This window comes from Sorex araneus, chromosome 10 (assembly GCF_027595985.1).
Source record: "Sorex araneus isolate mSorAra2 chromosome 10, mSorAra2.pri, whole genome shotgun sequence".
Classification (NCBI taxonomy): domain Eukaryota; kingdom Metazoa; phylum Chordata; class Mammalia; order Eulipotyphla; family Soricidae; genus Sorex; species Sorex araneus.
The window spans coordinates 66,939,959-67,009,174 of NC_073311.1; the positions used below are offsets into that span (position 1 = coordinate 66,939,959).

General features: G+C 60.7%; 1 protein-coding gene and 1 long non-coding RNA gene across 3 annotated transcripts; one reads left to right on the forward strand and one right to left on the reverse strand.

The window, feature by feature from the left end:
* Positions 1 to 5,283: 5,283 nt before the first annotated feature.
* On the reverse strand, positions 5,284 to 29,576 carry SYT10 (synaptotagmin 10). Of its 2 annotated transcripts, XM_055118204.1 has the most exons (8): positions 29,310 to 29,576; positions 22,708 to 23,059; positions 17,575 to 18,181; positions 12,501 to 12,621; positions 12,205 to 12,376; positions 10,759 to 10,888; positions 9,819 to 9,866; positions 5,284 to 9,337 (listed from the first exon to the last, which is right to left on the reverse strand). In XM_055118204.1, the coding sequence occupies exons 1-8, from the start codon at positions 29,452 to 29,454 to the stop codon at positions 9,266 to 9,268; spliced, it is 1,647 nt and encodes a 548-aa protein (XP_054974179.1). In that variant the 5' UTR covers positions 29,455 to 29,576; the 3' UTR covers positions 5,284 to 9,265. The 2 variants fall into 2 exon arrangements, with proteins under 2 accessions (XP_054974179.1, XP_054974180.1); XM_055118205.1 differs by lacking the exon at positions 9,819 to 9,866.
* A 461-nt stretch (positions 29,577 to 30,037) lies between these two features.
* LOC129399122 (uncharacterized) lies at positions 30,038 to 35,238 on the forward strand. The gene is made up of 3 exons (XR_008626945.1): positions 30,038 to 30,184; positions 34,839 to 34,899; positions 34,990 to 35,238. It is a non-coding gene; the product is annotated as an uncharacterized LOC129399122 (long non-coding RNA).
* The last annotated feature ends 33,978 nt before the right edge of the window (positions 35,239 to 69,216 follow it).

The following is a 69,216-nucleotide window of genomic DNA, read 5'->3' on the forward strand; positions in this document are numbered from 1 at the left end:
TGGGAGCAGCCCTCTGCTTGGTGGACAGCACGGGGGACAAGGAGGGCCACTGCAGGGCTGTATTCAAGGACAGGCCGGGCCGTTGGCAGCTGTGTGGACACTCCCTAGTACAGGAGGGGGGTCAGCACCATGATGTGGATACTCCCTGGGACAGGAGGGGGTCAGCACCATGATGTGGACACTCCCTGGGACAGGAGGGGGTCAGCACCATGATGTGGATACTCCCTGGGACAGGAGGGGGTCAGCACCATGATGTGGACACTCCCTGGGACAGGAGGGGGTCAGCACCATGATGTGGACACTCCCTGGGACAGGAGGGGGTCAGCACCATGATGTGGACACTCCCTGGGACAGGAGGGGGTCAGCACCATGATGTGGACACTCCCTGGGACAGGAGCAGGTGGTCAGTGCAATGTGTGGGCAGTTTCATGGCATAAGCAGGGGTCAGTACCTCAGAACCAGGCCATGGACAGCTCCTAGGTCAGCACCAGGCCATGGACAGCTCCCAGGTCAGCACCAGGCCATGGACAGCTCCCAGGTCAGCACCAGGCCATGGACAGCTCCAGAGTCAGAACCAGGCTGTGGACAGTGCCAGGGTCAGCACCAGGCAGTGGACAGCTGCAGGGCCAGGCCCTGGGACCCGTTCCCCGCTGCCCGCCCTGCGCTGTGTCCAGGTGTCCGGCTGGCTGCTGTCCGCCCCCCAGAATCAAGCAGCAGCCATGCCCCGCGGGCTCGTTCACGGGTGCTGCAGCTGGCAGTGGGGCCTGGGGTCCCGCCCATTCTGGGGTGCGGGCTCTGCCCCCTGCGCTGCAGCACCCCCGGGGCAGCCCGGAGAGCGACTCTGTGAGCCTGTGGCCCCTGGCTGGCCCTTGGGGGTGGTCCCTGTCCCCCCCAGGAACACTCGGGCTCCTGCTCGCAGACTGCAGGGCTTCATGCTGAGGGAGAAAGCGTCAGGGGACTTGACTGGTGTGAGGCCTGGCGGGCTGCCTGGGGACGGGCACCTCGGGCAGGCGTGCGGGAGGCGGCCGGCAGTTCCCGGGTCCCTCTGCTCCTCCGAGGTCATCTCCCCTCACCGTCGGCGAGTCCGTGTCCCTGGGAGTGAACAGCTGGCCGGTGACGGCCACGCGTGGCGTCTCTCACGGACTCACTGAGAGTCCAGCTCTGAGCGGCCCCGGGCCCCGGGCGATGGCCGCCTCCTGGGGGTGACCAGTCCTCTCTGCACGCACAGCCAGGAGACCTTTTCAGGCGCTTTCAGCAAAAACCAGGAATCCAGAATTAACTTAAAACGCGTTGCTGGGCGTCGTCGGTGCAGGCAGAGGCACGGGGGGTGTGGGCACCTTGGGGCTGCCCGCTCCTCACCCAGGTCACAACACCGACCAAAGCACAGGCGACCCGTCCCGGGGCCGCGCCCCCAGTGTGGCAGGGAGGCCGCCAGGGGCGTGGCGCCGAGCGTTACCCCAGCGAGAGACTTTCCCCGGCGACATGGTCGGTTCCTGGGAGCACGGCTGGGGCCCAGGACGCGGCCTGTGACATGCAGAGCGCCCCACAGGACAGTGACCGCCAGACACAGGCCCACAGGTATGCCCACTGTGCAAGGACTGTTCCCTGTGCCCGATGCCCGCTGGTGGGCCTGGGTGCAAGTGGCGGGCAGCATTTGCGCTCTGTGGAATGTTCTAGAAGAAACTGAATCCCACCCGACTTCTCTCCACGGAGGCCCCTTAAGCCCCTCCTTTCCCCCTTGAAAAGACTGTCCAGGACCAACATGACAGTGGCAGTTGAAACGGCGTCTGGGCGGGACCTGAAAGCCCCTTTGACATGCCCTCTGACCCTCTCTGACCAGAGACGGCCGAGTGGACTCGAGGGTCACGTCTGTACCCCAGACGGACCCGGAACCGTGAGCGGTGTCAGCCTCAGGAGCAGGCCCACCCGTCTGCACAAGAAAGAAATCAGGCTGCGTGCGAGGCGGGCTGGGACAGACGGGGCAGCCCGGAGCTCAGGAAACTTCGGACACTGCAGGCCCCTATAAGGGACTGGCTGGCGTTCTGTGTCCACCAGAGACCCTGACACAGTTAGTCCCTTTCTCTCAGCCAGACTCAGCTGAGGCTGATCCCGACCTCAAACCACGGCCAGGTGCTAAGGCCCCAGCCCCCAGGCAGGACTCCCCGGCCGGGTCAGAGTGCGGGGGGCGCCCACTGCAGGGAGCCTGGGGAGGAGCTGGCCGCAGCTCCCACACTGCCCGCTCCCCGGCACGGGCGCCCCCAGCCCTGCACACGTGGACTGTGAGCCACAGACTGGGCGGGGAGGCCAGGACACAGGTGGCCAGCACGGACTGGTTCTAACTGGTCCTGTGGACAGGTCCGTGGCCCGCCCGCCCCTGAGTGGAGCAGCACGAGGGCTATTTTATTCTTAATGTTTTCATAGGAAAAATGTGACGTTAGGAACCGTGACTTACTCTGTTCTTCACAGCTGAGCTCAGGCAGCCAGTCCCAGCCCTGACCCCCAGTGTCCCAGCCCTGACCCCCAGTGTCCCAGCCCTGACCCCTGAGTGTCCCTCCCTGACCCCCAGTGTCCCGCCCTGACCCCCAGTGTCACGCCCTGACCCCCAGTGTCCCACCCTGACCCCCAGCGTCCCGCCCTGACCCCCAGTGTCCCGCCCTGAACCCCAGTGTCCCGCCCTGACCCCCAGTGTCCCAGCCCTGACCCCCAGTGTCCCAGTCCTGACCCCCAGTGTCCCGCCCTGACCCCCAGTGTCCTGCTCTGACCCCCAGTGTCCCAGCCCTGACCCCCAGTGTCCCAACACTGACCCCCAGTGTCCCAGCCCTGACCCCCAGTATCCCTCCCTGACCCCCAGTGTCCCAGCCCTGACCCCCAGGGTCCCAGCCTGACCCCCAAATGTCCCAGCCCTGACCCCCAGTGTCCCAGCCCTGACCCCCAGTGTCCCAGCCCTCTACCATGTCCCCAGACCCCCTCCTCCTTAGCAGGCACATTCCTAGGTTGGGTTATCGTGGCTGGGGTCTCCTGCCCTGGGTGTCACTGGGTCGCAGGTCACAGCTCACACCCTCTGCCCCATTGCCTCTGCTCCTCCCCCTCCCCGCCCTCCTCGCCCTCTCCTCTGCACTCCAGGCTGGTCCAGCCCCGCCCGTAGACCTTCGTTCCCCGCCAGTTACTCCGTACGGTCACCGCATCCTGAGCTTGTCCCTCCGAGTCACTCAACGTTGCGTCCCTGTGGCACTCAGCGATTCGCGTCCTTTTGTCCATCCATCCGGCCGTGTGGCATTCCGCTGTGTATGCGCACAGCTCGTGACCCCGGGCCTGACGGGCATCTGGGCTGGTGTATCCTTAGCTCTCGTGAGTGCCGCCATGGGGAGGGGCGTGGACGCGGCCTTCCGAGTGTCTTTCTGCTCTGGGGGGTGTTGGCTCACAGGGCAGCTGGGTTCCGAGCCTGCTAGAACCTTCCGTGCTGCCTTCCCCTGGGGTGGAAGCGGACAGCGCCCCGCAGTGGTGGGAGGGAGCTCCTTTCTCACCCACACAGACGGCCCCAGAGTTCTTGACCCCTGGTGTGAGACAGTTCCTCACCGTCCTGCCTGGCGTCCTCACGGGGCCACAACTCTTGGCCCTGTGCTGGGAACACGCCCGCTCACTCCCCCCCTGCGGGGTCATGTGCCCGCGCAGGCTGGAGTCTGGGGCAGGACGGCTCGGGCCTGGCTGTGGCGCCTGGCCTGGGAGCAGGGACAGCCTGACCCCGTCATGTCCTGACCGCCTCCTCCTGAGCCCCACTTCAGCTGTTCTTAGATGTGAACGAGCTCGTGCAGACGACGGTGGGGAGGGAGCCCCGCTGACGTCTGCACCTGTGTCGGACAGCCCCGCCCGGAGTCACTCAGCTCGTCTCAGTACTCGAGGGGGTGTCGAGGCGCTTGGCCCAGAGCGGGGGGCAGGACGCCCCGAGCCACACAATGAAACCCCCCGGCCACGCTGCTCGGGTGGTCAGTGCGGGCACCCAGCTCACTTGTCAAGTCGGAGAATAGAGCCGTGTGATTAGGAGGCCCGTGTCCGGGTGGCTGTGAAGGGTTAGTCCTGCAGGGAACGTGAGCGATTCAGACACCCACCGTGTGGTTTGGGGAAAACTGCTTCGAATCCCACTCAGAATTGATCAAAACCCAGCTGCGGGCAGGTCAGAGTTGCTGTGGAGTCAGCGGCGGCCCAAGGGGGCAGCGGAACCGAGCGAGGGGGCCCGGGGCCTGTGGCCTGGTGTCCTCCGGGGGCTGGGCCTCCCCCAAGGCCTGTCCAATTGTCACACATGGGCCCTGGCGTGGACTTTCTCCGTGGCTCTAAGTGTCTCCAGAGCCAGGCCCCTCGCTGGGGGGCTCACAGGTGAGGCCCCGCCCTTGGGGGTCGCTGCTCTGCTCGGGGGTCTGGGGCCCCTTGGCTGAGGGGTGACTGCGGCTGGGGGAGGGGTCACGGCAGCTCCTGTTCTCTGGACACACTTCCGGCTCTCAGTGTCCCCAGAAACTTCCCAGGCCCCTTCCCCTGCCGCGGCTCTAGACCCTCCAGGGGCGTGGGGGAGGCAGCGGGCATCTCTGCACGGACGTTCCCCTCGGGGCCGCTGCCCCGCCCTCGCCGCCGTCCTGCTTCCCTGCGGCTCTCCTGCCGTCCCACCGGCCTCTCTTCTGTGCATTTTCTCGAACCATCTTTATTTTATTTTGGATTTGGGGTCCTACCTGGCAGTGCTCAGGGCTCACTCCTGGCTCTGTGCTCAGGGCTCATCCCAGCAGTGCGGGGCGGGGACGGGGGGTGTTGAGGACCGGAGTGCGTCAGCCGAGTGGAGGGCAAGAGCCCTACCCACTTCTCTGACCCTCTGGACTCATATTGTGAAGGAATGTGCTGGGAGCAGGCGGCCCAGTGGGTCGCAGCCACGCCTCCTGCTGAGCCTGCTCGGGGGCACCGCTCGTGCTCACAACTGTCCCTGGGAAGTTCTGCACTCGGGCCGGGCCAACTGCACAAGACGAGTGGCTCCCGGCTCCCTGCCGTGGTGCTCAGGCTGCATGGGGTGGTGCCAATAGTGGCTGGGCTGTCTCCCTCAGCACCGGGGCGACTGTTCCCTGGATCCTGCATGGGAGGGCCCAGCATGGCGCTGGGTGTGTGTGTGTGGGTTGGGTGTGTTGAGATGGGCGGGGTCTATGGTGGGAGTGATGGATCACTCCGCCTTGTCACGGGTGCCAGTGCCGGCGTCGAGGAAGACGCGGCAACAGCGTCTCCAAATGAGATGCGGCAACAGTGTCTTCTTCAGACGTAAGTTATAATCACTTTATTGTTCAAAATACATACGAAACAGTAAAATTAGATTTCAAGTGCTTTTCCATTTTCTCTTACAAAAGTAGTCGGAAACTGCACACTTCGTAACGACTGAGGTTTTGTTGTCACATGATTCCTCTGAACCTGACGCGGACGCTCACGCATTCTAAAGGGGACGCAAAAATACTGGGATATAAGACCTCCGTGAAAGGCGACTGCAGAACATGTGTTCTAAGGAATACAAGTATGTGCTGCGGAAGTCACGAGTGGCTGGCCTCCGTGTTCAGAAGCCGGAAACACAAACCTCAAAGTAACCTGAAATTCCTGTTCTACAATACGAAGTCAGAGATACTGATTTGAACCATGGCGAGGTAAGAATACAACACAAAGTTCAGCTTAAAGGTCACCTGTGGACAATGACTGAAAGACACAAAGAAGCCAGGTACTGAGGACTGAGTCACCCAATGTCACGCAGGACGCGAAGACGGCACCCGCCTGCGAGTTTTCCCACGAGGCCGCGTGCTTTGGGCGACCAGGAGCACAGGACGGCCTTTCTCTGGGGCCTGTGCCATCGTGCCCGCGATTCTCCCGTGTCTGGTGGGAGAATCTAATCACTTCTCTCGGCTGGGGGGGGGCTGATATAACGTTAATGCGAATGCTGACTCGGGTTGGCCGTTTTGTTTGAAAACTACGAATGCGAGTATTTTACATGTTGAGCCTGTCTACCTGCGTCTTTGTACAGCGTCTACAGAGTTATCTACACTGGCGTCTGCCGCGTGCCGGGTCACCGGGGGCTTCTGCGAGACGGAGTAGAATAAAGCCACACTGAGAGTTAGGTGGAGGTCGAACATGCAGCTTGTACAGAGGGTGATTCTGTGGCCGAATTTTACACAATCTTAGGAATTTTTTCCGCTGGTCTGTTGTTCTCTAGCAAAATCACAGCCCATTTCCTGTATTCTATAGTACTAATTGAGAGAAGGGAAAAGGAACCCAGCGTACGGGACTTCCAACGAAGACTATGCCCCACCGATGCTCCATGTGCCACGTGCTCTTGTGTGGCGCTGAACTGCCCAGCTCTCCTCATGTGTGGTGGCGGGGTGGCGGCCACCATCCCAGAAGGGCCTTGCTGCTGGGTCCTGCCGCTGGGCTGCTCCCTGCCGTGGCTCTCACCACTCGAGGCCGAGCAGGGCGGCAGCTCGTTCGGGAGGAAAAATTTGCAGATAAACACCACCAGCATTTCTGGCACAAACAGTGGCACCCTGAGTCTCATGGGAGCCTGGGGGCCACCCCCTGGTGGGCTGAGGGGACAGAGAGTGTCACTCCCACAGGACGTCCGTGCGTCCTGCTAAACACGAACGTTGCTTGCTCTGTGCTTGGGGAGACCCCAGTCCCTGCTCGGGTCCTGTTTCTCACTTTCGGGTCTGGGTCTGTCACATGACTTGCTGTGGGGTCGCTTGTGCCCGGAGGGACGGGACGGGAGAGAGAAAGGCCTTTCTGCTCGCCTGAGGAGACTCCTGGACCCGGATGAGTGGCCGGTGTCCGCATTCGCGTCCTCTCGGCCAAGTCACCGCAGACTGACCACGGCCGGGCACCTCTGTGCGCTCACGTCACTGTTCCATGCTATGAGGATGAGACGGGACAAACCAAGGAGAAATCTCACGGAACACGACACTCTCGCCTGCAGCAGCCGTGCCGGCCACGACGCTGGGAACAGCCTTGCGCTGGACCGGCCGTTCCCACGTCAACCTCGGTGGGTCTTGCCAGGTTCAGGTGAATCGGCCCTGAGCCACATCACTGAGTGATTGCTATGTGCGGGGGTGGGGGGTGGGGGGGATAGACTCCCGCCGGGGCGGAGGGGAGCTGGCCGCTGGCACGGGGTCGCAGAGTTGGCTGTGGCATCCCCGCCACTTCCTGCCTGTCTCCACAGGCAGCGGGGCCTTGGCTGAGCTGTGAAACACGGACCGGCCCGCCCTCCCCGACAGCCCGAGCTGCCTTGGAACGAGCCACGCAGACTGGCTCCTCCCCAGCTCGAAGCCCAGAGGGTGCGGCTGGCTCTCGAGTGGGCCTCGGTGGTCTGACACGTGGGCTGGGGCGGGGGCTCCCGGGCAGCCGGGAGAGCGGGTGCCCAGGAAGCTGCTGGCCTTGGGGGGACTCGCGCTGAGCCGGCTCGAGCATGGGGGCGGGCAGTGACTGCTCTCCCGGGTCTCACTAGCCGAGGCACTGAAGGACGCCCAAGGGGAGGTCCCGCACTGCCCCTGGCTGGGCCCGGCTCCCGCATGCCTGGGACCCGCGTCAGCTCGGCTCGGGGGTCTCGGGTCCCTGCACAGGCCTGTGGCTGCCCCTGAAGGCCGATGCCCGGCGTGCCAAACACCTCGGTGGTGCCGTGAAACACCGGCCCCGCGTCACGGCCGCCTGACCAGGAAAACCCTCCCGGAATCAGGGAAGGACTGTTTGGGTGGGCGTCAGAGTCCCCGCCCCGGGCCACACGGGGGAGTCAGGGCAAAGACCAAGTGAGTGGAGCAGCCCCCTCCCAGTTGTCCACGCACCGGCCAGGGACCCCTGGGGACCACGGCCACAGCAGCCGCCAGCAGCCCCAGGACAGCGGGCAGGTGTGGGGGGCAAGGGCAGGAGTGGGGGGACGGGCAGGTGGGACAAGCAGGTGTGGGGGGGCGCGGGCAGGTGTGGGGGGTCGTGGGCAGGTGTGGGGAAGGCACGGGCAGGTGTGTGGGGGCGTGGGCAGGTGAGGGGGCGTGGGCGGCTGCACATCGGAGCCACTTCCTGTAACACCAGCCCAGCTGGCGAGTCCACAGCCCACTACAGACACTGGCTCTGCCAGGACCACGCGCGGGTCTAGGGGGAGCCCAACGTCCTCAGTGAGGGAGCACGCCCACGCCAGCACTCAGCCATGGGGAGGGGCGCCCACGCCAGCGCAGGGTCAGGGGAGGGGCGGGGACAGCCGGCCCCTTGCTCTAGTCCGGGACGGGAGCCGAGTCGCTGCCGAGGAAACCCTGTTCCCGACGGTCCTGCACTCCGGGCCGGGGAACCTCCTGCCTTCCACTGCTTGGATCGGAGTCTCCTCTCCGGGCTTCCGACTGGCGCTGACCCGGCTGGTCTCAGGCCCGTCCCGGAGGCCGCCGGGGGTGAGCACTGTCTGTCCTGAAGGGAGCTGCGCTTCCAGGACGTCCGTCTCCCGACAGTCCCTGCCCCCTCCGGGCGCGCGGGTGCCGGCTGGGCCGCTGCTTCCGGAGTCGGCTCCTGCTGACGGCTGAGGACAGACTCTCCACGGCCTGTTTCTGCGGCGGGGCGGGAAGCTGGTCGTCCTCTCTGGGAAACGAGGGGGCGGGCCCAGCAGCCGGGGGGCCGGGGGCCTCCCGGAACAGCCGGGTACGGGGGAACACGGGTGGGCTGCGTTTGGGGTCCCCGTCACGGCCTGCGCGTCACTGAGTCAGCCCCGGCCGGCCCGGGAGGAGGGAGGCCCCACCCTGGCGCCCGAGGGAACCTTCTGGGGACACGCAGGGCCTGCAGGGGACAGCGGGGAGAGCCGAGGGGTGGGGAGGGAGAAACCGCCTGGGGCCGCCCCCGCTCCGAAGGGGTCCCCACCGCTGCTCTGCTGTCTGGCTGCTGCTGAGTGACCAGGTGGGGGCGGGGCTGGGGCGGGGGCCACGGTGCCCAGGGCAGGTCTGGGTCCTGCCGGGCCGCACGGGTCGGGCCGTGTGAGGGTGACCGTGACCTGTGCCACCGCTGCCCCCGTCTGGGCGGGCTTCTCGCTGGAGGGGTGTGGCCTGCGCACGCAGACAGTCCTAGGAGGGGACGGGTCCGGCGAAAGGGGCGCCTCTGGGGGGTGCGGGCCAGGTGCTCTGGTTCCGGCACGGCGTGGGGAGCGGCGGGAGCAGGTGGTGGACGAGGCGGGGGCTTCGGTCTGGGACGTTTCCACGACCAGATGGACCCTCACGTCTCCAGCCGCAGGCGGGCGTCAGGGCGTGGACAGGGGCCTGGGCGAAGGGCAGGAGCCCTGGCTGTCAAAGCTGGAGGCGCGGCCTGGGAGCTGGGGACGAGACGGTCACCCTGAGTGCCCGGGGCACCGTACCACCCTGCCTCACAAGGACGGGGGCAGGCGTCTCCGGGGCCCCCTCAGGGACCCAGGCACAGCGACGCGGGGAGAGGCCGTGAGGCCTGTGTGTGGACTGTCCACACCCAGAGGGCCCTGGCGCCCTGCTCACTGGATCCCTCCACAGGGGCCGCAGATGGACCAGGGCGGGGCTGCGCCGGGCAGAGGGGCGCTCGGGCGGGGACGCCTCCTCCCTGGGCCCCGACATTCTCCGACTGGTGTCGTAACAGCCAGTCCCAGCAGAGAAGCTCCGAGGGGTCTTCCCCCGGGGTCGGCCCTGTGGAATGACCTGGGGCCGGGCCACGGTTGGCGGGCAGGGGGCAGGTGGGCGAGAGCAAGGCAGGGGTGTCTGCTCTGGTCTGCAAAGCAGCGAGACTCAGGCACGGGCAGCCTCTGTCGCAGCTTTGCAGCGACTCACCCGGCTCCCAAGGGACCGAAAGTCTCGCTGGTTGTCTGGCCGCTGCCCCTAGGGTCGCAGTGAGAAGGTCGGGTGTGGGAGGCGCTTCCGCCAAGCACAGCCCTGTGGGCCGGGGCCCGCCAGAGGTGGCTCAGGTCTCACCCTGGGGCTACCTTCCTCCTCCTGCCTCTCCTGCCGCATGAAGAGCCCACGTTTCCCCACACACCGGCTGTACCCCGAGGCCCTCCCTGGGCAGCCCGTGGGGGGGGGGGGCTGTGCCGAATGGAGCCAGGGATCCCTGCACACGCGGGACCCTGATCTGCGGGCTGTGCACATGGGGCCTCTCTGCGGTGTGTGCTCACGTGGACGGCTGATCCCAAGATCTACACGTGTGTGAACATACTATCCTGTGGTCTTGCACGAGTCTGTGGCCTGTGCCTGTGTGGAGACACTGATTCTGTGGGCTGTGCACATGTGGTCACTGAACCCCTGGCCTGGGCGTGTGCGGACACTGATTTGTTGGTCTATGCTCATGTGGGTCACTGATCCTGTGGTCTGTGCATGTGTGGGCGCACTGATCCCGTGGTCTGTGCACATGTGGGCGCACTGATCCCGTGGTCTGCACTCATGTGGGTCACTGATCCCCTGGGCTGTGCACATGTGGTCACTGAACCCATGGTCTGGACATGCGTGTGGATACTGAGCCGTCGGTCTGTGCTCATGAAGGTCACGTGGTGTGTGCACATGTGGTGCTCCCGCCCCAGCCCCCGAGCAGCAGACACCTGCACGCTTTGCTCGTGGCTCCCAGGGGGCCGTGGAAGGCAGGCGAGCGGCTGTGCTGACGCCCGGCTCTCTGGGCTCCTGTGCAGGGCCCTGAGGGCGGGCAGTGGTGCCGGGGCCTGTCTGGGGGACAGGCAGGCGAGGGTGACGGGTCGTGCAGGGGACTGTGCCCGGCTCTCACCTCCTGCAGATGGTGCCAGTGTGTGATGGGCTTGCGGTGGTAGGCCAGCATCTCGTTCCAGTGGTCCCGCCCGAGGCCCTCGGCATCCAGCCCTGTCCTGCACACGCCGATGACCTCGTTGTGGCCGACCCTGCGAGCAGGTGGGCAGATCAGCCGAGAGCGGGACCGGGGCCGGCTGTGTTACCCCGAGGCGGCGTGAGCACAACTCAGATCTCACTGCCCGCCCGCCCACCCCGGCCCGGAGCACATGTCGCTTGCTGGGCAGCTCCCCAGGGCCCGCTGGCACTGCCCAGGGGCGTCACCCTGGGCCCGGGCACACAGGGGTGGATGGAACTCGGCCGTGTGCATCGGGGACTGGCTCCTGGGGTGCCTGTGCCACGCGGGGCAGCTGTCGTGAGCCCCAGCAGGCTCTGGAAGGCCCGTGGCCAGGGGGTGGGATCCCACCTGCGGCCCCTCGCTTGGGAGTCCCACTCGCCAGGGGGGCTGGAGACGGCCCCTGCAGAGCCCGGACTCGGGGGCACAGCGGGGGCCCGCCCCACTCTGAACCTGGTGCGTGGTGGCCCCGGGTCGCAGGCGTGGCCGGGGCCCCTGCAGCAGGCAGTGGTGGCCTCGACCCAGCTCTGCCTCCCGGCATGGTGTCTGGGGGCCTCTGTCCCTCCGGGGTGCCCAGAGGAGGCACCTGTGGCCGTGCCCCCGTGTGCTCCCACTCCGTCTGCGGCCGACCGAGAGCCGGGGCACAGCTGGGAAGGGGACGCCGTGGCCCCCCACCGCGGGGGCTGGCTCGGGGGACGTGGCCTTGAGGCCAGCGGAGCTCAGGGCTGTGCACGGACACTGTGTCTTCTCTGCCTGTGCCTCCTGCTCTGCTGGACGTCAGGCAAGTACTGGGCACGGACTGGGCACAGGGTCAGTGGCCACTTGGGCTCAGAGATGCAAAGAGCAAACGGGGATCGTGTGGGCTAGGAGCCGAGGGGGGAGTGCAGTAGCCGGGTGGGCTGTGGTGGGGCCATCCGGGGTCAGTGGGGCAGCAGGGGGTCAGTGGGGCCAGCAGGGGTGAGCGGGGCCAACAGGGGTGAGTGGGGCCAAGAGGGGGTCAGCAGGGCCAGCAGGGGGTCAGCAGGGCCATCCAGGGTCAACGGGGCAGCAGGGGGTCAGCGGGGCCAGCAGGGGTGAGCGGGGCCAACAGGGGGTCAGCAGGGCCAGCAGGGGGTCAGTGGGGCCATCCAGGGTCAGCAGGGCAGCAGGAGGTCAGTGGGGCCAGCAGGGGGTCAGCAGGGCCAGCAGGGGGTCAGCGGGGCCAGTGGGGATGGACAGTGGCGGGAGTGCACGGGTGGGCGCAGGGCTGGGGGCAGGTGAGGCTGCACACGGGCCCAGGACAGCCTGAGTGGGCACCTGTCCCCCCGGAGAGGAGCTGCTGCCCTGGGCGTGGGCCTGCCCGGGGGCGCGTACCTGTCGTAGTCCATCACGGCAATGGCCAGGCTGACCTGGTCCACGCTCTCCGGGGGGATATCGAAGACGATGGCCTCGTTGTACACGGGGTTCAGCGTGTTGCGCTTGGTGGTGGTCTTCCTCTTCTTCAGCCGCCGGCCCTCGCACATCAGCGACACCTTCACGTAGGGGTCTGGGGGCAGCGCCGCGGGGTCAGTACGGGCAGCCACTCCCGGGGTCACGCCCCTGGGCTGCCGCGGGGCTTCAGAGAGGGGGCCGGGGAGACGGGGTGTGGGCGCCCCCGGGCCTCCCCCTACCTGAGGCGCCCGTGATGTCCATGGCCTTCAGGTTCCGGCACTTGATGACGGTCAGCGTCATGCGGCCCGCCGTGGGCAGGTAGCACAGGGAGAACATGATCTCCCCCAGGTCCACGCTCTCCTGTGGGGACAGGCATGGAGTGGCCGGAGCCAGACTGACCCCGCACTCACCCCTGCCTGCCCCGGTGTGCACTCTGCCGTCCATGCGAGGCCCAAGAGCAGGACAGCCCGCCTGCCACGCGTGACGACCACGGCGCTGTGTCCTGAGTCAGGGTGGACACGCAGAGCCCCGCGGACGAGGGTGCGTCCAGCCTGCCCTCGGCCGGGAGGGGAAAGCACCAGCAGTGCGTCTGCCGCGCGGCCCGGCCCTGCTGTCCCTCCCTTCCTGGGTTCCCGGGAGGCGACTGTCCAGGCCCACGCCGCAGGGGGCTCGGACAGTGGCTCAGACGATGACCGTCCCTGCGAGCACGGGGACACGGGGGCCCAGGGAGAGGAGGGACACAGCGGCGGGCGTCACCTCACGTGTTCCCCACCAGAGCCGAGTAGCTGCACGCCTCTTCCCGCCACGCCACACCACATGTGGCCACTTCCCGCGCCTGCTTCCCTCTACCCCGTCTGTCTCACGCACACAGCGCCAGGATCCAGGTGGAGCCCCAGCGTCACAAGCAGAGAGAAGTCTGGGAGTTCAAATCGGAGGTGTGCGGGTTAGGGAGGCCAGCGCGCTCCTGCCCAGTCGTGGACACTTCCTCCCTGCCGCCTGTGCCCTCATCCCGGCCAGCTCCCGTCCTGCCTCTCTGTCCTCGTCCCGGCCAGCTCCCGTCCTCCTGCCCCTCTGCCTGTGCCCTCGTCCCGGCCAGCTCCCGTCCTGCCTCTCTGCCCTCGTCCCGGCCAGCTCCCCGTCCTCCTGCCCCTCTGCCCTCGTCCCGGCCAGCTCCCGTCCTGCCTCTCTCCCATGGCCCCAGTGCTCACCTCTCTCTCTAACAAGCCCAGCCCAACGACGAGACGTGGTCCTGTGGCTGCCAACTTCCCAACCACAGCCTTTCAGACCGTCTCCCTGGCTTCCCGGCCGCCCTGCTTACGCTGTGGGTGGCTATCAGCTGGACGAGGGTCAGAGCTGGCGGCCAGATGCAGGTGTGGGAAGTGCAGGCACCGGGTTTTTGCTGAGGACACGGCTGTGGGCTGCCCCTCTCCTGTGAGGCCCGGGCGTGCCCCTGCCCGAGTCGCGAGACCAGCAGTGGACACGGGGACCGGCTGACACCAATGACTCAGAAACCCCCTTCAGAGAAGCCTGGGGCAGGGGCTGCTCCCTGGGCAGCGGGAGGGCTCCCGGGCTTCCATCACTCTGGAAAACAGGAACAGCCTGTTCTCTGGTTGGTGCGTACAGCCAGACTCTGGTGTTAAGTACAGGCTGACCGGACATGAGCACAGACTGCAGGAACAGGCTGACTGGACATGGGCACAGGCTGTAGGAACAGGCTGACTGGGTGTGGGCACAGGCTGTAGGAACAGGCTGACTCTGGGCGTGGGCACAGGCTGTAGGAACAGGCTGACTGTGGATGTGGGCACAGACTGTAGGAACAGGCTGACTCTGGGCATGGGCACAGGGTGTAGGAACAGGCTGACTGGACGTGGGCACAGGCTGTAGGAACAGGCTGACTGGGCGTGGGCACAGGCTGTAGGAACAGGCTGACTCTGGATGTGGACACAGGCTGTAGGAACAGGCTGACTCTGGGCGTGGGCACAGGCTGTAGGAACAGGCTGACTCTGGACGTGGGCACAGACTGTAGGAACAGGCTGACTCTGGGCGTGGGCACAGGCTGTAGGAACAGGCTGACTCTGGACGTGGGCACAGGGTGTAGGAACAGGCTGACTGGACGTGGGCACAGGGTGTAGGAACAGGCTGACTGGACGTGGGCACAGGGTGTAGGAACAGGCTGACTGGACGTGGGCACAGGGTGTAGGAACAGGCTGACTGGACGTGGGCACAGGCTGTAGGAACAGGCTGACTGGACATGGGCACAGGCTGTAGGAACAGGCTGACTCTGGATGTGGACACAGGCTGTAGGAACAGGCTGACTCTGGATGTGGACACAGGCTGTAGGAACAGGCTGACTCTGGGCGTGGGCACAGACTGCAGGAACAGGCTGACTGGACATGGGCACAGGCTGTAGGAACAGGCTGACTCTGGGCGTGGGCACAGGCTGTAGGAACAGGCTGACTCTGGACGTGGGCACAGGCTGTAGAACAGGCTGACTGGGTGTGGGAACAGGTTGTAGGTACAGGCCGATTCTGGACGTGGGCACAGGCTGTAGGAACAGGCTGACTGGATGTGGGCACAGGCTGTAGGTACAGGCCGATTCTGGACGTGGGCACAGGCTGTAGGAATAGGCTGACTGGATGTGGGCACAGGCTGTAGGAACAGGCTGACTCTGGATGGTGGGTACAGACTGTAGGAACAGGCTGACTCTGGATGTGGGCACAGGCTGTAGGAACAGGCTGACTCTGGACATGGGCACAGGCTGTAGGAACAGGCTGACTCTGGGCGTGGGCACAGGCTGTAGGAACAGGCTGACTCTCGATGGTGGGTACAGCCAGAGCCTGGACTTGGTTATAGTTGGACTCCAGTGCGCACAGCCAGACTATGCATGGCAGGTACACTCAGATTCTAGGTGGTGGGTACAGCCAGACTCTGAGTGGGGGGTACAGCCAGGCTCGGAATGGAGGGACCCTAAGTGCGTAGTCTCTTTTGGGGTTGTGTCAGTTCTATCTGTAAACGGTCCTGGCCAGTTCTGGGAAGAAAACGCAGATTTAAGCAGCTGATGGTGCTAACCGGCTGTTCCTGTGCAAAGCAGCGAGTGTGTGGAACAGCGGGGCAGGGGCAGGGCCACCGACTGGGGGAACCGAACCGACGGAGCCCGGCTGAGCCATCCAGAGTGAGGCGCACGGGCCAGCAAGACGTGCCTCGCACATGCTGCCTCAGGTCCCTGTGGCACTGCACGGCCTGAGCCCTGCCAGATGTGACCCTCCAGGCACCTCCGAGACCCCCAGCTCCGTGGGCCCAGGCAGTCCACACAAGGACCCAGCAGCCGGCTGGGTGAGGCTGCCAGGAGGGGCCCCTTGGAGCCCCCACCCCGGAAGGCCCAGGGAGCTCAACCTGCCAATTCACACTCACGCCCCAGCCCGGCTGTCTCAGCACACGGCATCGCTCCCGACTCCCACCGGCCCGGGCAGCTCTCCTGGCCCAGCCGCCGCCCCTGCTCCCCATGGGGGGGAGTCAGGATTCCACTGGGGGTCCCTGCGGGGATGTTACCCTCGGCAGAGTGTCCCAAAGGCCGTCTCCCTATCACTCGCTCAGGACCCGCTGGCCGCTGGCGGAGCGTCGAGCCCCCTGCGGACACCGTAAGCGAACAGACCAGGGCTGGAGAGCCGAGGGCTTTGGGCTCAGCCAGGAGGGTTCGGGACAGTCGATGCCAACTTCTCCTGTGCAACATCTGGCTGTGTGTTGGCGCTCGCTACACTCAGCGCACCCGCTGAGGAGAGCCAAGGGCACCAGCTGCAGAGGCAGGAACCCGCAGCCCGGGAACCCGCGTGGACGTGTACTGTGTGCAGACACACTCTCGTGGGGAGGTGGCTGGGCCAATGCTGGTGGCCAGGGGAGCAGGAAGGAGGGGGCGACTGTTTTCTCAAGCTCGGCGAGGGGAGAGGGACGGCCTCAGTCACCCCAATCCTGTCACACCCTCATATACACTGCCAGCCACCTCGTCCACACTGGCGGACATATGCTATCTACACTGACCAGCAGACTCCTTACACTGCCGGCCGCCTCATCCACACTGGCGGGCATATGCTATCTACACTGGCCAGCAGACTCCTCGCACTGCCGGCCACCTCGTCCACACTGGCGGGCACACCTCACCTACCCGGAGGGCCTCCTTGTCCATGCCAGCGGGCTCGCCTGTCCACACTGCAGGGCCAGACCTCACCTAGACTGCGGTGCAGTCCCTGCAGACAGTGTGGCGACCCGCCAGCGGTGAGAGCCCAGGACACGGGCTTGGGAAGGGCCGGCCCCGAGGCGCGGCCCTAAGGAGCGAGGCACACGGCCCCGTGGCACTGAAACAGTCTCCCCGTCTTGGAAGCGTCTCTCCTTCAGAACTACGACATCTCAGGCTGATAGGTCAAGACACTCGGAGGTTGAAACATCAACACTTCCGCTTAACAAGGTTTCTCTGGAGCTCAGCCTGCCACCCGAGTGTCTCCAGCTCCACTTCTCCGAGTCTACCCTGGCGACCTATCTTGAGTCAAAGATCCCAGCCTTACATGAAAAAAAAAAAAAAGGAAAAATAACAGGTCTTGTTTTTTGTGGGGGCCACAGCTGTCGTTGCTCAGGGCGAGTCTTGGGGGCCCTGGGGGTGCCAGGGATTAAGTCCAGGTGGTGTCGTGCAGGGCAAGCATCTTGCCCACGGCACTGTCTCTCTGGCCCAAGAACAAGAGTTTGAAAATAAACATTTTTGACTAATTCAAGCACCCCGTGGTTAGGAACGAGACCGGAGATTTAAGTATCACGTACTAAGAGAATGAGAAGGAAATGGGTGTGGATTTTTAAATGAATCAAAGCACAGTTATTGAAAAATACGCATCGAAAAAAGTGCCAACGTTATACACCACTGACAGCATTGTAACCGAACTCCTTTCAGTACGGCTTTCTACTCAGGGTGAAAGCTTTATTTATCTGCTGGGCCACACCTGGTGACGCTCAGGGCGTACTCCTGGCTCTGTGCTCGGAAACACTCCTGGCAGGGCCTGGGGGACCCTATAGGGCCCCCGGGAGGGCAGTCACCCAGGTGGGCTGTGTGCAGGGCCGTGCCCACCTGCGGTCCTTCCTATGTGGCCCAGAACAAAAACTTTGAAGATGAAACAGTCTGTGCCACCCTGGCGTCACCACTCAGCCCCGAGGCAGGAAACTGCGTGTCTGGCACCTGCGGCATGGGGGGCGGGGGTGGGGTTCTTGATCTGCTCTAGAACTTCCCCGGCAGCATGGGGAGGGTCCTCAGCGCTCTGCTCGGCCCAGACTCACCGTGGTCGCCCCGTGGATGTCCTTCCACACGGAGGCCTCCCGCGACAGGTCCGAGACCTCGAACAGGTTCTCGAGCACCACCTCCCCGATCATGTCGTGCCTCGAGAACCGGTCGAAGTCGTAGACGCTGAAGTGCAGCTTCCGCTGGCTCAGCTGCTCGTAGGCCACGGGGAACCGGAAGGTCTCGTCGAACTGGGGGTTCAGCGTCTTCCTGTGCACGCGCGTCTGGAACTTCCTCTTCCTGTCGGGTAGCAGGTACATCTTCACGTAGGGGTCGGACGTGCCCGTGAAGTCCTTGGCGGGCAGGTCCAGCGCCTGGATCATGCGCACGAGCAGCAGCTGGTTCTCGTAGTCGTACTGCAGTGCGAAGTGCAGCTTCCCGCACGGCTCCGCGCCCCCCGGCCCCGCGCCCTCCGAGTCCACCGACTTCTGCTTGTACAGCTCGGGCTTGATCCTGCCGATGCTCGTGGAGGTCTCCCCCTCGGACTTGATCCTGCCGATGCTCGTGCTGGTCTCCCCCGGCTGCAGCACTGGCTCCGCGCCCGGGCCGAAGTCCATGCTGCTCACCTGCTTCTGCCGGGGCAGGTGCCTCCTGAAGGAGTTGTGGCTGCGCGGGCACAAAGACACGCACATGTACACAGGCGTACGCACGCACAGGTGCACACACATACACATTCACACGCGTGCATGCAGATATGTACACATGTGCACAAGGCACACATGTACACAGCCACACACATGTGCATGCAGACACGTGCCCAATGGCACACATGCAGACACGTGCATACATATGCAGACACACACAGGGACATACATGCACACAGATACATGCATGCACACACAGGCACACATGGATACACATGCAGACACACATGTACACACGTGTGAAGATGTGCAATATATGCACACATGAGCACACACAGCACAATGCACAAATAACATACATGCACAAATAACATACATGCACATATATACATAGGCAACACAAGGCACATGTGTGTACAACAGACAGGGTACGCACGCACATGTGCACACATACACATTCACACATGTGCATGCAGATATGTACACATGTGCACAAAACACACATGTACACAGCGCCACACATGTGCATGCAGACACATGCCCAATGGCACACATACAGACACGTGCATACATATGCAGACACACAGGGACATATATGCACACAGATACATGCACGCACACACAGGCACACATGGATACCATGCAGAAACACATGTACACACGTGTGAAGATGTGCAATATATGCACACATGAGCACACACAGCACAATGCATCCATGCATAAATAACATACATGCACATATATACACAGGCAACACACAGGCACGTGTGTACAAGAGACAGGGTACGCATGTGCATGAAACACACATGCATACAGACACAGGATCATTAGCCAGGTGCCTGGTGTGTTGTGCCCTGCAGAGAGCCCCCCACCCTAGGTAAGGGGGACCACTGCCTGTAACACACACACACACACACACACACACACACAGAGCTACGCTGGGAGCCAGAGGCCTCAGGCCGTGGAACGGTGACGCCGCAAAGACACGACATGGACCTCAGGGGCCCCGGCTCTGGGCACAGAGGTGCCCGGCAGGCTCACAGCCCCCAGCCGGGCCCGCGGGGCTCAGACCGAGGCTCCTACCTCAGCTGGCACTTCCCGGCCAGGCCCCATGTGGCCTCGGGTAGGAGCACCCAGACCGAGTCTGCTCGTCCCTGGCACTGAGGCAACTCAGGAGCTTGTGCTCAGAGGGAGGCGGATGGCGCCATCTGTCTGTCCGTCCGTCTGCTGCAGGGACTCGGCTCACGAGGTGGAAGGTTCTAGCTCTGGGCAGGGTGTGGCTGTCCTGGCACTGCACCCACCATCACTGTTGTGTGAGGGTCAGCATCTGCTTGCGCCAGGCCGGGCCTCCTGCTGCCCGGCACAAGCTGGGGCCTGGAGACGCCGCCTCCAGGCTGGCTGCCTGGCTGTACACTGCTTTCTGCCGGGCTCTGCCTGGCGGCTCCTGAGAGGCCATAAGACACATCGGTCCCTGGTCCTGAGTCAGCACTGACGTTATGAGCCCCCCCACCCCCAGAACTCGTGGCTGTCCCTGCAGGCCCTAGTCCCCGTGCGTCTCTGCACAGCTCACTCTGGCCTTGCTGCTGGGGGGGCGGGCACTGACCCCTGAGTGGACTCTCATCTGCCTGGGGTGGCTCAGAAGACACTGGGTGTGTCCAGGTGAGCACCTGGCCCAGGGCTACCCCGGGGTCCTGCCCGCTGCCCAGCGCAATCCGCGGCGGGTGCAGTCCTCCCTCGGGGGCTGAGGACAGTGTGGCCCTGGGCAGCGGCTGGCCTGGGCGGTCCTCTCTGGCCTGGGCACCTCGCCCGCTGCTCTGCAGGTTCAGCGCCCCTCGGGCCCCGCCCGGCCTTCTCCCTTCCTCCTCTCAGACCCCTTTCGTCCGGCGAGACCAGGGCCCATGTCCCCGTGGCCGAGTGGCCTCGGGGCTCTGGCCTGTGACACAGCGTGGGGCAGCGCCCACCCTCTCTCGGGCTGCTGTCTGGATCCTCCTGTCACCTGTCACCAGCACATCAGCGCCCATCCCCCGGGCTCGGCTGAGGGGTCCCAGAGCCGGCTCTCCCCACGCCCCGGACACGTGGCTACCCCCACATCCTCCCTGATGTGGGAGGGTTGGCCGAGAAGTGCCCCGCAGGGTCAGACACAGGTCGTCCAGCTCTCACCCCGGGGACCCCGAGAGCGTGGCCCTGGGCCCTGCTTGGGCAGGGGCTGCTGACCGGGCACCGGCCTGGCCCCCCGAGACCAGCCGTGCTGCTGGGCGGCCCTGGACACAGGCCTCTCTCGGCCCCGTGTGAGAAACAGGCGACAGCACGGTGCGCTCGGCCGCACTGCCACCCGGCTCCTTTCCCGTGGCTGATGCTAAGCGGCATCCTGACAGCACGGTGCACTCGGCCGCACCGCCACCCGGCTCCTCTCCCACGGCTGATGCTAAGCGGCATCCTGACAGCACGGTGCACTCGGCCGCACCGCCACCCGGCCCCTCTCCCTCGGCTGATGCTAAGCGGCGTCCTCACAGGCGTGCCAGGGGCACGGCCCCCGCGACGCTCCCTGCAGTGTGACCTGCTGGCTGGTCCCCACCGGGAAGGGTCTTGCTGAGGTGCTGGTGGAAAGGCGGTTCCGAGGGAGACGAGGTCGGGCTCCCAGCGGCAGCGCCGTCCCCTGCTAAGACCAAGAGCAGCCGAGGCCCTGGGGTCCCCGCGAGTGCTGACGGGGCCTCCGGGGGCCCCTGCACAGTCTGTGCCCCCAGAGCTTGAGGGTGCTGCATCCGTGAAGAACCTGCCCCTCTGCACAACCGTTTTCGGTTCAAGCCTTTCTCCTGTGTGCGAAGCCCCTTCCAGAAGGGTCCAGGAGGTGACACTCCACTTCTGCCCGCCGTCCTCGCCCTGGGAGCTCTGGAGACCCCCGGCAGTGGGAGCCAGGTGCTCCACTCAGGAGGCCCTGGCCACAGGCAGGCACCGAGAACAGTGAGGAGCACGGTGCCACCATCGCCACGGCAACACCGTCTCACCCTCGGCAACGACAGTCCGAGGGGCTGGCTGGTCGCTGACCACCTGCAGCCTGGGACGGCCCAGGGGATGGTCCTGTCCACACGCCTGACAGAGGCCTGCTGATCCGCCCGCCCCCGCCCCCGCCCCCGGGGGTCCTTCACTGCTGGCTCCTGACCAGCTGCTGCCCTGCCCACACGCCGTCTCCCGGGTCCCTGAACTGGCCACCTGAGGTCGGCAGTGGCCACGATGGCCTCTGGCATCCTCGGGACCAGACCCTCCCGGGCACCTGGCGCAGCGACCCCGTCCCTCTCTCTGTGCCCGCTCCTCCGCCTGCTCCTGCCCAAGCTCAGACCCTCCCGGCAAACCAACGGCCCCGAGGACATAAACTTCCCGTTCAAGCTGCCTCGCCCACCCCGTCTGTCCACCCACCCCGCAAGCCCCTCCAACCTACGCAGCCCGTCCCGCACGTCCTCTGGGGCTCGTGTCACTGCCTTCCTCGGGGACACGCACGACCCCCTTTCCTCTGAGACCTGCGTCATCTGCTTTCCTCTCTGAGTCACGTATGATCCGCCTTCCTCTGGGACACGCGTGATCCCTGGATGCTTCCTGGGATCGAGAGGAGCTTTCTGTTCCGCTCGGTCCTTGTTCGCAGGGCCCAGCTCCTCCGGGAGGGAGAGGTGGCGGAACCGCCTCTTCACGCCAAGAGGAAGGGGCCGGGGCAGCGTGTGCCCCGGGTCAGAGCCCTCGGTGGAGGGGCCCGAGTCCTCCTGGATGCCCGTCCACCCGAGCGCAGCCTCAGGGCTGTCCTCGGGCCCGCAATGCTCCGCGGGTCACCGAGCAGTGGCCCGAGACTCCTGAACGTCGGGCCGCTGGCGGGCGGCATGCCTGGGCACTGCCGAGCCTGTGGGCAGCAGTGAGACGGGCCGACCACGCGAGACCACCGCAGACTTGGTTATTCTAAGGAAGGTCAGCTGAGGGGCAGTGGGGGTAACAGTTCAGTGTCCACAGTGAACCTCAGCGCATCTCAGGTCACGTCCCGAAACACCCACCTGAGGTGGCCGAGCGGCCAGGGGCACGCGACCAGGCTGAGCTTCAGGCCCTGAGTGACAAACTGAAATGGCCAGAAACACATGGGCCGGCCCCCAGCCCTGACCACACCGAGGAGAGTCCCCGCCCTGGCCACAGGGTCACCAGGGGCCTGGCCAGGCGCTGCTGCCGTCCCGGTGCTCTGCGGCGGGGTGGCTCCACCCTCACGCTCCTTCCGTGTCCTGCTCCCCGCGTCCCGCACCGTCCACACGGCCTGAGCCTGGCCTCCCCTCCTCTCCTAGGGCACCTCCTATCAGGACTTGTGGACACGCACACACACATCTCCACACACGTGCTCACACACACACGCGTACACACACATCTCCACACACATGCTCACACGTGCGCACACATACATCTCCACACACAATGCTCACACGTGCGCGCACACACACGTGTACACACATCTCCACACACATGCGCACACACACGTGTACACACACATGTATACACACACACAGTGCCGGGCTGCCTCACCGGGACGAGGATGTGGGCTCCGTGGTCTGCCTCTGCACACGCGCGTGTCTGATCAGATGCTCCTTGAGCGCCGTCTGCACCTCAGCCGGGATGTCGGGGGACGTGTGGCTGATCTTGATGGCCGGCTCGGGCGCCCTCGGCTCCGCGGCCCCGTCCTCGGGGGTCTCCTTCTTCTCCTCCTCCCTGTCCAGCACCTCGGTGGGCGTGCTTGGCGGGACGGCCCCCGCGGGGGCCGCCAGGGGCTTGTTCCTCCAGCACGGCCAGCACAGCTTCCAGAAGACGAACAGGGAGACCAGGAGCAGGGCCAGCCCGCAGAAGCTGACCACCACGGCCAGCAGGCTGATGGAGACATCTGCGGGGACCACCACGACACGGGTCAGCGCGGGGGCTGGGGAAGCTTCTCTGCACACCGCCCCGGGGTTCTGAGCTGGGGGCCGTGGGGGTGCAGGCGGCTCTGAGCTGGGGCTGGGGTCCATGGGAGGCTCTGAGCTGGGGCTGGGGTCCATGGGAGGCTCTGAGCTGGGGCTGGGGGCATGGGGGGCTCTGAGCTGGGGCTGGGGGCCGTGGGGGCCTCTGAGCTGGGGCTGGGGCCCGTGGGGGCTCTGAGCTGGGGCTGGGGTCTGTGGGGGGCTCGGAGCTGGGGCTGGGGGCCGTGGGGGCTCTGAGCTGGGGCTGGGGTCTGTGGGGGGCTCTGAGCTGGGGCTGGGGGCCGTGGGGGGCTCTGAGCTGGGGCTGGGGGTCATGGGGGCTCTGAGCTGGGGCTGTGGGGGGCTCTGAGCTGGGGCTGGGGGCCGTGGGGGGGCTATGAGCTGGAGCTGGGGGCCGTGGGGGGCTCTGAGCTGGGGCTGGGGCCCGTGGGGGGCTCTGAGCTGGGGCTGGGGTCCCTGGGGGGCTCTGAGCTGGGGCTGGGGGCCGTGGGGGGCTCTGAGCTGGGGGCTGGGGGGGCTCTGAGCTGGGGCTGGGGGCCGTGGGGGGCTCTGTGCTGGGGCTGGGGGCCGTGGGGGGCTCTGAGCTGGGGCTGGGGCCCGTGGGGGGCTCTGAGCTGGGGGCTGTGGGGGGCTCTGAGCTGGGGCTGGGGGTCGTGGGGGGCTCTGAGCTGGGGCTGGGGGTTGTGGGGGGCTCTGAGCTGGGGCTGGGGCCCGTGGGGGGCTCTGAGCTGGGGCTGGGGGTCTGCCTGCTGCTCGTGTGCCAGGAGGGCTGTGCTTGGCCGTGTGCCAGGCCAGCTTCCCGCCCTGTGCCCTGCGGCCCCCGTGCTCTAGGAGGGCGACCTTCTCGCCCCCAAGCTGCCGACACTCGGGCGTGACCCGCGTCCCCCGTGCCAGTGGGGCCCGGATCCACCCCACTGGCTGGTCAGATCCACGGCTGGTCCCTTCTTCGTGGCAGCTTCTGGCGCCTGCGGGCGTGTGGGGTGCAGCCCCGGCCCGCCAGCACGAGGACCCCCTCCCCCGGGGGCACGTCACCCCCCTGGCCGGGGCCCAGGCACTCAGGGCTGCCGTCCACCGTGACGGCCGTGGGAAAGGCCCGAGACGCTCGCTGCTGACCGCAGGCTCAGGAGGCCGGGGGGAAGCCGCGTGTCCAGCCGCACGCCGGGTCCCTGGGAAGCAGCTGCAGAGACTCTCCCGGAGCCCAGGGCGGTGGTGAGCGGGGGGCTCGGTGGGGAAACTGAGGGACAGTGACCTCCCGCAGGGCACTGCGGGCCCCGGAGTCTACACTTCTCCCCGTGCCCGCCTGCCGGGCCGCGGGCAGAGGGCCGGGACATCCCTCCTGTCGCCGTGAGGGCTCTGAGGGCGGCTCCGTGGACGGAGCATGTGCGTGCGTGTATGTGCGTGTGCGACTGTGTTCGAGAGTGTGTGCATGTGTGCGTCCATTTGCTTGTGGACACGGCAGTGGGCTGCAGCCCCGCGTGGCTGTGGCTCTGCTCAGGCTCTGGGAGCAGCGTGGGGGCTCCATGGGGGGCCCAGAACCCGCGTGGCTGGAGCGGGCGCCCCCGGAGAGGCAGTGCTAGAGGCCAAGGGCCCGTCAGTGTGTCCACATGGCTGGGCCCAGCCAGAGAGGGGAGCAGGGACGGGGGGGGGCAGGATGGGGCTCACGGGGGTGCAGGGAGGAGCCGCCCGGGAGGGACGGTGTGGGCAGCTAAGCAGGACATGGGCTGGGGCTGGGACCCCAGGGGGGCAGGGCCCAGAGCCCTGAGCTTCCTGGGCCACGTGTGCCCAGGTGTGGGCAGAGGTGCCGGTCCCCAGGGGGAGGTCTGTCCCCACCCCAGGCCGAGACCCTCCCTGCTGCCCGCCCAGTGGGAGGGGTCAGCTCAGGCATGGCAGGGGCAGGGTTGAGGGGGCTCAGGGACCTCGATCCCCGGGAGCTGGTGCCGGCACTGGGGAGGGGACAGCCGGGAAGCAGCTGCGGCTGCTCTTACCTCTCAGCCCCCCGAGACGCTCCCGACAGACCCACGCTAGAGACCCCCAGGGCTCTCCTGCCCCCTGTCCGCTCAGCCTGGCTGGGGAGCACGGGGAGCAGGGGCAGCAGTGAAGGGATGGCCGGGCCCTTGCTCTCGCCCGTCCTTTCTCTTGGGTGTCGTGTTGCATGGCGCTTCAGACCCATTCCCCAGGGCCGGGCAAGAGGCCGTGAGGGAGACGTCCTGGGGCGGGGGGGTGGGGGGCCGGCGCCCAGCTCTGGGAGGCCAGGGAGAGGGGTCTAGCAGGGGCCAGGGAGGGGCGGAGCTGGTGACCGACTGTCCCCGGACGCCTGCAGGAGCCGCCCTGGGCGTCCTCCCGGGAGCCTCTGGGAAGGACAGAAACGAGATCAGGCTGCAGGATAATCAGGTTGACGCTCCTTGGCTCCAGTCCGACTCCACCCAAGCCGGGGCTGCGCGAGCGTCCCCGACTGCCTCACCCGGGCACCGCAGCCGCCCCAGACCACACACTCAGCACAGGCGGACGCGCCCGACACGGGCAGGAACTTCCAGAACACCACGCTGGGCGGCGTGGGCTGCCTGGGCCCCCCTCCCCTCTCGCTCTCCGCTCACCTCGGGGTCCCCGCGTCCCCGCGCCCCAGAAACCTTCATCTGCCCAGGGCGCCCCACCCGGCCTGCACGGCCGCCCTCACACCGGGAACCCTCCGGACGACTCAGCCCCTCGCTCTCCTGCTCCAGCCAGCCCTGGGCCCGACACTGGGGGCCAGCACGGCCACTTCCTCACGTCTGACCCTGGACTCGAGCCCGTCCTGCTCGACACACCCCCGTCCCCTCTTCCCTGCTCAGTCTTACTCCTGGGCTGTCCACCGCAGCCCCGCGGGCGCATCCTGTGAGCTGAGGCAGCCCCTCAGCAGAGCCCGGGGGGCGGCTCCTCAGGCCGCCCAGGGGTGCCCGTGCTGGGAGCTGCTCTCTGAACCAGCTCCAGGCCGTGGGCAGGACCCTGAGGGACCGTCTGCCTGTGGCCTGGGGCCTCTGCCCGGGCCACTCAGCACCGTGCCCTCGGGGTCCAGGCACGCAGTTTAGTGCAGGAGCCAGACGGGGGAGGGGCCGCGTCCCGGAGCAGCTGTCCAGAGCGTGGACAGACACCGGGCAGGCGAGGCCTGTGTCTTCACTAGCACTCTGGCAGACCCTGCTCACTGTGGGAACAAGAGGGGCCCCGGGGCCGGCCCAGCAGCCGGGAGTGCTCCCTCAGCCTGCCGCGCTCCTCCCCTCCCGGCTGGACGAGGCCAGCGGAGACTGGGCCGGGCTTCCGGCGTCTCGGGCCTGCGTGAAGTTCCCGTCCCGGCAGGAGAGGCTGACGGCTGGGAATTCTGGCCAGGTTCCGCCCGGGACACGTGACGGGGGGCGCAAACGGGCACCCCTCCTGTGCAGGGCCGATGAGCACTTTCCGAAGGCGCGAGGAGAGGCCTCCCCCGCGCCCCCGCCCCGAGCAGCAGCGCACACAGTGACCCACTCTGCAGTCCTGGGCCCGGCCTGGCCGTGCACCCTGGGCCCCGCTTCCCAGAGCTGGGCCTCCTGCTCTGGTCCTGCCACAGGAGCACGGGCCGGACACAGGCTCCTGTGGGCATCTGTGTGCCCCACCTTCAGTCTGTGCTCGGGTTCTGGCGGGGGCCGAGGGGGCTTTTCCATGACGGATGAGCGAAGGAACGGCCGCCCTCCAACAGCCTCGGCCTACTGGCTCCTCCATACTCGGCAGAGCCAACGCAGACCGGGAGAAACACGAGTGTGATTCCAAGACACAATCACTGCCGTGGGGAAGCCGGCTAAGCGAGCCACGGGAACGCCTTCCTCGGGCCGGACTCTGTCCAGACCCTTGGTGAATGGCTGCAGATGCCCCACAGAATCTTTGCAAAGCTACAGCGTGGAGTAACGTTCACAACACAGGACATGGTGAGGTGCAATGAGGCAGAAGCAGGAGAACCAGATTTCAGGGGCAGGCGTGCCCGTGAGCTCTGACACGCGTGGCCACGTCTCGGAGGGAGGTGAGCTGACACCTGAGCACTGCGCAGCCGTCTGAGGCGGGAGGAAGCCAGGCCAGAGGGCCTCGTCCTCTCCAGCTGTCCTCTCCTGCCCCGTGGCCCAGGGGAAGCCCGTCTTTGTGTCGTGTGTCCACAGTGTAAGAAGCCCCGGTGGGCACTCGGCGAGGTGAGCACTCGCTCCAGAGAGACGGAGGGGCCCACGCCTCGGCCGCCTCACACCAGGTGCTCGGGGGCACGTCACACAGCGTGGCCATCGCCCCACCGGACAGACAGCTTGGGACAGGCTGCGGTGCTGCACTCACCCACGCGGGGGTGGAAGGGATTTTTTTAGACTTTGTAGTCAAATTTTTATCTCAAATGAGAATTGCGAAGAAACGCAGAATCAGAAGGCTGACGGCAGAGCTTGGATACGTGAGCTGAGGTTAAACAATAAACTGGCACGCGGTGAGCTAGTGGGGCGGTGACCAGCCCTGCAGCCTGCGTTCAGGCAGCCCCCGCTCCCCAAAGCCTCGGGGGGGGTGTGACCCTGGGCCGGAGGGACCCCAGAAGCAAGCCTGGCCCCGGGGCTCTGACTTCGCCGTCGCTCCGAGCAGTGGCGCCCAGGACGTCCCGGCTTTCAGCCCGCTGTCCCCGAGATGGGGCAGGAGGGGCAGGGCTGGAAGGCTGCAGGGTCGGTGGGTGTCCTGGGCAGCGGCCAGCGGCCTCCCACCTTCCCGGCCTGCTGCTTCCCCCCTGCAGCACGGCGGGCTGGCAGGGCTGAATGCCCCTCCTCGTCCGAGTGAGGCGCCTGCACGGCCAGCAGCTGCCCACGGCGCTGCGCTCTGGCCACGCTGCAGAGCCTCCCGGTCTACCTCGGGACCCTCAGGACAGGGACGCTGGTGCCGGGAGGGGCCACGACCACACTGCAGAGCAATGGGGCGAGGGGCGGGCGCCCGATGGGGACAGGGGTAAGGACGAGGCCCCCGGGGCTGCTGGCCTGGGATCTCTGGGACGGAAGGACCAGGGGCCACAGGTGGCCAAGGAGGCTCCAAGCGTCAGACCCCGGTGGGGCAGGCATCAGCACCACAGCCTGAATCCCGAATTTGGGCCACTCTCGGGTCCCAGACCCCCCCCCCAGGGGCCCTGCTCGTGTTAGACCGAGTCCCCATGTGACCAGCTGGGTTCCCAGGGGATAATCGTAGGCGCTAGCGCCACTGTCTGGGGCAGAGACCCTGGACGCTGTCCTGCCTCAGGGGCCCTGTCCAGCCAGCCTGGGCCCGGGATACAGCCCTGGGTGTGTGAGCCTGCGGGGTGGGACCCGCACCCCGGGGCTGGGCTGCTGATGTCCTGCAGCAGACCCCCAGCCTCCCTTCTCCTCTCCCCACCCCCCCTCGCCGCCCCTCCCTCGCAGGCTTCTGAGGTCAACAGCAGCTGGGGGAGGGGCCAGGTCGGCCCCTGGGGCCCCTGGGCTGTGGCTTCAACCGGGCCGGTCCGGTCTAGGCGTGCGACCCCGCGCCCGACTGTCTGTCCCTGTGTCCCCGCGTGTCCCTTCCTGGCCGCTGGCGCAGCTCCGCACCTGTTGCCTGGCGACCTCGGCTCTGGCCCGCAAGGCCGTCCGGCAGCGCAGCCTGGCGCCGGGACCCCGCAGGGCGCAGGGCTCGGCCGGCCTCTGGCTCCTCTCCCGCCCGCGCGCCCCCACGCACCCGGGCAGTGCGCGGCTCGGGACGCGGCCCCGCGCCCGGCGCGACCACCACGTGCGTCTAAGCCTCTCTGCGCCCGCTCGCGGGGGCCCCGCACCCCAAGCCAGCAGCTCCCGCCACAGGTGGCCGCGCTCCCCGGGGCGCAGGGCAAGGAGCAAGGGGCACGGGGCAAACAGCAAGGCGCAAGAGCAGGGCGCAAGGAGCAGGAGCGCGGGGCTTGGGGCGCGGGTCCAGGCGCTGGGTCGGGGCGCGGGCCGGGTCGGGGCCCGGGCGCGCATTTGGGGCGCGTGTCGTGGCTCGGGGTAGTGGCGCGGATCGGGGCCGGGGCGCGCGTTTGGGGCGCGGGTCGTGGCGCGGGGTCGGGGCCCGGGCGCGCGTTGGGGCGCGGGTCAGGCCGGGGCGCGCGTTTGGGGCGCGGGGTCGTGGCGCGGGTCGGGCCGGGCGCGGGTCGTGGCGCGGGCCGGGGCGCCTCACCTGTGCCGCCCGGGCCGGCGCGCTCGGGCGGGAAGATGCCGGCGCAGCGCTCCCACTCCACCTGGCCGGCGAAGCAGAGCTCGGTGACGATGTGCAGCGCCTTCTGGCACAGGCTGCTCACGCCGTCCTCGCGCCGCAAACTCATGGTGGCGCCGCGCTAGCCGCAGGCCGGCCCCGAGGCGCCCGCAGCCATCGCCCGGGGCGCGGACCCTCGGGGCGCGGGCGGGGGGCGCGGAGCCGGGCCCGGCGCGGCGCGACCCTCTCCGGGCGCCGAGTGCGCGGGCCGCGGGCGGCGGGGTGCGGGGCTGCGGGCCCGGCGCGCGCGGCCAATCGGAGCCGCGCGCGGGAGTGCGGGGGGCGCGCGGGGCGGGGGGAGCGAGGCCCCGCCCCGCCCGGCCCCTCCGACTGTCGCTGACCCGCGGGCCGCTGGCCGCGGGGCCGACCCAGAAAGTTGCCCGGGAAAGAAGGGGCGGGGGCGCGCGGACCCCGCGGGCAGCGGCCAGTCCCGCTCGCACGACCCGGCCCGTGCAGCCGGTGGGCGCTGCGCCCCGGCTCCGGCTCGGTCTGGGCGCCCCTAGCCAGCCGCTCCCCCTGCCCCTGCCGCCCTCCCCCTCCGTTTCTCTCCTTCCTGTCCTCCCTCCCGCGCTCCGGGGTCCAGAGTGACCTGGGGGAGGGGGAGCCTGGGACACCGGGGGAGGGGAGCGCGCCGTGGTGGGCTGGGGCGGAAACTCAGCTGTGAGTAAACACCATCAAGGACGTGCCTTAGCGAGAAGATCCAAAACAGCAGAACAGCAGCGCGGCTCGGGTCTGTCCCTCCGCGCCGGCTACTTCGGGCCGGCGGGGGCAGCTCCGGAGGTGGCAGGAGCCCCCACTAGGTGAGCACTCATTAGCTGAATCATTTTGACCTGATTCATAGGACAATGGGCCTATCAGGGTCCTATTTTTATCCGAATTAAGACACTCAGACCCGCAGGCTTCCTCTCCTCCTCTCTGCATGGACTGGGTGGGTTTCAGATCTCCGTGACTCCAGAAGCGCTTCTCTGGGCGCTCCCCTTGCTCAGCCGGCTGTGGGGGCGGGTGAGTAATCCTCGAACCCGGGCTGTGATTGCCTCGGCAAGGTCTGGCTGAGCCGCTTCTGTCTCATTTCTGAGTTAAGCACATTAAGCCAAGACGAGGGAAGTAACAGCTCCTGGGGCTCCCGGCCGGGCGCCTCTGAGCAGCCGCGTGTCCGTCCATCTCGACTCTCTCTGCAGTGCTCCGCTTTCATCTGAGTGGGTGCTGTGTGGATCTGAGGGGGTTCCTTTCCTCTAGACAGTACACAGCCCACTAGGGCACTAGGGTGGCACTGCACTTGGCCACACGCTGCGTTCAGGACCTGCGAGTCGACAGGGCGAGGCACTCGCCTTGCACCTGGCCAGCCGGGGTCCCCCCCACCCCGGGCCCCCGGGCTCCTGAGCACGGCTGGGTGGCCTGGAAGTAGCAGCTGCAGCCACGGCTGAGCTCCCGTGCAGAGGGCTGCAGGCAGCCCTGCCCCTCTCCTGGCCCTGACAGCCGTGGGCAGGGGGCCTGGCCCACCCCTCGGGCCCGGCTCAGGGCACAGAGACCGGACACCCGGCCAGGGCCCGCCCAGCCGCCCGGGCATCGCCTGCAGGGCAGCAGGGGCGGGTGAGCCCCGGGCCCCGGGAGGACCTTCGGAACCTTCCGTGCTGATGCACAGCACCGCCCCCCCCAAGGGCTCCTGACCCCCCACACCCTTGGCAAACTGGAGGAGAGGGAGGGGTGTGCCCTCACTGGGCGCCCCGAGTCAGGCGGGCGTCTCGTCCATGGCGCTGACCCCAGAGAAGAGGGGCAGGGGCTCAGGACAGGCTCCCCCTAGCTGGGAGAGGGCGCCCCGGTTCCCGAGGGTGCTGCTGGCCTAGGGCGCGGGGGCACCAGGGAGCCTGTCTGCAGTGGGCATCGGCGCTTCAGCTCCGGATGCTCAGGGGGACACAGGCTCAGGGGCCTCTGCAGACCCGCTCACCCACGCCGCCGTCTGTGACGCTGGGGCCACCGCGGCCATCCCGGCGGCCGTGCCCGCTGCAGGACTCTAATCCTGACTGTCTGCACCCGCCTGCCTGCTGGCTCGAGCCCGTGTCCAAGCCACAGGGTCAGAGGCCCTGGGGGCGGAGTCTCCTCAACTCCCGCTGGGCCGAGCTGGACAGGGCCGTGGGATGGACAGTGGGTGAGCTGGGGCTGGGCACGGGGTGGGGCTGGGCACGGGGTGGGGCTGGGCAGGGTGTGGGGACGGAGACCTTAGGATCCTGGAATGCTCGTCTGCCTGACTCCGGGTCCGAGTATTCCTCGGACACTTCTCCGTCTTTGTGCCTGTTCTTCTCCCGTCTGATGAGTCTGGCCCCTCCGTCCGTCCGTCCACTTGCGGCACAGGCTCTGCCTCCCTCCCTCCCCTCGGGTGCACAGGGGGCACCTCTGCGCCTGTGGTGGTAACGAGGCTGCCAGGAGCCCGCGCTCACGCCTTTGTCCCTTCGGCCTGTGTCTGTGTGGCCGGGTCCCCACCGTTGCGCATGGGGTCGCTGCAGAAACCTCTGAGAGTGGTGGACGTGAGCAGCGCTGACCGGGGGCCTCCCACCGACCTGGGTCCCATGCCCGGGCTGCCTGTGTGTCTCCTCGTGACACTCGTTTCTGATCCCCCTGAGCTGCTTCTCCCTGACGCAGCGTGAGGAGCACCTCCGTGGCTGCCCCGAGCCCGTAGTCCGACAGGAAGTTTGTGTGCGAGTCCCAGTGATGGACACGCTCCACAGCCACCGCTCACGCTCACTCGCCCAACAGAGATTCCCGCCATGAGCCCGCGGTGCAGTGACGCCAGTGAGATGTTCTCATTTCCCCAGCCGCGTTCTGTCCTGGAGGGAAGTTGGCCCCGGTCCTTCTGTGTGGTGGGCCAGAGCTGGCCCCGGTCCTTCTGCGTGGTGGGCTAGAGCTGGCCCCGGTCCTTCTGCGTGGTGGGCCAGAGCTGGCCCCGGTCCTTCTGCGTGGTGGGCTAGAGCTGGCTCCAGTCCCTGCCACTTCCCGGGGACTGATGACGAAACAGGCTCCCCTGCAGAGACGGAGGGGGGGGGGCCCAACAGAGAGAGGCCCCAGGGATGCGACTTGGGCTGCACGTGATAAATGACTTCTTAGTGATAATAATGATCCCATAATAATTTAGATTTGTTAGCTTCTGCTCAAGCAGTTGTAATATTTTTGGCGCCAGACATAGAAGAATAAGGGCTTACCGAGTGGTGTTTTCATACAGAACGACGCCCCTTTAAGACTCAGTTGCTGGTAGTGCGACGTGGTCAGGTATTTTCCAGTCCTGTGTTCTGACAATTAGACCTTGAATAAGGAACCAGATGGACCAGTGGTTTCACGGCACAGCACCTGGACATGTGGGGTGGATGGGAGACCTGGGGTCCAGGCACCCTGACCAGTCCAGGGGAGAGCTGGGCAGTGGGGTCCACGCCTGCCCACCAGCTCTGGCGTCCCTCCAGGGAGGGGGGTGTGAGTCCAGTAGGAAAGATGTGGAACAGTCTCTTTTGGCAGAGGGCAAGGTTTTGTAGGTAGGCAAGTCTGAGGGACTCCATTTTATTTTATTATTATTATTTTGCTTTTTTTGGATCACACCCGGCGATGCACAGGGGTTACTCCTGGCTTTGCACTCAGGAATTACTCCTGGCGGTGCTCAGGGGACCATATGGGATGCTGGGATTCGAACCCGGGTTGGCCGCGTGCAAGGCAAATGCCCTACCCGCTATGCTATCACTCCAGCCAGAGGGACTCCATTTTAGAAGGATCAGTTTGCCAGAGTGCAATGAGGTCACAGCAAAGGAGCAACGTTTTTTAAAAGTTAAGCAAGAATTCACTAACAGAGAGCAATCCAAAACAAAATCAAGTGGTTACGGTAACTTTAAGCAGAATAAAGTCATTAAGAAGAAAATCAAGGCCAGAAAGCAAGCAGGCACATGCCTTGCATGTCGCTGAGCTGGGTTCGGTCCCCAGAACCCAGCTGGTTCCTCAAGTCTGCCAGGAGTGATCCCTGAGCACAGAGCCAGGAGTCAGCCCCGAGTACCGCTGTGTGTGGCTCCCAAATAGAAAGAAAAAGAATAAAATTAACAAAAGAGGTACAAGATGTAAACCTCAGAAATCATAAAATGTTGGTAGAATGTAAAGATCTTAATAAATACTATTGCATATTCATGAGTTAAAAAAAACAGTTCTCCAGGGCTGGAGTGATAGTTACCGCAGCACGTAGGGCGTTTGCCTTGCATGCGGCTAATCCAGATTCGATTCCTGGCGTCCCAGCTGGTTCCCCATGCCAGGAGTGACCCCTGAGCACGGAGCTAGGAGTAAGCCCTGAGCAGTGCTGAGTGTGGCCCCCAAAGTACTCCTAGGCTTAATGGCATCCACACAAAATTTCAACTTTGCTGCAGTCCCCTGAAATGGCCCTGGGTTTCCCAGGGAGTGCCAGGCTCTCCGAATAAACAGGCCCGGGGATCAAACCTCCTTCTTCAGACTCACTTCTCTGGGAGCCAGCTGGCGAGGATGCCTCCCGCCCTTGCTCGCCGCGTGAGCGGGCTCGGTCTCCACATGCAAAGCAACGGAGTCAGGGCAGGGGGGCTCAGAGGCGGGAGCTGGCGTGGAAGCCTCTAGAACATGGCCCAGCAGTGGCCTGGGTTTGACGATTTCTCAGTCATGGCACCGGAGCCTCAACTGGAAAAAAATAAACAGATTGGACTTCGTGAAAATCAGAACTCTTATGTTTCAAAGAAACCATCCCCAAAGTGAAAAGGCCACCCACACATTTGGAGAAAACCATGCCAAACATATCTATTAAAAGGGACTTTTCTCTAGAAAATAGAAAGAACTCCTCCAAGCCAGCGAGAGAAAACAGATGGCCCCATTGGACACCTGGGCCAGGGACTTTGATGTATATTTCAGCTGTTTCTCAGAGAAGATATGGAAACGGTCAGTCAGTTTACCACGGCTCCCCAGCCGCGTCCCGAGTCGGACCCAAACACCAGCGTCCCTCGTGGGACACCCAGGGCCCTCCCTGCCCGAGGCCGGTTCTGGGCCTCAGGGGTGTGCCCCCCTGGAAAGCAGCTTGGGGTTTCGTGCCAGAGCCCATGATCCATGGAACCTTCCAGTGGCCTGAACTGTCCCCAGATACACACATGTGGCTTGGAGCTTGCAGCCCTGTGGGCTTCAGCCATGGAGTCCCCATCAGGACTGGACAGTGGCCAGATGGGCACGGAGAGATGGGGGGATGGGGCTGGGACAGAGACGGGGGGTTCTCGGGTGGGGAACGGCTTGAAAGATAAACGCGTGGAACAATGTGCACTGGCCGCCAAGGAGGGGGCCGTCAGACAGCCCCAGGTAGAGGGAAAGGGAGCGACAAGGTGACTTCGAGTACTAGGTGCGGGCGGGGGGGGTGGGGAGCTGTGCTGGATCCGTCCAGAGAGATGCTGCGTAGTTGACGCTGCTGATTTTTGTCCCCAGAAAGTGGCTGAGAAGGGTTCTGAAGTATGCAGTCTCCCGGGAAAACAGGACAAGCCAAAAGGTAGAGTAGAAGGAATGGAGCGGGAGAGACAGTAAAATTGATATAAGGACAGAAAACAGCCAGGCGGACTCTTAATGTCTTAACCACCAGGCCAGCTTCGCGGGAAGCCGAACACACGGAACTCCCAGCAGCCCCCGAGCTGCGCTGAGTCCAGGAGGCCGTCAGGAGGGGGCAGGTGCAGCGTGCCCCCCCCCCACCTGCCAGCCACACGGCGCCAGGCAACGCCAGTGCCCAAGGAGCAGCAGAAACAGCCGGATCCAGCGGGCGCTCGCAGGGGCGAGTCCGGGAGGGCGTGGGGCTGGAGTGCTCCATGCATGGAATTCTACCGCCAGCAGTGTTGTAAATCCCGGCGCCTGGAATAAAGCAGAACTTTAAATACAGCGGAAGAGGCTTGCTTCGTTCCCGGGAAGGTGCAAACAGTGAAACAGGAGAGTGGCAGAGACAGCAGGAGGGGATGCCTGGTGCGGGCCGACCCCAGCCCGGTCCTCTGCACCCCCCAGGCGAGATCCCTGAGTGCAGAGCTGGGGGTCACCCTGAGCATCGGGTGAGGCTCAATCCTGAGCCCCGGAAATAATAAGAGGAGGAAGGTGGGCTAGTCAGTCCAGCAGGCTCCTCCCGCAGGGCCCACCTCTGGCTGCGGGGGGCCGGGGTGGGGGGTGGGGGGCAGCCCCCAGAGCTGAAGGTCCTGGGAATGGGGAGAAATGTGCAAGTCCACGAATACGCAGGTTTAGAAGGGGCCAGCTACACCGTTCTCCAACTTTGACAAGAGTCTTTAGCATCAAACGACAAGTAATTAATCATCCTTTGTGCCAGATTAATTGTTTTCTGGGCCCCGGATGCTCCCGCAGAATCCTGGGGAGAAAGTGCAAGTTTGTTTAAAAACAGCCGAAGGTGCCGAGGCGAGCGGGAGGGCGTCCCAAGAGAGGCTCTGCCTTTCTCCGTGCCGAGGCGAGCGGGAGGGCGTCCCAGGAGAGGCTCTGCCTTTCTCCTCACAGACGTGCCCATCGGTCTCGTGCAGGGGGGACAGGGAGCCTGAGTGAAACGCAAGGTGACAGCTTACTTTGGAAACGGCACTAGACATTTCGTTTAGAGATTTCTGATAATTTAGCCAGAAAAACGTATTCTGCTTAAGGTGAAAACCATCGTATTGAACATGAACAATAACTGGGGACACGCTGGCATGAGGGTACCCTGGGCAGTGACTTCTCAAAGCTCTTTCAGGCAGGGCACCCTCTGTCAGGAGATAGTCGTGGCGGTGGCACTGATGAAAGTGACTGGCGTGTGGGACTCAAGTTCAGTCTCGACCCGGGCGTTCGTTTCGGAAGAATGGGCCTCGCCTCAGCACGTGTGTGCACGGGGCCGGCCGCCCGCAGCCACACTTCATCTGTCATGGCGGTGGCACTGATGAAGGGAATTGGCGTGTGGGATTCAAGTTCTGTCTGACCCGGGCGTTCCTTTCTGCAGAACGGGCCTCGCCTCAGCACGTGTGTGCGCGGGGCCGGCCGCCTGCAGCCACACTTCATCCGTGGCATCGTCTGCTGATTGTCTTTGCCGCCACTGACCCCGGGGCCCAGAGCTCTGTCCACTGCAGCTGGACCGCGTGCCCACGGGCCCAGAGGGGCTGCCCGAGGTCCGGCACAGCGGCGCCCGCAGTGGCTCCGAGGACAGAGCCGTGACCCCCACCAGGCCCCTCGCGGCCCCACACCGTCACCCTCGGGCTCTGGGGGCCCCGGGAGCAGGTGCGGGAGATGCTCAGGGGTCTCGCCCAGGGATGACAGAGTGTCCCCTCCTCTGCCCACCACTGGCTCCGGGCAGCCCTGCCTCAGTGGCACCTTGGTCTTTCGTCCCGGTGAAAAGTTCCTGTTTCCCCTGGGTGTGGCCCCAGGGGGAGTGGGTGCCCCGCCTCGCCAGTCTCCAGAGCAGAGTGCGCTGCCCGTCCCCGTCCCCCATCCCTGTCCCCGTCCCTCGTCCCTGTCTCTGTCCCCATCTCCGTCCCCCGTTCCCGTCCCTGTCCCCGTCCCCCGTCCCCCATCCCTGGTCCTCGTCCCCATCCCCCGTCCCCCGTCCCCATCCCCATCCCCCATCCCTTCTCTTGTGTCCCGTGTCCCATACCCTGTGTCCCGTGTCCCGTGTCCCATGTCCCATACCCTATGTCCCGTGTCCCATGTCCCGTACCCTATGTCCTGTGTCCTGTGTCCCATGTCCCCCGTCCCATCTCCTGTGTCCCGTGTCCCATGTCCCATACCCTGTGTCCCATGTCCCATGTCCATACCCTATGTCCCGTGTCCCATGTCCCATACCTTATGTTCCGTGTCCCGTGTCCCATGTCTCGTGTCCCGTGTCCCGTGTCCCATACCCTATGTCCCGTGTCCCATGTCCCGTACCCTATGTCCCATGACCCGTGTCCCATGTCCCATACCCTATGTCCCGTGTCCCATGTCCCGTACCCTATGTCCCGTGTCCCGTGTCCCGTACCCTATGTCCCGTGTCCCGTGTCCCGTACCCTATGTCCTGTGTCCCATGTCCCATGTCCTGTGTCCTGTGCCCTATGTCCCGTGTCCCATGTCCCATACCCTATGTCCCATGTCCTGTGTCCCATGTCCCATGTCCCGTGTCCTGTACCCTATGTCCCGTGTCCCATGTCCTGTGTCCCGTGTCCAGCACTCCCGCTGTCCCCTGTCCCCGAAGCCCCCAGGTGAAGGGCAGGGACGCGGCTCCGAGGCAGTTCTGGCTCCCTGGGGCCGACCCGGTTCTCCCAGGGGAGCCGCGTCAGGTCGTCCCAGACCCGCCTTCCCTCACAGGCCCAGGAGTCGCAGGGGCCCGCCTGTCCCGGGCCTCCCGGCTGTTGGCTGTGGCCTGCTGCCCTGGGCTCAGGTCTGCGCGTCCCGTCTGCTCCCGGGGAGGCGTCCTGTCCCTCCGTGCCCCAGCGCCCAGAGGGCGTCCCTCAGCCCAGCCCACGGGGCGTGTCGTCTCTCAGGAGACTGTGCGGCCTGAGAGGGCAGGGCCGGGGGCGTGTCCACTTGAGGGGCCCTGGGAGGCCGGTCTGTGTGTCCGGAGAGAGAAGCTCCTGGGTCTCGGCAGCCGTGCTGGGAGCGGCCCCACGTCCCCCACGCAGCCGCGGGAGCCCCCACACGGCTGCCGACCCGCCTTCCCGGGCCCTGCGCAGAGACCCGGGGGGACGAGAGTGAGGTGGCGTGTGTGGCCGTGTGCGGTGCGGCAAGAGCGCGTGTGTCTGGAGCACACGACTGTAGCTGTGTTTGCGGGCAGAGAGGCTAAGTGCGGACACGCGTGTAGGCATGTGATTGTCGGTGAGGTACAGACGGACACACACACTGACACCCGCATCCACATCCGCGTCTGCGCCAGGGCCCGTGTATGCTGGTGTTGGATGCTGACCCGAGTGCTGTAGGCTTCTCAGTGAGTGGGCCTTTCCCTCCCCCGGAGAAGCTACAGTGCTCTTGCGAGCACCCTAACCCCTTGAGTTTACCTTTAACCTTTCCTCTGGGCTTGACCTCTCACTGTTACATCCCCAAGCCAGTCTTGGTTATGAGCCAGAACTTTCTGGTAATTCTGGATTTTGTATTTGTAGTGAATTACTTACTATTTCCCCTAGAGCCTTTCCATATTTTACTACAGAGCAATGTTCTTTGCTTAAGCACAGAAAGACTGTTAATGCTGTGCTCCTAATATTTGGGAGTTGATTGACTCTGAGATATATCTACTCCTGGGCATCTGTCATAGTTACTTGACTCAGGCTTCAGATGCTGAGTTCCTAACACCTCAAAAGGGAGGTCCCGCCGTGGGACTGGGATGGACCCAGGGCAAGGGCAAAGCTACCCTGGCATTGAAACGGGACAGTCTAGAAAGCACAAATGCATGGTCTTGATGCAAGCTGTTATGGCTTAAGAGACAGGACCCCCGTGGGAAAGGACAAGCTGAACTGGCCTGAGGTCTTAGTCTGGGATTTACGGTAAAAGCCTCGCTGGCTCTCAGAGCCCAGAGAACTAAGTGTTGGGATCCTCGTCTCTTACTGCGTTTATCCAAACTGCAAGTATTACTAAGACATGAACTGAATTGTTTAGCATCTACAACTACAGGGGAAGAGAAGAGCACTGTGGGTGTCCCTGGGAGACAGAGTCCTCGAGTCAGTCCCCCCGAGACTGGCCTCTGCTGAAGCCTGTCCCTCTGAGAGTGATGGGTCACACCTCATGCAGCCTGTCCTCAGCCCCTCCCGGGGTCTCTGAGTGTGCCGGCTGCTCTGCATCACACGGGCCTTTTTCACCATCAGCCTGTCTCTCTGTGCCTCTGCTGGAGAAGCCGAACTCACGCATCGCACGCCCACACTTGGTGAACTCACAGGAGGGGACTGTGTGTGCTTCATGCTTAGCTCACGCATTCCGAGTGCATGTAAGGGGATGCTTCTTTGGATAAGGATGCAGGCGCCGTCTTCGCTCTCTATGTCACGGCACGTACACGGAGCATGCGTGCCCTGGCATGTCCAGTGAGTCCATGTGGGAGCCGTGGCGCAGGAGTGACGCGTGGAGGGACTGCAGGGATGGGGACTGTGTCCGTCTCTGACCAGCACCCGTGGGTGTGGAGGGACAGGAAGGCAGAGCCTCTCTCTGCTCACAGCTGTCCCCGGAGCTGGGGGAGCGCCAGTGACATGGCGAGTGAGAGGGCACAGCAGCGGTGGCATGTCCAGTGAGTGGACACGGGGGCTGTGGCATGTCCAGTGAGAGGTCACAGCAGCAGTGGCATGTCCAGTGAGTTGACACAGGGCCTGTGGTCCACCTGGACAGGGAACAGAGACCCTTAGCAAGGCACGACCAGACACTGAGGAATCATCCGTGATAGGGCCAGGTGGGGGAGGTCCCATGGAGGGCTCCACACGAGTCACTCCAACCAGGAACGTTCTGGAACAGCCGAGAGGCCAGTGGTCCCCAGGCTGGGAGAGGGAGGGAGAACGGGCGGGGCAGGAGCCTGGCGTCCACCATGGACTCCGGGTGAAGAGGGGCCAGGCGCGTTCTGTTCGGGAAGGGCCCCTGGGGGACGCGTCCAGATGGCCGAGAGTCTCTGCACGGCCCCGCAGTGCTCGGACCCCGGAACTGCTCGGAAGAGGGAAGTCGCACGCGGATGGCGGGAGGGTGGGGAGGGCCTGGGAAAGGCATTTTCCCCGCCAGCAGCCCTCTGAAGAGCGGCCAGAAGATGCCGGAAAGGAGCGTGTGGCCCTGCGGTCGGCCCCCTGGTTCCCTGGGACTGTCCTCCCGGTGCTGCTCTCACGAGGCTCCCCGAGCCCCGTGGACAGTCGGATCTGAGGATAAAGACACGGGAGGGAACATTCAGTCACTGACAGCCGCAAACACCGAGCGGGCGGAGACTCCGTCAGCACCCGCACGGGGGGCGGGCGGCCCCGCAGGCCTCACGTGGCTGGGCCCGAGTTCCCAGTCTCAGCCTTCAAGGAGACGCACGTGTGGGGGTGAGACTGAGTATGAGTGTGTGTGTGCGCGTTTGAGTGCATGCATGTGTGGGCGTGCCCATGTGCCTGAGTGTGTGAGAATGTCAGTCTGTGTGAGTGTGATTGTGTGTGTGCAGCTGTATAGAAAGGCTTCCCCGTGGGGAACGTTCTTTCCCTGCCGTCCATTGAGTCAGTAGCCTAAGCCTTGGCTCGTTATACACATAGACACACGCGCGCACACACACACACACACACACGCACACACATGCACACACAGGCACACACACATGCGTACACACATGCACACACGAGCGCACATATACACACGCACATGTACACATATGCACACACACACGAGCTCCCCTGCCCTTTGAGGCCACTTGGGACCAGGGCAGAGCTCGTCTTTGTGACTGGGAAGCAGCTCTGAAGACCTGTTGATCTTACCTTGCTCTGAAGATGAGCAAAGGGTCAAACTCTGGGACACCCATGACCCCCCCACCCCCACCCAGCGTCCGAGACATGGGGCACGGGTCACCCTTCTGTCCCGGACTCCCTGGGCCTCCACCAGATGGGGCAGGACCTGGCTTTCCTATCAGAAGCGACTGGGCCGTCCCATGCTTGCGGCTCTGTCAGTCCCTGTTACGAGTGTTGGAGTCTGACGTTCAGGGGCTGAGTTTCCATGGGAAGAAGTTTTCTCTCCTCCGAAGTAAATGTCTCTCCTAGTCAGGATCTATGCAAGGACAAAGCAGTAAGTCAACAAGCATTCATAATAAGATGTTTTACTCAAAGAATATTTGTCAATACATCAGTATAAGCACTGTCATCCCATTGTTCATCAATTTGCTTGAGTGGGCACCAGTAACGTCTCCATCGTGAGACTTGTTACTGTGTTTTTTTTTGTTGTTGTTGTTTTTGTTTTTTTTGTTGTTGTTGTTACTGTTTTTGGCATATCGAATATGCCACGGGTAGCTTGCTAGGCTCTGCAGACCAGTATAAGATGTATATTAAAATGAACACTGTTAAGGAAATGTCAAAATATGATTTCAGCAGGGTCAGGCCTCTGTGACCATAATAAGCCCTAAACAATAAGATTCTGATGACATAATCTAAGAATATAGGAGAAAAATGAAACCTACCTCACAAGGACTGGAGCGATAGCACAGCGGGTAGGGCGTTTGCCTTGCATGCGGCAGACCCGAGTTTGATTCCTCCATCCCTCTCAGGGAGCGCGGCAAGCTACCGAGAGTATCCCGCCCGCACGGCAGGGCCTGGCAAGCTCCCGTGGCATATTTGATATGCCAAAATCAGTAGCAACAGGTCGCACAATGGAGACATTGCTGGTGCCCACATGAGCAAATTGATGAACAACGGGATGACAGTGTGACAGTGCTACCTCACTTACAAATAAAGCACTTATTAATAAAAATTAAAATAGGCCAATATGCCTGATTAGGAGGATAAATTTAATTAAAAATGTAACATCAGCAAATACCAAAATCAAATAATTAATATGCCATGAATAAAGACTTGAACGTGCCAGATAACTGATAACTGTACAGATACTAGACTCTGATTATAATCAGTTGCTCATAAGTTAATAGGCTGGAGATAACATATCGAATGCCTGGCAGAATCGGGACAGCGTAATGCACACGGTTACATGTTCAGAATATGGTAAAAACTCCGTGTATTGAAGCATGTGACACAGTAAGACTGTGTAGGAAAGGAAGTACGTGGCCTTTAGTAAGGAAACAGACCAGAAACACTTTGGGCCTGTAAGTCAGCAGCTAGAGCCGTCGGGGACATGGGGAAGGGCAGGGACAAGGCGCTCGCTTTCCTTACGGCCCGCTGGGTACGTGACGCTCGACTCAGTTTCTGTAGGAAGGCTGGGGACCCCGAGAAGGCCCAGGGAGAGCCGGTGTTTCAGACAGGGGCTTGTCCCCGAGAGATGGGGGGGGGGGGAGGCTGAGCCCGCCGAATTCTGACAGGACAGCTGATGGGGCCGGCCCGGGAATCCGGGAAGGAACAAACCTCAGGGCCACGTGCACTGTCTCCGTCCGGAAGATCTCGGCGAGGCTGGTGAGCCAGACGTCGGACGCGAGCACAGAGGGATCGAGGCTAACTGGGGGCTGACGGCCTCGCAGGACAGTGTCTGGCCCTCTGCAGCCATCCATTGGGCCCAGGGCGGGCACCTGGACTGAGATGCGGTCCACACACGTGTGCACAGCCCACAGTACGCATGTGCAGAGTTCACAAGCACACACACACAGCCCACAGCACATGTGTGCACAGCACATACCACGTGCATAGCCCACAGCACACACATGCACAACACACAGAACATACACGCACAGCTCATAGCACATGCGTGCACAGCACACAGCACATGAGTGCTCAGTACACGAGCACATACATGCACAGTATACAAGAACATGTGTCAACAGTACACAGCACAAACATGCGTTCATGCAGACATGCACTTACTCATACATAGCAACACATATACTCATATGCACACAGGTATACAATGTACTGACACAGACACAAGTACATATATGCATGCACTCACAGACACACATGCACACAGGCACGCACATGAACTCACAATACACGCAGAGGTACACAGGTACACACGCGCGCACACATGTGATATAGGTATACAGCATACACATGCACACAGATGTGAACATCCCCCACCTACATGTTTACATATACACATGCTCACATGCACACAGGAGTGCGCCCCCCACACCTGCATGGACACACACAGGTATGCACATCTGTAGGTACATATGCAAACAGGTGTGTCCACACCTGCCCAACACACCTGCATGGATGCACACACACACACACACACACACACACACACACACACACACGCTCTCGCACACTGACTCACTGGAGCACCAGAAAAGGGCCCCCGTCAGCGGTGAGGACAGGGATGCCCTTAAGGGCAGTAGTTCTGGGACACCAGCCAGAGGCAGCGCGGCCTGACTGACGAGGGGGCCCACACCCCGGCCCCAGAGCAGAGAGACCCCAGACCGCTTTGGAGGTGCCCTAGGGGGTGGGCTGTCCTGTGTGACAGGGTGACCAGATGGGCCGGGAACGGAAACAAGGACGGCTGTTAATCTTCTTCACGACCGCACTCTTGTCACCCCACTCTCACAGCCCCGTCTCCCAGACAGGCGGGACTCAGGCTGAATGCGGCAGCTGACGCCCCGTCCTGCCCCCGTGAAGCGTGTTTCAGAGGAAGATTGGCAGCTTCAGATCACCACCTCTGGTTTCAAGCACCAACAGGTCAGCGGCTGTGGCCGTGGGTGGTTGCTCTTGCGTTTGTGTCGAAGGACGAGTGTGTGATGTGTACTGGGCCGGGCGGAGCTTCTCGTCCTGGGCCTTGCCGTGACTCGGCTTCCAGGAGCAGGAGATGTGCTCCCAGCCCAGGAGGAGCGTGGGAACCTGGTGTCCACCTCTCGAGCCCGAGGGGCGTGGCACGGCTGGGCTGCTGGGGACTCAGCAGGACCCAGGGCGGGAGCTGGGTGAGTCTCGTCTCTGGGAGGGGACCTGAGTGTTGGTGACGCCGAGGCTGCCGGGGTCTCTCCTGCCCTCGTGGCTGTCTCTGTCTCACCTTCACCCGCTGCCTCCAGAAGTGCTCGCTGGAGCCCTCGGAAGTGACCCGAGTGTGCGAGGGACGGGACGGGACAGGGCGGCGGTGGAGGGTCTGTGGCCTTTTGCTGGTGGAGGTGCAGAACATTGCGGTGATTTTTACGAAAGAAGCACTGTCAGCGCTGTTGTCTCCATGTCACCTTAGCTGCCATAAAAATAGGGGGTGGGGGGCTGGAGCGAGAGCACAGCGGGGAGGGCGTTTGCCTTGCACGCAGCTGATCCAGGTTTGATTCCCAGCATCCCATATGGTCCCCTGAGCACCGCCAGGAGTGATTCCTGAGTGCAGAGCCAGGAATAACCCCTGTGCATCGCCAAGTGTGACCCCAAAAGAAAAAAAATATGGAGTGGGGCGGGTACAGTCATGCTAAATGCAACAGTGAATAATGGCGCAATCTGTGCTTTTGGGTGAGTGTTTCTATGTCCTGGGTGGACTCTCTCGAAAGTCAACGTGCTGGGTCGGACGGCAGCTCAGTTCCGAGTTCCCGAGGCCCCTCCGTTGTACTGTTTCCGCTGGGGTCGAAGCAGAGAGCTTGTCCCCAGCAGACGGCGAGGCTCCTTTTCACCACATCCTCACCAGCACAGGTTGTTCCTGCCATTTCTGACATGTGCCGTTCTCACTGGCGTGCAGTGCGTCTCACTGCTGTCTTGGTTTGAGTTCCGCTGATGGTAAGTGATGCAGAGCACGCCTTCATGTGCTTGTTGGTCTCTCCCGTTTTCTTCTGAGAACTGTCTGTTCATTTCCTGGGATTTTAAAAAAATTATTTTTAAAATTTTATTTATTTATTTTTGCTTTTTGGGTCACTCACACCCGGTGATGCACAGGGGTTCCTGGCTCTGCACTCAGGAATTACTCCTGGCGGTGCTCAGGGGACCATATGGGATGCTGGGAATCGAACCTGGGTTGGCCTCATGCAAGGCAAATAAATGCCCTACCCGCTGTGCTGTCGCTCCAGCCCTGTCCTGGGATTTTAAAAATAGTGTTTTTGAATTTTTTTTTTGTTGAGTAATTTATTTTGTTGAGTAATTCTTTGTGAGTAATTTATCTATCTTGGTTTCCAACCCTCTATCTGGTGTGTTGAGTGCAAATATTTTCTCCCATCCAGCTAAGTTTTAGCTCATGTTTCTTTTGCCATGCAGAAGCTCTCTACTTTGATGTAGTCCACTTGCTTATTTTTAATTTTGTTGCTGAGGCCAGTGGTCTGGGATGGTGCAGATGACTTTGAGGTGAAATCCTGGAGCGTTCTGCCTGTATTTTCCTCAATACTTACAGCTTCTGGTCGGCTCTCAAGGGCTTTGATCCACTTTGAACTGACTTTTGTGTTAAGTGTGATTTATGGACCTAACTTTAATTTCTCGTGTGGTTATCCAGTCTCCCGCACGGCTTGTTGAGGAGCTAGCCTTACTTCACGTCACGCTCTCAGCTCCCTTGTGGAAAATTAACTGCTCATGTATGTGGGGTTTTACGCTTGGGCTTCAGTTCTGACCCACTGGCCAGAGGGCCTGTCTTTCTTCCAGTACGTGCAGCTTAGATCACAGTAGTGTCATAGTAACACTCAAGATGAGGTTGTGAGATGCCGCCCAAGGTCTTGCTTTAGTGCAGCTCGGCTGTCTGTGGCCCTTTCTGATTACATACAGATTCATTCTCTAGGTCTGGGCAGACGTCGCCTGAATCTGGCATGGATTGCACTGGATCTAGATATAGTCTAGGTAGAAGAGTCCTTTAACAATACTGATTCCTCCCATTCGTGCGCACGGGGTATTCCCCTTCCTAGGGTGGTCTTTTGTCTCTTAAGTAATTCTATTTATTTATTTATTTATTTACTAATTTGCTTTTTGAGTCACACCCTGCAATGCACAGGGGTCATTCCTGGCTCATGCACTCAGGAATTACCCCTGGCGGTGCTCAGGGGACCATATGGGATGCTGGGATTCGAACCCGGGTCGGCTGCATGCAAGGCAAACGCCCTACCCGCTGTGCTATCACTCCAGCCCCTCTTAAGTGATTTTAAAGTTATCACGGTATTGATCTGCCACCTCTTTTGTTAAGTTGATTCCTAGTTACTTGATATTTTTGGATACTGTTTTAAATGGGATAGACTCCTTGACCCGCTTTCTCCTCTGATTTATTCTTTGTATATAAGAATGAAACTGACGAGGGCTGGACCGATAGCACAGCGGGGAGGGCGTTTACCTTGCATGCAGCTGATCCGGGTTTGATTCCCAGCATCCCATATGGTCCCCCAAGCACCACCAGGAGTAATTCCTGAGTGCAGAGCCAGGAGCAATCCCTGAGCATTGCTGGGTGTGACCCAAAAAGCAAAAAAGAAAAGAAAAGAAAAGAATGAAATTGATCTTTGTGTATAATTTCGTAACCGGGCACTTTGCTGTATATATATATATTTTTTGCTTTTTGGGTCACACCCAGCGATGCTCAGGGGTTACTCCTGGCTTTGCACTCAGGAATTACTCCTGGAGGTGCTTGGGGGACCATATGGGATGCCGGGGATTGAACCCGGGTCGGCTGCATGCAAGGCCTACCCGCTGTGCTATCGCTCCGGCCCCACTTTGCTGTATTGTTCTAAGGAGCTTTTTAATGAACTCTTTCAGGTCTTGTATATATATATCGTTATGTCATCTATAAATAGTGATACTTGGAGTCATTCTTTTCCTGATTTTTTAAAAAATTAATTTGAATTCAATATTTTGAAATGGAATAGCACACTCTTCAGTTTAGAGGCATTAATGGCGACGGAGGCGAGGCAGCACCATTTATTACATTCAAAGGCTTTTCAGGCGCGGGATCGTGAACTCGTCCGCCGTGTTCGTGTTGTCGGGGACACAGGGTCCTCACAGCAGCCCCGGCCTCTGTGTCCGTCTCCGTCTACCACTGACCGTGGGGTCCTTCCAGTTCAGCCTCTCGCCCCGCCTGCTCTGCTCCCCTCCCCGCTGTGGCCGGGGTCTCGGGCTTCGCTTCTGTTGGACACCGTGTTCTTGCTTGGCTTCCTTCTGTCCCACAGGTGGGTCCCCTCCCTGTCTCACGTCACCCTCGTTATACCAGGTGTGATGCCAGCACGCTCCCCGAGTCTCTGGCCCCACCGCGTTACCCGCCCCCTGTCGCCGGCAGCCGGGAGCCTCCGGGCGTGCCCCATGACTAGGTCTGCATGCCCCCTTGGAGCAGCGCTTTGGGGTCGCTGTCTAGGGGCAGAACTGCTGGGCAGAGGGCAGCGCCCTGCTTTGTTCTTCGCTCACACCCCCTGGACTTGCTGTTTCTGGCCCTCCCTGGGGCTCTGTGGACGCGCTGTCCCTCACCTGCCCCTCAGCTGTCTGTCTGCCTTCTTTGGGAAGTGTCCAGTCAGCTCTTACCATCTTCACGGGGTCGTTCACTTGTCGTTGAGTTTTGTATGTTCTTTGTACGTCTTGGACATTAGCCCTGGTGTCCGTTTTCGCCGGGAATATTTTCCCATGTTGTGGACTTGAGCGATAGCACAGCGGTAGGGCATTCGCTTTTCACACAGCTGACCCGTGTTCTATTTCTCCGTCCCTCTCGGAGAGCCCGGCAAGCTACCGAGAGTATCCCGCCCGCAAGGCAGAGCCGTCAAGCTCCCCGTGGCGTATTCGATATGCCAAAAACAGTAACAACAAGCCTCACGATGAGAGACGTTACTGGTGCCCGCTCGAGCAAATTGATAAACAATGGGATGACAGTGACAGTGACAGTGACAGTGGTCTTCAGTCCACTCCGAGTTCACTTCTGTGCGCAGGGTAAGTGATGGTCCACTTCACTCTTTGGCAGGCGGCTGCCGACTTTACCAACTCCATTCACCGAGAAGACTCAGTTCCCATTTGAAGACTTTGGCGTTTCCCCACCATAGACTGAGTGTACGTTTATGTGACCGTCTGTTTCTGGGCTATTTTTTTGGCCCTGCGTCTACTTTCATCCCAGTAACACTCTGCTTTGAAGACCAGTTTTATATCTTAAATCAGCTTCTTCCCATCTTACTCTTTTCCAGATTACTTTTGACTATTTTAAATCTTTATTTAAAAGAGGCTCATGCCGAGCCTCACGCAGGAGCGAAGTCCCGTGGAACCAGGTAACTCGGAACTTTGTGACCTTGGGCTCTGGGCTCAACGGGACCCGGGAGCAAAGGTCCTCTGCCTGCTCCCCCCAGTCCCCGGCGACCCAGGGGTCACGTCCGTAAACCACCTCCGGCCAGCGCCACATAGTCTCCTCACGGCCACCCTCCAGGACTCACGGCTGCTTCTCCCGGAAGGGGGCATAAAATGAGGCCCCCATAACCATGCCACAGGACTCTGCACCAGGGGCGCCCCAGAGGGGAGCAGGTGAGAGACCTCCCCACCCCAAGGGACCCAGCCCGACAGCCAGTCTCCACAACCCAACTGCCGCCACGCTCCAGGCCACTTTCCCCACTCTCAGGTGGAGCCTCACGCGTGAGTGAACATATTCCTGGACACATCATAAGACACTCCCTGTCCATTTTCCATAAAGTCATAGAGGGAAATATATATACGTATATATATTATATACATATGCCTCTTGAAGAGCCCAGCAAGGTACCGAGAGTATCCCGCCCACACGGCAGAGCCTGGCAAGCTCTCCATGGTGTATTCTATATGCCAAAAACAGTAACAGTAACAGGTCTCATTCCCTGGGCCCTGAAAGAGCCTCCAATCATTGGGAAAGACGAGTATGAAGAGGCTGCTAAAATCTCAGGGCTGGGACAAATGGAGACGTTACTGGCGCCTGCGAGAGTAAATCGATGCACAATGGGATGACAGGGATACAGTGACACAGTGATTTTAAATCTTCATGGGTCCATATAAATTTTGCAATTCTGGTATTCTTTTTTTTCCCTTAAAAATGTCATTGGGGTTTTGATAGGGACTGTGTAATGCTGTGGTAGGGCAGGGTGTCATTCAGCAGTGCTGATCCCAACACACCAACACCAGAACAGAATATTTCCCTTTCTGATGGTCGTCCTCTACTCTTTCAATATGGACTTGCGGTTTTCAATGTATAAATCCTTCATCTCCTTTATTAACTTGATTCCTAGGCAGTGAATGATTTTTTCATAATTGCAAATGAGGTTGTTTTCTTGATTTCATTCTCTTCTAGTCAATTGTTCGCAGAGAGATATAGAACAGAATTTTTTAAAGTTGATTTTGTAGCTTTCTGCTTTATTGTATTGCATTTTTAATGATATTAATATTTTGTGGAATCTTTATGTTTTTCTCTGTATATTATCTTGTATATTTTCTGGGTATATTTTACCTCTCCTTTTTCCAATTTATATTCATTTTATTTGTTTTTCTTGCCTAATTTCTCTGGTAAGAACTTTCAACCCTGGGTTCGATACCAGTGGAGAGGATGAGCACCCCTGTCTGTGCCTCACCTTTGTGGAGAGAGTTCCGTGCGTCCCCACGGGGAATCAGGTGATGCTTTTGCTAGGTGCTGTTTGGGGTTGCATGGAGGATTTCCTACGGCCAGCACGGCAAAACCCAGCCAAGTTGCTCACATATTTGTGACTTCATCCCTGGGAACAAATTGCCTTCTGGAGATGAACAGAGCGGCCAGAGCGAGGAGGTAAATCTTCCCTGAGGTGACGGCTGGGCCCGCCCGCCGGCGGCCTGGAGCCTCATCCCGGCATTAAATGTCGGTCTCACTGATTTTCCACTCGACTATTTATTGTTGCTTTCCCTGCACTGACCCTGGTTTTATTTGTTTCTCTGGTTCCTCGGTGTGAGACGAGGCCGTTCATCCTCGCCTCCTTATGTAAGCACGCCGAGGAGTGGCTCTGTGTGGCTTTCCTGCCCGGAGAGCTGAGGGTGCGAGTGTCAGGCCTGTGGAGAAGCCGGTGACGAGTGGAATGAAAGGAAACAGCAGCGAGGGCAGGAAGACAAAGGGTGAACTCTGACACAAGGGGGACAATCTGGGAGCGTTAATGGGTTTCAGAACCACACTGCCTTCCCAGAATGGGTCAGAAGGGAGCAGAGAACCTGAGCAGATTCTCACAAGCAGGAGAGCCACACAATGAAGCATCAGACTTTTCGGGGGCCCCCCGGAGCCCAGGGCCAGCAAGCTTTGGCCGGTGGCTTGTCTGCTGAGCTGGGGGCCCAGGGAAACGGACCACTGCGGCTCCCGAGGGCCACCCCGGCTTGTCTGGGGCCAACCGAGGACCAGGGCCCTGTGGGCTGGGCTCAGAAGAGGCTTCTCTGCAGCTGCCCTGGCGCTGCCCGGCCCCGTGACTGCTGGGTTCTCTGACGTTTTGTGCCGCCCGCTTCTTAACTGAAGGCATTTCTTCCTCCTGAGAAAGTTCCTTCGGGCGCCAGTATCATTCGTGCCGTTTGCCACGCAGGACACAGGGCAGGCCCCCCGAGAAGAGTCGTGATTTATCGTGTCTGGCACCCACTCCACCACTGTAACTAACAGCAGCTTCTGCCTGGCTCTCAGCAGAGGGCATCGGAGCCCGTGTGGGGAAACTCCAAACTCTCTTAGAGAGTTTTCGGACCTGCTTTATAGCCGAGTCAGCACCCAGGGCCCCGCGGGACCACCACGCAGGGTCAGGCTGTCTGCACGCAGTGACGGGCCGGGGAGGGTCCTGCTTCGGGCCCGCCATGTTCACCTGCGGTGGATCACGCGCCTATTGTGTGCCGCTGACAATGGAATCACTCATTTATATGGATCAGAGAATCTAGATGTGATAAAAAAAATTTAGCAGTTCTTTAATAAACTGAGTCTTTCTGTCTCTACACACAATAAACGGATTATCCAGGCTTCAGAAGCTGACACTCTTTTTGTTCTCGGGTTCGTTAGAATCTGCGTGCCGTCGAAGCTCCCTGGCATTGTTTCTGTGTAAGTCAGAGGACGGAGACACAGTTCTTTTGTGTCATCCCACTTATTGCAGGTAGCGAGGCTCCTAATGGCTTAATAACGTGCTTCTGAGATATTCAATAAAGGAGCAGCCTTTTCACGTTAGCAAGGCGTTGAAATAGTTCTAAAGCAATATAAATGGAGATCAAAGGTCTTTTGATGACTTTGACATGAGTGAAGACAACAGTATAATTACAAGAAAGACAACCAAAATCATACTGAAAAATTACTGTGAGTTCATTACCATTTTAATGAGCACAGTTTAAGTGAAAGCAAAGTATATGATTATTTTCATTATTTCACTTTGTATCAATTTTAATGGATGTAAGAACAACTGATTTGTGGAATAATTTGTGGTAGAAATGTTAGTCTGGGGACTGAAGAGATAGTACAGCAGAGAGGTGTTTGTCTTGCACACACAGAGACCACCAGGTTTGATCCCCGAATCACATATGGTCGGTCCCCTGAGCACAGAGCCTGGAGTAAGCCCTGAGCACCACTGGGTGTGGCTCCAAACCAGAAGAACAAATCAGAACTGTTAGTCTCATTTTCTGCCCCTTCTCAGGATTTTGTGGGTGAGATGACCCCTTAGTTCCGAGTCTGTGACTTGGTTGCATCCGTGGGCAATTCAACTGGACTGTCCATGGGTGGGGGAGACCATCTTCGATCTTCAGTGTTTATTTGAATTTTCTGTGTCTATAGATTATTGATTGGATTCAATGTCCCATTCTTTATTTCCCAATGGCTGTACTTCCAGACAATTTTCCTTGTGGAGGAAACAATTCAGCTTACACAACTTTATGCCAGTCGAGAGAACCCAGCGACTTAAGTGTTATTTTTGTGCTGCATAAAATAATTTCCCTGGTCAAGATAGAGCAAAACAACCAAGTTTCCAACATATTTCTGACTTTATCCACGGGAACAAATAACTTTCTGGAGATCAAACAGAAGGCAGATCAAAGAGGTAATCTTTCTCGAAGTGATTAGCCGACACCAGCCCCCAGAAACACCAGATGAAACCGTCCAAATCAGCCTCCCACTGTGCCCAGGGTGTCCTCTGGCCTTTGGTGCCGGCTCAGGGGGCGCCTGCGGTGTGGCTGGATCCGGGGCTGGGGGGCGCCCTGCGGTGTGGCTGGATCCGGGGCTGGGGGCGCCCTGTGGTGTGGCTGGATCCAGGGCTCAGGGGGCGCCTGCGGTGTGGCTGGGTCCGGGGCTGGGGGCGCCCTGCCATGTGGCTGGATCCGGGGCTGGGGGCGCCCTTCGGTGTGGCTGGATCTGGGGCTCAGGGGGTGCCCTGCGGTGTGGCTGGATCCGGGGCTGGGGGGCGCCCTGCCGTGTGGCTGGATCCGGGGCTGGGGGGCGCCCTGCCGTGTGAGGTTCCTCCTGGCTCAGACTGAGTCGCCCCGTCAGAGACGTCCCCTTGTCCCCGCCCGCTCGGCCTCCCTGCCACCGGACAGCCGTGGCGTTGCTTGTACGTCTCCCAGGCCCACTGACCTTTGCATGCGGCCACGGCTGTTCGGTCTCTTGCTCGTTGTTCCCCGCTGACCTCCAGCAGCCCCAGCCCGGCTCCGGCCACGTGACCTGTGAGCACCCTCAGTGCTCCGTGTCGTTTGGCCGCGGTGTGTGTCCGTCCACCCACCCGGGGGCTCTCGGGAGCTTCCAAGCCTCGGCAGTTAGGAGAGAAGCCGCTCTAAGTGTCGTGTGCAAACGTGTGTGTGGGCAGGAGAGCCCAACTCTCCCGGGTCCCCGCAGCCGCGTTACTCCAGAGTGGCGGCCCCACCCGTCGGCAGAGAACAAGGGTCCGGCAGCAGCACCCCGAGCACCCTTGCCTGCTTGCGCAGCCGACGGGCGACTTCGCTGCTGTGTGTCCCTCACGGCATGCAACGCAGAGCACGCTTTGGGGCTTATGTGCCCTCCGTGCCTGTTTGGTAAGCTGCCCGTTAAAACCGGGGGATGGTGTTGGTCCCGGGAGCAGCTAGTGGTGCTCCTGGCTCTGTGCTCAAGGCTCACTCTGGTGGTGCTCAGGGGATATTCAGTGCCCGGGATGGGAGCAGAGTTGGCTGTGTGCAAGAAACGCCGAGGCCCGTACTCCCTCTAGGCCCGTGGCACATGTCACGTTTTGAGGGTTCTCTGTGGCTTTGACCTGACATGTGTCCTTTGCAAATGTTTTTTCTCAGTTGACAGCTTTTCAATAGTCTTAATTTTTTTTTTTTTGCACGTGGATGTTTTTTGTTCCATTTGCTTTATTTATTCGCTTGATTTGTTGCCTTTGCTCCTGCATCAATGGTCAGTAGCTCCCCGAGGGCTGTTTCTCTGCTCCCTCCACTGGTCTGTGTTCTTCCCCGGGACCATGCTGTCCGGATTTCTGTATTCCTGTTGTGAGTCTTATCTTGGCTAATCTCAGCCCTTCCTGTGGGCTGTTACTGTTCGGGGTATTCTGGGATTATTTTTTTTACTCCCTATGAGATACAGAATTAGTATGTTGATATCCATGAAATAGCAGAATGAGATTTTGATTGGAAATTTATTTAACCTATCAGTCAAGTTGGGGAAAGTTGACAATGTGACAATATTGAGTATTCCTGTTCATAAACATAAAAATTCTACATTATGGAGTTCTATGATTTCTTTCATAGGTTTTACAGTTTTCCTCATACAGATTTTATATATGCATGTGTATATGTGTATATGCAGTGTTTAATTTGGGGGTGCTGCTGTAAATGATATTTTGTGTTTTATTTCCAATTATGTTCGTTTTCAGCATCTGGAGAGTCAGCTGACTTTGTGTGTGAGGGCTGCACGTTTGCTCAAAAGGCTGTTGGTGCCGGCGAGAGCAGCTGTGATTTGTGGTGTTGTTTTGTGGATAGTCTTGATCAGATTGACAACATTTCTTTCTATCCTTACTCACTGAGGAATGGTTTTTCTGTTTCTATTGATTGAGATTTTTTAATATCACCAGAGGGTATTGGATTTTGTCAAATGCTATTTCTGTGTTTATTTATTTATTGTGTGATTTTAGTTTGCTGCTTTGATAAGTTGCATGAATTGATTTTTAAAAATTGTTGAACCAGGCTTGCCTACCTAGGATAAACACCGTTTTATACATTGTTGGGTTTGATTTGTCACTGCTTGGGAAGTTGGGGGTCAGTTCAGGTCAGACGTTGACTTGTACTTGTCTTGTAGTATCTGTGCAGTCTGGTCTTAGGCTGGGCCTGGCCTCGGACACTGGGAGACTCTTACGGTCCCTGGTGGCTCTTCGGACACAGGCGAAGGCAACTTCGACACAGCACGTGGCTGTTGGGCCCCGGGGCCTCGGGTCAAGCATTCTCTCCTTGCACAGACACATACTTGGGTCACTGTCACTGTCATCCCGTTGCTCATCGATTTGCTCGAGCGGGCACCAGTAACGCCTCCATTGTGAGACTTGTTGTTACTGTTTTTGGCAGATTGAATACGCCACGGGCAGCTTGCCAGGCTCTGCCATGTGGGCGGGATACTCTCGGTAGCTTGCCCGCCTCCCCGAGAGAGGCGGAGGAATCGAACCCGGGTCGGCCTTGTGCAAGGCAAACGCCCTACCCGCTGTGCTATGGCTCTAGCTCACGCTCTTGGGTGCAGGATATTTTCGTGTTTTGGCAATGCCCTCCTGCGTCTTTCACTCCGACACCTGTCAAACTAAGCAATGACTCAACAACCAACATGAGCGAGCAGCTGGGTCTTCTGCTTCCTCATCTTGATGGCAAATTAAAAAAAAAAAATGTCGCTGAAGCTATTCAAGCACTTGGAGCAGGGACCCTACGTGCAAAGCTGCTGTTGATTCTGACTCTTGTCCTGGCCCAGACCGAGCCCTGGGAGGCCCCAGTCAAAGCTATTCCTAGAGGGCATCTGACCTTGCGAGACGCCCCCAGGGGAGCCAGCGGCCTCACAGAACCCGGCAGACCTCGTCTCCCTCAGGCGCAGGGCTCAGGGAGCTGAGTGTGCCCGGAGCCATAATCCCCGAGTTGCCTTCAAAACATAGAACCACACAGGAAAAAAATAGCCAAAATGAGGTGGAAAAGAGTGGAGAGGAAGAAGCCTTTCAAATGCTGTCGGTCTCTGAGTCACTCCCGCGAAGACCGCCTCTGGCGCTGGCGAGACCACTGTAATTTTCTTTTAAGCTCTGCTCAAGTGGTCCCATACTTATTTTTATAGCTAATCTCCAATGTTCCTTTAATAGAACTATCAAATCAGGTTTTAAATTAGTGGTAATTTGTAAAATTTCAGGTGTGGAGGAAAATGAGGACGAGGTCCAGAAATAGCTGGACCCGGCTGGGCCCGGGCTAAGTGGCTGCTACTGCGTGAGGCCCCTTCCAGCCGCCAGCCCACCCTGCTCGCTGGGGAAGCAGCCCCATGCCCAAGAGCGGCTGCGGGAGACGGAAGACCCCCAGCCTTGCTGCCGTCCCTGTCTTTCCCGGCGTCCCCGAGTGAGCCACCGTCATCCCTTCAGACACGCCCAGTGGGTGGGGCCCCTCGGGACGCCCGTGGGCAGGAGCGGGGATTGGGCTGGAGTTATGGCTGCAGCAGGTGGACTCACGTGTGTCCAGGTCTGCCCAGTGGGCCGGGGCCACGCAGCCCCCCTGCTGGCTGTGTCTCTGTGGCGGCTCGTTCCCCTCACCCCTGCTGCACCGAGGGGAGGGGAGAAGCCCTGCAAGACTCAACTTCCCTGAGTGCAGCGGCCACGGGCCCCTGGCACGGGCTGAGCAGTGGCCACTCCTGCCCTTCTGGCCCTGTCCACTGCGATGTCAGACCCTGTGCAGGCTGACCCTTCCCCTGGGGACACGCAGGTGTTGGGCAGCACTGAGGAAATGGGGAGCACTGGGAGTTTGGGGAGCACACAGGTATTGGGAGCGCCCAGGTATTGGGCAGCACTGAGGAGAATGGTGGAGCATCCGGGCATCGGGGAGTATTTAAGAGTGGGAAGGACTCAGGTAGAGGGAGAGACGGTATCAGGGAGCCATTCAATATAGGGGCACCCAGAGTCTGGGGAGCACTAGGAATATGGGAGAGCACTTGGGCATCAGGGAGCACTCAGAAACATGGGGAGCACATAGGCATCAGGGAGCATTCAGGAGCATAGGGAGCACTCAGGAGTTTGGGGGAAGCACTCAGGCCCTAGGGAGCACTCAGGAGTATAGGGAGCACTCAGGCATCAGGGAGCATTCAGGACCATAGGGAGTACTCAGGAGCATGGGGAGCACTCAGGCATCAGGGAGCACTGACGAGCATAGGGAGCACTCGGGCATCAGGGAGCAGTCAGGTGTCAAGGAGCGTTTCGGAAGGAGTGTGGGGTGCATTTGGGGCTGGGGGAGCACCCTGCCCTCTGCAAGCCTCGGCACCCCCCTGCGCACCCCGTGGGCCTCGCCCCGGCGCTGAGTCTCCGGCTCGCACCCCTGCCCTCACGGCCCCTCCCCGAGCACTGTGGCCTCAGACGCTCGGGAAACTCGGACATTAGCAGCCACCGTGAACTGGCTCGTGAGATTTATGTAGGTTGTCACTTGTGAAGAAGATCCAAAGCGACGTTTTCCAGGGAGGCGCCTGAGGGTAGAGCCAGGGCCTCGCTCCTCTCTCCACGCCCACGTGCCTGAGAGACTCGCCCGGGCACAAGCGATGAGACACGAGCAAACGCGTCTACCAAGGGCCGGTCACGGTGCACCCGGATCAGCCCGCGGGGAGCAGCTTGGCGAGCAGAGCAGCGAGGGGAAGCCCTGGGCGCTCAGGGCCGCGGCGCGGGGTCCTGGCGGGCGGGAGGAGGTGGGGGGACGCGCTCACTGCGGGAAGCCGGTCCCGGGGTCCCGGGCCTTGGCTGCACGGTTTCTGCCCGCCGGGGTATTCTGCGGGGAGGCGTAACCCGGCAGGTGTCACCCGCACCTCTGGGACTGCTGCTCGCCCGTGGCTGTGCGTGGGTGCACGCGGGTACACACGCCACCGGCCACTCCCTTCACACGGGGCGCAGCTTCCGTGGGGGCTGTCGGGACCGTGGACAGGCCCCCCCCACCCGAGAGCCAGCAGACCCGAGACGTTCAGCGCCAAGACCCACAGGGCTGGCCTGGGTCCCGCTCCGGGCCTGCGCTCCTGCTCCCCTCTGCACGGACGGTGAGCCGGCCGGCCCGGCCAGCCCCGGGTCACTCTGCCCCAGAGAGACTGTCCCTCCGAGGACGGCCAGTGGGACCCGCTCTTTGGTAGGAAAACCGTGTCCTTTTCCCTTGTCCACGTGTGTTTCTCTGCGGACTGTGAGCCACCGGGTGGAGGGAGGCTGGCTTCACCGGGGGCGGGCTGCCCCTCTGCAGTGGACGAGGTGCTGAGGCGCAGGGGGTCGGTGCTTCTGCTCCGGCTGGCCGACCCTGCAGGGCTGCAGCAGGAGAGGAACAACCTGAACTCGGACGTTGCCCTGGAGGTTTCTTAGTCTCTGCCGCAGAGACTTAGTCAAGCCTCGTCTGGCCGCGGCACTTGGGAGTGCAGCTCTGGCCAGGAGCTCCCCATTCGAACCCTGCACGGGACGGAGGGGACGGGAGGGCCCATGGGCAGTGCTGACCCCTGCTGTCCTCTTCCGGCCTCTGCTGAGAACCGCCTGGCCCCAGGCCCGCGGCCCTGACCTCCTGGACTGGCTCTCAGACTCACCGACGGTCCAGCCTAGGCAGCTCCGTCCAGCCCAGCCACAGCTCTGGGGTGGGCGCAGGCTGGTCCCCAGCTCAGCACGTGTCCCTGAGGTGGTCACGGGCCCAAGCTTCCCCCCACGAGCACTGAGGGCTCTGCTCCCCAGGGGCCGCCCGCCGCAGAGGCCCCGGTCAGCAGGACTTCCCCGAGGCCAGGAACGGGCGGGGCTGCTCCCAGACGCCGTTTCCTTGTGCAGAAAAGAGGGTTTTCTCCCCTATTCTCCTGGCTTTCGAGGACGGCAGGTTGCAGGGACGGACGGACCTCCACGTGCCGACCCGACGTTGCATCCAAAACACACGCCTTGACTTTCCCAAATGTGCCCCAGACGTGCGCGCAGCCTGTGTGACGGACTAAACGGAACCCGCGTCTGTGGCCGGCGGCTGTCTGCCACGTTCGGGTGAGGAGGTCGTGTGCGGGTGGGGGGCCGGGGAGGGTCTGTCAGCCCCGCTGGGCAGGAGGGGCCCGGGCAGCCGCGCTTCCAACCCATTTCTGCTTAAATGCACATCAAGTGCATTTTGACACTAATTTTTCCTCCTGATTTCATAAAATGAAACATAACTTTTAAATATTTAAGAAACACTAATTTTTTTTAGAAACATAACTGCTTTCTCAGCTGAGTTTTACTGGAAAACAGTAATATTCTAACATCAATAAATTTTAATTGCCCGCCTCTCAAATTTATTAGCGGAGGCAATTTAAATGAAATTTTGTAGATTTATTTCATCAGATCGGGATGAACAGTGTGAGAAATCAAGCCTGGTGAGAAGCAGCGTGTAATTCTATCTTCAGTTTCTCAACACGTGGGGTCTGGCATCTCCCTGGCCTCAGCCCCGAGTGACGTGGGGTGCGGAGGGGCCAGAGTCACAGTCGTGTCTTCTGGGGTCTCAGCGTTGCAAACTGGGTGCGTGGCCCCGCCCCCAACCCCTCTGTCTGGGTGTGACAGGACGGCGGCAGAGCCCAGGGCAGGGCTGGCCCAGGCTGGGTCGCTCTCGGGGGCGACGGGGCCGGGGGCCGGGCGGGAGGAGAGCCTTGCTTCTGGGGTGGGGGTTTGCACTCGTGGTCTGTTTCAGTCACAGTGAAAAATTAAGACCTGGGAAGACCTTCCTGGAACTCGAGGTCGTCAGTGAAGAATTGTCGCCAGACTCAAGGCTGGGCCTTTGCTCAGACCCACTTGTCCCTGCGGGGGCCGGGACCAGAGGGCGGAAGGCCTGACCCTTGTCTGGCCGGCCGCCCCTGTCCTCCAGCTGCCCCGCCCTGGTGCCTGTGCTCTCCTCACACCCTGCCCGCCTGACTCTGCTCCCTCCTGCAGTCCGCGCCTGTCCTGTCACCGCTAGGACGCAGCCTTTAGAGCTATGATGGCGGCCGCGTGTCTGACAGAGCACAGTCTCCGGGCCTTGTGGACGGGAGATGGCAAAAATCATGGCGAAACTGACACCATTTCTCTCCTCGACTCCGCACTCTCTGAAACTCGGCTATCCACTCACGTGGCTTTGCTTTTTTTTCTCCAAAAGAAGAATAACTTCATGTAAAACACAAGCTCCGAAGTACAGGGCAGCTTCCCGGCAAAAAGAACACAGACGCAGTGACTGGGGCCCAGCGGGGGGTGGGGGGGACCTGGCCTTGCATGCGGCTGACTCGGGCAACCCGGGTTCGATCCCCGGCACCCCGTAAAGTCACACCTGAGCACCTATGAGCACACACAAGCACACAGACGCACATGGATAGCACATGCACACATAGATACAGGTGAACATGTGCTTAGAGACAGCGTGAACACAGAGACACATGCATGCATGAACACGTGCAGACATGGGCACTAATGCACGAGACACACATGCACACACGCACACACCAATGTGCGTACACACATGCAGGCACACGCATACACACCGGCTATGAAAGTGTCCGTGCTGGGTGCCCAGGGACCCTCCGGGGGCCTCTGGGCTGGCGCGTGACCCGGAGGCTGCCAGCCCCCTCCCTCCGGTCCTGCTGGCCCTCTTCACACCCCCCTTCCTTTTATTTACTTATTTATTTACTTATTTACTTATTTATTTATTTTTTGATTTTTGGGTCACACCCGGTGATGCTCAGGGATTACTCCTGGCTCTGCACTCAGGAATTACTCCTGGCGGTGCTCAGGGGACCCTATGGGATGCTGGGAATCGAACCCGGGTCGGCCATGTGCAAGGCAAACGCCCTCCCCGCTGTGCTATCGCTCTGGCCCTCATCGTCCTTTTAAATATTTCAGAGAAGCCTTATTATTTTAGAAACATAATTGCTGTACAGCTGAATCTTACTGGAAAAGAGTAATGTTCTAACATCAATAAATTTTAACTGCCAGCCTCTCAAATTTATTAGCTGAGACAATTTAAACGAAATTTAAATGAATTGGTGAATTTCAGTGAGTGGTCATCTGGCTGTGGAGTCAGGGGCGCCCTCTTCCAGCTGCTGGCCCCCGGCTCCCGCCTCCGGGGACAGGCCGGCAGGGGACAGAGTCGCTCCCAGGTTTCCTTCTGTCCGCCCAGCAACCATTCCTGGCTGTCATTTCTCAGACATCGACTCTGCTCACACCTTCTGTACCTAGCCCTGCCCGGCTAGGTACAGGCATTTGTTCGTTTGTTTGTTCTATTAAGTCGTTTGCTTTCTTGTTGTCATTTTAGTGTTCTTTATGTGTTCCAGCGACAACCTCTTCATCAAAGAAGGGATCTCCACTCGCAGATATGTTTTCTGAGTGTGTTTTTATTGTCACTCTCTTAACTCTGCTTTTTGAAAGGAGAGAGGGTTTGCTTTGGGTTGGATGTAATCTGTCACGTTTCTTGTGTAGCTTAGCTTTGCTGTCTGAGCCAGAAAACCTTCTGTCAGTCAAATCAAGGTCACCGAGATCACTTTCCGAGGTTTGCCACAAGGTTTATGACATTAGGCTTTATATTTGTGTCATTGGTCCCCTTTAGAAATCCTTTTTAAATACAGGGATTCTTTTTGTGTGTGTAGAAACGTCTCGTTCCAGCTTTGTTTGCTGACGATGGCCCTGTCCCCACTGAGCTGTCTTCGGGAGTAAGTGACACTTGTGCGAGGGAAGGCTCTTGAGTCTGCATTGCTCCAGCCGTGAAGTTTTACTTCCTCTAACGCTACGCTCTCTCCACTGCTGAAGTTCCACGACCCTTCTGGAAATACGGTTGTGGTTTGGTTTGGGTTTCTGTTTTCAGGGTTGTCTCATGTGTTCCTGGTGCTTTGTATGCTTAGATACAGTGTAGCATCAACCAATTAAAATACAAGACTTCTAGGTCGCCAGCTGGATCTCTCTGGGTGTGTGGAGCAATCCCGGTGCCCAGGAGCCCGGCCACCCCTGCCCATGTCCTGGACGGGCCGAGTTTCTCAGTCCTCCTTCCTCTGATTTCTCTGGGCAATGACTGGGCACTTTTAGAGTACAGATCTTGTAGCTTTCTCCATAGAATTCATAACCAATCTTGTTTGTTTGTTTGGGGTTCGCTCCTGGCTCTGCACTCCGGGCTCACTCCTGGCGGGGTTCAGGGACCATTTGGGATACTGGGGATCCAATATGGGTCTGCCCAATGCAGGGCAAGTGACCCCCCCCACCCCGTACTGTCTCTCCAGCTCCAACAAAACGTTTCTTATATTTTATGTATTGGAAATAGCCATTGCAAGTACAACGAATGCCCCTCCCTGCCCTCCCCTGCGCCCCCCCCCCCCAACCTGCATTCCCCGTCGGGCCTACTGGGTATTTTTCATACACCCTGAAGAAGTTTCTACCTTGGTGATAGAACCGGAGCAGAGAGAGGGGGTCTTGTTCCTTGCTTCCCAGGCTGGGTGTCCTCACTGCTCACGGCTCTGACCAGAACCTCCGGTCACTCTTACGTGGAGGTGGCCGTGGGAGGCCGGCTGGACGCGCCCCTCTGGCCCCGTCCAGGGCTCTGTCACCGACGAGACAGACAGACCGACAGAGACAGTCCAAGCTCCAGGCAGCCTGATGAGCTCATAGGCTGGTCGGTCACTGCCCCCCCAGCCGGGCCCTGCTGACCGACACACCGCAGTGTCCGGGGAGCCGGAGAGGGGGGCTAGGGGGGCCTCACACAGCTGCCCACAGGCCCTTGAGGCGGGAGGTCGTGAGCTTCTCCTTCCTCGAGCGTGCTGCCCTCTGCATTCAACCGCAGGCCCCGAACTATTTTAGACTCTTCTTTCCTGCACGCGTCTTGGCTGGCCCTGTTATTTACTCTGTTCTTTTCTGGGCGCACGTTTGCTCCAGCTGATATATTCTAAAGGACTTAAACTTTGTTCCCCAGGGCGCTATCCTGACCTTGGGGCTTGTGAGGGGGCGCTGAGATGTAGCACCCGTGCATTACTCCTATAGCACACGGAAATGTTTTCACATCAAGTACAATGTCAGGGATGGAGTTTTCATCGACTCCCGCCGTTCCCGGTTTGCTGAGAGGTTTTAACTAGAGTGGAGTTTGGAATTTTGCAAATAAGATTTGCATTTTGCGGAAGTGGAATTCGTGTCCTTCCTTTATATTTTTGTATATGTTTATCTATACTATTTGGGATCTTATTTATATTTTCTTCACTTCCTTTCATTCTGCTAATATGGTGAACTGCTATCATTTTGAGACTGAGACCACCTTTGCATTTTTAGGATGTCGTCCTGTTATCATCATCTATGCCCTCAGCAAAAGTTTAGGTCTGGGGGCTGGAGTGATAGTATAGTGGGGAGGGCGTTTGCCTTGCACGCGGCTGACCTGGGTTCGATTCCTGGCATCCCATATGGTCCCCTGAGCACCACCGGAGAAATTCCTGAGTGCATGAGCCAGGAGGAACCCATGAGCGTTGCTGGGTGTGACCCAAAAAGAGAAAAAAAAAGTTTAGATCTGAATTTCTAAAAGCCATTGGGTAAACAATAACTCAGGAGACAAAGCCGCCCCCTCTGTCCCCTGAGGAACGAGCAGGAGACGATGCGTTTTGAGGCGCGAGCGTTCACTTACTCCTTGGGGATTTGTTTCTCCGACACGCTGAGTTTCTCCAGAACAGTCCCTTCTCCACACCTCAGCCAGGCTGGCTTGTCTCAGCAGCAAACTTTGCCTGTGGCTGAGGGCTGAGGAGAGAGAAACTGCGTCTCTCTTCAGTGTGATGTATCTTACGGGCATGAGGGAAGTCGGGGGAAGTCGTGAGCACAAGCACCCTCGGTGCTAAGTACACAGAAAGGAGGTTTAAAGTCGGACGCCTTCTCCCCTGGGACTCCCAGAGTGGCCGGGCCAGTGGGAAGCCTGCAGCGCTGAGCGTTTCTGAGTTTCTGATGACCCGGGACGGCTGCTCTGAGCTGGAGAAGGTGGCATGAGGGGGACCCGCGAGGCTGGGAGGAGGTGCGGGCAGGGCCCAGAAGATCCCACGGGTCAGGTCACTTCCTCCTGGCCCTTAGGCCTCCCCGGGCGAGCTGGGCTCTTCCCGCAGACTTGGTGGAGTTGGCCAGTGTCCTGGGAGGGGCGGGGGAGGGGCTGGCGTGGCCACGTGGCCTGGACTGTGACATCTGCCCACCTCGGCCCGCTCATCCCCCTGCTCCTCCTTGCCCGGGCACCCACCAGGGCCTGGGGCACCGGCTGCACAGACCAGCCTCGGGGCTGCTTCCAGGACCGTCCTGACCAGTGCCCCCCGGGGACCCGCCGCCTGGGGCCGCGTGAGCCCAGGACAGGGCCCTTCTCGGTCTGTGAAGGTGGAGCTTTGGTCACTGCAGCGCCGGCCCCGGAGGAAGAGTCTGGCCTGCCCCCGTCTGCTCCCCACTTGGCAGATTCTAGGCTACTCTAGTGTTCAGATTGATCTTCCGTGTGTACGATGCCCGTAATGATGGTTTCTCACGCCCGTGATTCAGCAGGACACCTGTCACCAGCGTCCTCCCCAGGGACCCCGCGGCCCTCCCTCCTGACCCCAGCTCAGTTGGGATTATCTTTCATGTTTGCTGAAGAGCTTTTCACTCGTGGCCATCCCAGACCACAGCGCTGTGGACACGTCCGGACTCTCGAAACATCCCGTTCCCAGAGCAGGCGGCCAGGGGCAGGCGAGCCAGGTGTGCCCTGCTGCCCCGCTCGCCCCGGGGCTGTTCCCAGAGCTCCGTGCCCTGTGGGGCTGGGCCTGCACTGTCCAGGCAGCGAAGGACACACCCAGCTGTGCCCTATGCAAATCGCCTCGCCTGTTTACAGTCTGGGATGAGGGAATAATATTTATGTCTCCCAAGGGGACGGCTTCCGAGGAAGGCGAGGACTGAATATCTGTCAGTGCTTTATTTGCACACGCGGGTCCTTCGCAAGGGAGAACGGATTAAATTAGGCCGAGCCGGCACCGGGTGCTGGCTAGGTAAGGGCACCTCAGGGCCCCGGGCTCACGGCTCCAGACCTCCCCTCCCCTTCCCCCCTCCCCTCCCCTCCGCTCTCCTCCCCTCCCCCCCTCACACACCATACCTGCTCTATTCCAGCTGCGTCTGAGCCCTTCCTCAGAGCCCAGCGCTGGGAAAGGTTTCAGCCCCTAGCCGAGAGCCAGACTGTTTATCTGGAAACAGGCTGTGGGAGCGGCCAGTGCTCAGGCCTGGGCCGCGCTGTAGAACGAGACCTTTTGTCCCGGTTCGCACTCGGAACCCCGACTCCCAGCCTGTGGGCTGAGAGGGGCGTGGGATTCCCAGACGCCTCAGCAGGAGACTGAGAAGGGCCGGCTCGGCCCCAGGCAGGACGCCGAGACCATCCAGCACACGCCGGCCGTGCCAGCTCGAGTCCAGGGCACCGCCTGTGGGCCCTGGTGGGTGCGGGGAGCTGGCTGGCTGCGGGGGGCTTCAGCATACCCCCTCGATCCTTCCTCCGTGACTCATGAGGGATAAGTAGGGAAACCAGGACAACGCGGTCACGTGGGAATCTGTCACAGTTAACGGGCCACGGTGCAAACCGCAGCTTGGCAGCGACCTGGCCACGGTCTCCTCAGCTCAGCTGTCCCTCTGCTGGCCGGGGGGTCCCGAGGGCACTCAGGGCCCCCTGCAGGGACATCGCGTCCACAGGGGAGGGTGCGGCCGGGCAGAGCGGCAGGGGGCAGCGGCCATGCGGGTGCCGAGGGGAGTGAGTGTGTGAGTCGCTCTGTGTCTGGGACTGTCCACCCCCCAGGGGCGGTGGCTGAGCTCATCCTGTCCAGCGCAGGGAACGCCCTGACCTGCTGTGTGCAGGTGCTGATGTTATGTCTCGGCTGTTAGAGTCTCTGTTTGTGTGTTCGGGGGCCGCCCCCGGCAGTGCTCAGGGCTGACTCCTGGCTCTGTGCTCAGGGATCACTCCCAGTGGGCTCGGGGACCCTATGGGATGCTGGGAATCGAACCCGGAGCTGGCCTTGCACATCCCGTGGCTCCCACCCGTGCAGTAAGCGTCCCACCCACTCTTCCAGAGATGCTGGGTGGGCACGAACGCTCTCCCTCAGCTGCCTCAGGCCCTCTTCTCACTAGAGTACTTAGGGATGAAATAGCGCTGGAGTACTGCCGTCCCATTGCTCATCGATTTGCTCGAGCGGGCATCAGTAACGTCTCCATTGTGAGACTCGTTGTGACTGTTTTTGGCATATGGAATACGCCATGGGTAGCTTGCCAGGCTCTGCCGTGCGGGCGAGTTACTCTTGGTAGCTTGCCGGGCTCTCCGAGAGGGACAAAGAAATCAAACCCGGGTTTGCCACGTGCAAGGCAAACGCCCTACCCGCTGGAATGGAATAGTTTTAAATAATCTTAAAAGCTTTAAAGCAAGTCCCTCTGTCTGCCAGTTGACTATTTGTCGACCTACAAACGTGATTGGTACATTTTCACATCGTTTGTTTTTGATTTGGGGGGTTGAGGGGGGCTCCGAGCAGTGCTCAGGAGTCCTGGGGCAGCTTCTAGGCAGTCTGGGCCTCGGCTGGGAAGGATGCAGCGCCCTCAGCCCTGTGGCGTGGGGATTCCCGAGCCACCCATCAGGGCCTCCAGGAGCCCCGGGGTGCAGGGGTGGGGCCTGGGGGCGGCCTGCGGGTCTGCACCCTCCCGCCCTGCCTCGGGCCGCTGCGTCTGCGGCTTTGAAGGCTTCTCTCTCCTGTCCCACGGCGGTATTCCAGCCGCGGCAGATGAAAGGGAATCACAGATGACTTCACCAATTATTTATTTCACATCTTCGAGTTTTGTTCAGACGGTTCTCAAGTTCAAAACAGGAAAGTCCCTAGATTTGCCTAGAAATAAGCTTTTAAGCAGCCGTCGTCACGCTTATCTACAGAGAGGCAGGCATCTGCCGCGCTGACCTGCCAAGGTCGTCCTTGCTAATCTTCCAGTGTCTCCGCCAGGGCTCGGGCGAGGCTCCCGCTGACCCCCATGGACCAGCTGGCAGTGATCGCCCTTCCTGCCTCACGACTGGGGGCGCAAAGCCGGGGGTGCTGCTTCCCCCAGCGTCTGCCTGGATTCCCTACCCGAAGTGCACGTGTTTGTAGATACCCTTCCCTTGAGAGCTGCAGGGCCGCCTGATTTTTAATTCATCGTACAGTCGTGCCTTGCCGTCACATCACTGTAGCTGGAAGATTAACTTTTGGCATCTGTAACATTTCCTCACCTTTTTGAAACCTGTGGGAACACATAGATATTGGTCATTCCTGACAATAAGAATATACTTTTCGGGGCTGGAGTGATAGCACAGCGGGTAGGGCGTTTGCCTTGCACGTGGCCGACCCGGGTTCAAATCCCAGCATCCATGAGCCAGGAGTGACCCCTGTGCATTGCTGGGTGTGACCCAAAAAGCAAAAAAAAAAAAAAAAAAAGCAAAAAAAAAAGAATATACTTTATATACTTTTCTTTCTAGATGAATTGTTTTCATATTTAAAGTGAACTAAACCTTTAGGTTTTGCTTTGAGTTACCTTTTGTATTTAATTGATTTATCTCCTTCATTAATTTGAAGTATCTAACTCGCTTGTCCTTTGCTTTTCCCCTGCTTCTTTTTTTTTTGTTTTAAATTCTTTTATTAAGTCACCATGTGGAAAGTTACAAAGCGTTCAGATTAAAGTCTCAGTTATACAATGCTCAAACACCCATCCCTTCACCAGTGCACACATTCCACCACCAAGATCCCCTGCTTCTTAAGAGGGAAACACCCCCCTGGCTCTAAGTCTGCCTCCGTTTTTAATAGAAACGGTTAAAGCTGGAAGTTCCCTTCTTGGCAATGCCTCGGTGGTATCCGTTTTGAAGTGCTGTGTCTTCGCCACTCAGGAGCTCTCTGGCTTTTCTCCAGTGTCTTGTGAGCAGGGTGGGGGGTCCATGTTGACAGCCCCTGTCGCTGGTCTGAGCTGCGCTGCTCTCTGACCGCGTTCTCTCCTCCTTCCCGTCTCGGCTGTGCCGGGGTGCGGGGGGTGTAGCCGCGTCCTCCCTGGCGCTGTTCTGGCCGAGAGACTCGCACACCGCTGTGTTTGGGACTATCCGAGTCCCCTCTCGCCCGCCCGACGAGTCTGGTCTGCTGGGTGCAGCCTCGATTGTGCGGACAGCCGGGGTGAGCCCACACACTCCCTGCGTGCCCGATGGCGCTCGCTGCCCTCTCTCTCTCTCTCGCCCCTCCAGCGCGGCCGGACGCCTTCCTCCCGGCCAGCGGCTGCGGCTCCAAGTGGCCCAGCCTGTGGGGCAGAGCACGGCCTTTGCCCTCGGGGGTTCTCCGCTCGAAGCCCCTTCGAAGCCCCTTCCTGTTCTGTCCCGTTCTTTGACTTGTATATCAAAAAACTTTGGTTATTTTTCCAGTTTGATTCCTCCTGACACGCTTAATAAGGGTGTTTGCTTCCTGCTAGTGTTGCCATGGAGACCATAATGAGCCCCTGCGACTCTTCGTGAGTGACTTAAAACAGTCTAATTGTTCAGATAGAACGAGAGAGCCCTCTGACGCGCTTCTCTGCGTCCATGCCACGTGCAGCGGGCAGACCCATGGGCTGCCGCCGCTTCCAGAAAGCCCGGAGAGGAACGGTGGAGGGTGTGTGGAGCCCGAGCTCCGTGTGTGCGCACCTGTGTATGCGTGTAAGAGTGAGAGCAAGTGTGCATGTGAGTGTGTGAGTGAGTCTGTGTGAGTGTGTCTGTGCGTGTGCAAGAGTGTGTGAATGTCTGTGTGTATGTGTGAGTCTGTGAGGGGGTGTGGGCACCTGTGTGCTTATGTGAGTGAGTGTATGCACAAGAGTCTGTGTGAGCTCAGATAGAGAAGGGAACACCCAGTAGAGGATGTCAGGAGGACCCATTCGGGTTGGAAGATGCGAGCTGAAAGTAGACTATGGACCGAACATGGGGCCACTCAATACCTCTATTGCAAACTACAACACCCCAAAGGAGAGAGAACAAAAGGGAATGCCCTGCCGCAGAGGCAGGGTGGGGTGGTGGGGATGGGGTGGGGGTGGTGGGAGGGATACTGGGATCATTGGTGGAGGTGAATGGGCACTGGTGGAGGGATGGGTACACGATCACTGTGTGAGTAAAATGCAAACACAAAAGTTCATAAGTTTGTAACTGTACATCACAGTGATTCACTAATAAAAAATTTTTTTAAAAAGTATGTGCGAGTGTTTGTGCTTCTGAAAATGTATCTGTGTAAGAGTATGTGAATGTGTGTAGAGTGTGTGAGTATGCCTGTGCATATGTGAATGCATAAGACATGTGTGCACACATATGCATATGTGTCAGTAGGTGAGAGTGTGTGAGCATGTGTGTGTATCTGAGTGTGTGAGAACATGTGAGTGACTGTGAGAATATGTGTGTGTGTAACTGTGTGAGTGTGTGTATGAGGGGAAGTGTGGGTGTTTGTGTGTGAGTGAGAGCATGGGAGAGTATGAGAGTGTAACTGTGAGAGTGTGCGTATGAGTGGGGAACTGTGGGTGTTCATGTGTGAATGTGTGAGAGTGTAACTGTGAGAGTGTGTGTATGAGTGGGGAACTGTGGGTGTTTGTGTGTGAGTGTGTGAGAGTGTAACTGTGAGAGTGTGTGTATGAGTGGGGAACTGTGGGTGTTTGTGTGTGAGTGTGTGAGAGTGTAACTGTGAGAGTGTGCGTATGAGCGGGGAACTGTGGGTGTTGGTGTGTGAGTGTGTGAGAGTGTAACTGTGAGAGTGTGTGTATGAGCGGGGAAGTGTGGGTGTTCGTGTGTGAGTGTGTGAGAGTGTAACTGTGAGAGTGTGCGTATGAGCGGGGAACTGTGGGTGTTGGTGTGTGAGTGTGTGAGAGTGTAACTGTGAGAGTGTGTGTATGAGCGGGGAAGTGTGGGTGTTCGTGTGTGAGTGTGTGAGAGTGTAACTGTGAGAGTGTGCGTATGAGCGGGGAACTGTGGGTGTTGGTGTGTGAGTGTGTGAGAGTGTAACTGTGAGAGTGTGTGTATGAGCGGGGAAGTGTGGGTGTTCGTGTGTGAGTGTGTGAGAGTGTAACTGTGAGAGTGTGCGTATGAGCGGGGAACTGTGGGTGTTTGTGTGTGAGTGTGTGAGAGTGGAACTGTGAGAGTGTGTGTATGAGCAGGGAACTGTGGGTGTTCGTGTGTGAGTGTGTGAGAGTGTAACTGTGAGAGTGTGTGTATGAGCGGGGAACTGTGGGTGTGAGTGTGTGAGAGTGTAACTGTGTGAGAGT

What these genes read in the sequence shown, in the direction of transcription:
- SYT10 (XM_055118204.1), bottom strand. Translation starts at nt 29,454, where the DNA reads ATGAGTTTGCGGCGCGAGGACGGCGTGAGCAGCCTGTGCCAGAAGGCG. An exon ending in GAGCCCACATCCTCGTCCCG is followed by an intron (nt 18,182 to 22,707) that starts GTGAGGCAGCCC and finishes GTGCCCGCGCAG; the next exon opens with CCACAACTCCTTCAGGAGGC. An exon ending in TTCGGTCCCTTGGGAGCCGG is followed by an intron (nt 9,338 to 9,818) that starts GTGAGTCGCTGC and finishes TCTCGTCCCCAG; the next exon opens with CTCCCAGGCCGCGCCTCCAG.